Consider the following 72089-nt stretch of genomic DNA (forward strand, 5'->3'; position numbering starts at 1 on the left):
AAAAATTCTTATCTTATCACTACTAAACACTTTTTGCTTAATAATTTGGAACGCAGTGTACGGCATGATGTGCTCTCTAAAAATTGGTCAGTGGTCCAGATCATATGGTAATCGCAGGTGTGTTGTGGCTAGGAGCCTAGGAGATTGGCATATTTATGCAAGATAATACTGTAGTTTGTGGGTTCTAGATGAGGTACAACAGTGTGGCATGTTGGTGTCCTGTTTGCTACTGGTATTTTTTTCTTGTGTGTTCCATTACTGGATGATATAAATGTCGATTTATCTGTTTATTGGTTACTTCTACTCAGACCATGGTTACAATATTATTTGTATGCAGCCCCCTGTAGGTTGTATACCCAATATTATTTTTTCTTTGGGTTAACCTTGAATTTGTTGTCTCTCAATTGGAGTTTTTAAATGTTTTTAATCATGTCTCTTGTTTTGTTTTTTTTCCTTTTTTGATTTTGATATTTGATCATAATTAAATAATTTGGCATTAGTTTGTAGAGTGCACTCTACTTTTGTGACTTGCCTTTTCTTGTGAATAATTAATATTCTTAACCCCTTAGTGCTGCAGCTAGTTTGGTCCTTTTTTTGCAGATTTTTCAAAATCTGACCTGTCTCATTTTATGTGCTTATAGCTCAGTCATGCTTTAATTTATGCTAGCGATTCTGAGATAGTTTTTTTTTTTGTTTGTTTTTTTTTTGTACATGTAGTACTTTATGTTACTGGCAAAATTTGATCACTAGATTTTAGTATTTTGTGTGGAAAACTTTATCATGAAAAATTAGCATTTCACAAACTTTGAAATTCTCTGCTTGTAAAAAAAGAAAGTCATAGCAAATAAATTAGTTACTATGTCAAAATAACAATATGTCTTTTTTATTGTGGCTTTATTTCATAAACATATTTTACTTTCTAAGGGTGTTACAGGGTTTAGAAATGTATGAGCCAATTATCAAAATTTTATGAAAGTTTCCAAAACTGATTTTTTTAGGGACCAGATCATTTTTTAAATTGATTTAGGAGGCTTGTGTATATATATATATATATATATATATATATATATATATATATATATTGTGAGTGCAAAAAAATACTGTGTATAAGGTGCAATGTGAATGAATACCCTCAAAAATCCAAAAAGAGCCTTAGACAGTAAAATTAAAAAGGTAGAATTTTTCCAATAATATGTTCGTTTAGTTAGAAATCTCTTAATTTCACGAGGAACAGGAGAGAAAAGGAACCCCAAAATCTGTAATGAAGGATCTCCAGAGTACAACGGTACCCCATATATTGGCATAAACCACTGTATGGGCACACAGCCAGGCTCAGAAGGGAAGGAGCGCCAATTAGCATTTTCAGTACAGATTTTGCTGAAGAAGTTTCTGAGCGCCAGATGCACACCAAAATCTGTAACGCTGGTTCTCCTGAGTACAACGGTACCCCATCTGTGGGCATAAACCACTGTATGGGCACACAGCGGGACTCACAAGGGAAGGAGTGTCCTTTTGCTGGAGCAAAACCGCAGCTAGTAACCGTTATTAGAATAGCGCAGTTACTAAAAAAAAAAAGAAATTGAGATTACTGGCAAACTGGAGGTGGTTTAGGGCAACCTGCAGTGGTTACAGACAATCTAGGGTGGTTACAGGCAACCTGCAGTGGTTACGAGCAGCCTGCGGTGGTTACGTGCAAACTGTAGTAGGGTGTAGTAGTATGATGATGGAACAAGAGGATGATGAGGGGTGTAGTGGTATGATGATGGAACAAGAGGATGATGAGGGGTGTAGTGGTATGATGATGGAACAAGAGGATGATGAGGGGTGGTGTAGTGGTATGATGATGGAACAAGAGGATGATGGGGGTGTAATGGTATGAGGATGAAGGAACAAGAGGATGATGAGGGGTGTAGTGGTATGATGATGGAACAAGAGGATGATGGGGGGTGTAGTGGTATGATGATGGAACAAGAGGATGATGGGGGTGTAGTGGTATGATGATGAAGGGACAAGAGGATGATGGGGGGTGTAGTGGTATGATGATGAAGGAACAAGAGGATGATGAGGGGTGTAGTGGTATGATGATGAAGGAACAAGAGGATGATGAGGGGTGTAGTGGTATGATGATGGAACAAGAGGATGATGGGGGTGTAGTGGTATGATGATGAAGGAACAAGAGGATGATGGGGGGTGTAGTGGTATGATGATGAAGGAACAAGAGGATGATTAGGGGTGTAGTGGTATGATGATGGAACAAGAGGATGATGAGGGGTGTAGTGGTATAATGATGAAGGAACAAGAGGATAGGGGTGTAGTGGTATGATGATTAAGGAACAAGAGGATGATGAAGGGTGTTGTGGTATGATGATGAAAGGGCAGGAGGATGAAGGGGGTGTAGTGGTATGATGATGAAAGGGCAGGAGGATGAAGGGGGTGTAGTGGTATGATGATGAAAGGGCAGGAGGATGAAGGGGGTGGTAGTATTATGATGGAGGTGTTTGTAGTATGATTATGAAAGGGCAGGAGGATAAAGGGGTAGTAGTATGATGATGGAGGGCAGGAGGATGAAAGGGGTAGTAGTATGGTGATGAAGGGGCAGGAGGAGGGGACAACATGGGGGGCATCTGTAAGGGGGATAAAATGGGGGGGGGAATCTATATGGGGGATAACATGGGGGGCATCTATAAGAGGGACAACACAGGGGGCCATCTATAAGGGGGAAACATTGGGGGGCCATCTATAAGGTGGACTACATGGGGGGTGTATACAATAGGGCATGTACTGTAAGGGGGATCACATAGTGTCAGGGCTACCTACTAAATGAGGGTGTAAAGGGGACAGTACAGATGTGCAGTGTGTAGAGAGATGAGGATGGTGTCAGTGTGAGGAGCCTAATACGTTTGTCTGGCACATTCTGTGGATTCATGGCTCGGAGAAGTTCTCATAATGGCCCAGGGCAGATGGAGAAGAAGAAAAGGGAAGAACTCTGATCAGAGAAGACGTCCCCTGTGAGTCACTTGATATAACTGCACTGTAATATATATGGTGTATAGAGCCTGTGTACAGTGCGTCCACCTCTATATGAGTGTATGAAGTGATATTGGTCTATGTACAGAAGATTATATTCAGTAGCAGCGGTGGTGTTACTCAGTATGTGGTGGTATTATTTGTTACTTGTTATCTCGTAATGTGTTTTATTGGATTTACTATACTGGATTTGGTCAGTAACAATATGGTGGTGATGGTTGTGGTGTGGCGGTAATATTTCCCCTTGTGTACTGGTAATATTGGCAATATTGGTCTCAGTAAACAGGATTTGTTTAGTAACAGTATGGCGGTAATATGTATTGTGATAATATTTCCTGTATACTGGTATTATTGGTAATATCAGTCTTGAGATATATATATATGCCAATAGCATCGAGAAAGGGGGGGCCCCAAGTTGACCTCTTACACCAGGGCCCAAGAGACATTAGCTATGCCCCTGGGTTACAGACAATCTGGAGTGGTTACAGGCAACCTGCTGTGGTTACAGGCAACTTTCAGTGGTTACGGGCAACTTGCGGTGCTCACAGGCAACCTGCAGTGGTTACGGACAATATAAGGTGGTTACAGGCTATCTGGGGTGGTTACGAGCAAGCTGTGGTGGTTATGGCTATCTGGGGTGGTTATGGGCAACCTGTGGGGGTTACAGACAACATGCGGTGGTTACGGGAAACTTGCGGTGGTTATGGACAACCTGAGGTGGTTACGGGCTATCTGGGGTGGTTACAAGCAACCTGTTGTGGTTATGGCTATCTTGGGTGGTTACAGGCTATCTGGACTGGTTACAGGTAATCTGGGGCGATTACACGTAATCTGGGGTGGTTATGGGTAAAAAGGAGTGTTTATGAATATTCTGGCGTAGTTATGTGTAATCTAGAGTGATTACGGGCAATCTGGGGTGGTTACAGACAATATAGGGGGGGTTACAGGCAAAGTGCGGTGGTAACGGGCAACGTGCCGTGGTTACAGGGGGTTACAGCGCAAGGTTTGGTGGTTACGGGGCAACGTCGTTATGCGTAATCTGGGGGGTTACGTGTAATCTGGGGGTGGTTACGGGCACTCTGAGAGTAAACCGCAATTATTACTATAATAAAAGTGTTTTTTATATTTTTTATAGTTTTTCACTTTCACATATAATTTTACATCACAGTAAATATAGTTCAGTGACAGGGACCAAAATGATTTATGGTGACAAGGGATAAAAAGTGCCGGTCACTGCATGGAACAAGCGATCAGTGGTATATAGTATATACCGCTGATCGCTTGTGCCAGGACCACAAAGGGTGGTCCCCGATCACTGCACCATGCTCTCCGCCCCATGATTTTTACTTTTCCATCACTGTGAACAGACATAGTCTGTTCACAGTGATGGGAGTGGCCATCTTGGATGTGATGGCCGCCCGGGGAGGGTTAGTTGCTGGCCACTAGGGGGTTAATCTGGGGGGTGGGGAGACACATTTTTTCATCTCCCCTCACCTTGAATAAAGTCAGCAGCAGCGCCGGTAATGTCCGGTACCAGCGGCCGCCGTTAATAACGTTAATAACGGCCATCGCGAAGGGCAGCCGGGACAGACCCCACACATTGCCCCGACCACTCAGTTACCTCTGGTAGCTGGGTGGACGGGGTGGGGGCCTTACTGGCGCTCCCGGCTCTATTCTCTGCCATCGCCGTAAAAAGCTAATGGCAGCAGAATAGAGCCCTTTAGTGACTGCCATAAAAAGCCGTATCAGCAATCACTAAGGGGTTAAATACAGCTAGGCGCCATGCCTGTAACTGTCTGCCCACCATTCTCATGTGGGGACAGTGGGGTCCCAGACTGCCCCCTGTTACTTATCATACATCCTGCGTATAGGTGAGATAGTATAGAGATCACCCCCTCTCCTCTCCATGTAAGCCTTGATGGACAGGGTCCTTTCTCCCACCTACTACATCCCTTATATGTACAGTACACTAGAAGCAGGGGTGCTCTGTAAATAAATATTATTAACCCCACTGGCAGAGTTTGGTGGGCACCTCAGAATAGGGAACAATGCCTTCATTCCCACCAGTAATACAGCAGTGACTCACAGGTGATGTCTTCTCTGATCGTAACCACTTTTCTTTTCCATCTGGCCCGAGCCATGACTCTTCTTTGAAAAATCTGCCAGAGAAACATTTTAGATTCCTTGCTCCAGCACATATAGTTAGTAGGTCCCCCCCATGCCCCCATATCATTTTAAGGCCTATAAATTATAAGTCCCCTCTGTTCCCCCAAATAATAGTGAGACACCTCTGTGCAGTCCCCATACAGTATTTATCCTACTTATGCCTTCAGGTAGTAGTTAGACCTCTTTTTTCAGGTAGGTCCCCCAGTAGGTAATATCCACCATGTTAGCATACGCCGTCTGTAAAAAAAAAAAAACAACATACTCACCTGGCTCCAGCATCTTCTCTTTGTCCCCCAACTGGCACTCAGTGATGTCACTCGAATGTTTGGCACAACAGCACAGTGATCAGCAAGGTAGAGAGCCAATAGCTCCTGGCAACCAGCCCAGGATATGGCTCACAGTTAGTGGCAAGTCTTTGGCGGGTATTTTTTTCCCCTCCTGTTTTCCCTTTCTGACAGCAGGTGGCTCCAACTGCAGCAGCCACTTCAATTGGTCTCATGGCAGAGGGCTATTATCTCTGAGAGAAACAGAAATCAACAGAAAAATTGCATATACAAAATATATAATAGCAAGATATAGTGTTAATCCTCATGTAGACATATATGGCAGCTTATCCTGTAAATTCACCTGAAATGACAAGTAAATAAATATTGTATTTTCCGGCGTATATGACGACCCCTGACTTTTAATAACATTGTCAGGAGTTTGCCTTATACGCCATAAAATGTTAACGCAGGGGTTAACTGCAGCTAAATAAAAAAACAAACAAACAGTAAACCTGGGGCCTGTTCCCGGCGTACGCGCGTCTCCTGTCCCCTTCCCGACGCAGGCAGTGTGACGTACACTGCCTGTGCCGGGGACCCCACAAAGCTCTACCGAGCAGCCGAGTGTCCCATCGGAGACGCTCGGCTGCTGGGAGAACTATGTGAGAATGGCAGAGGCTATGGGTACTTCCAGAGCCTCAGTCATTCTCCTGAAGCTATCCCCGGAGCCAAGTGCCTCTGATGAGATGCTCGGCTGTTCAGGAGAGCTTCAGGGGATCCCCGGTGCAGTCAGTGTACGTCACACTGCCTGCGCTGGGAACAGGCCCCAAGTGAGTTAACCATTTGGTTTTTTTATAATGGTCGCCCCATACGGTGGGGATGTGGCCATTTTTTAGCCCCCCACCACCATACGGGGCAATTATACCCAGCGTTTAAGACAACCCCCGACTTCCAAAAAGATTTTTCGGGGGTTAAAAAGTCTTATACGTCGGGAAAAACGGTAAAAAAGCTGTGGCCATTTCGACATCCAAAAAGTCTATATTTACTTTAGTTGGAGTTGTTTCAAGTCAGGAATTTTTAAAAGCAAGAAGTGTTTTTCCAATTTTTCCAACATTAGCTATTTAAAAGGAATGATGTATTGCCCCAGCACAGGTGTGCCACTAAGTTCTTATTGCACCTGGGCAAAGTAACTCCTATCAGGTTCTCACATACGGGGATGAAGGTAGAAACATATGTTATGTGTATTTACCCCAGTAGGTGTCACAACAGTTCTTGTTACTCCCTATACACTGCTGAAGGAAACAATGGGTTAACTGTTGTATGTCACATGTTGTTCTCATATCCTATCACAGGTGCAGGTGTTTTCCCTCCTTTTCTCTCTCCTATGACTATTTTCCTTTCTTCCACACACACAGCCCCACCAATCACCAGGAGGCTTGGTTTCCTCCTATATAATAAGAGGTTAGTTTCTGGTGGGAGGGTCTGTCTTTTGTCAGGAGCTAGAGCGAGACACACTAGAGGGAGTGCTTCTCCTAAGCTGTTCACCACCGCTAGCATGTACTGCTAGATGGCTCAGGAGGAAAGGACGTCCTCTGAGGATCACCTTGTCCACACCAGGAATACTCTCAACACAGTACAGGGCAGTGACCTCTATCCAGTTAGGCACTGACCCAAGTAAAACAAAGCTGCCAAGTGTATGTATTATACTGCGTAACACATGGCTCTCCTGAAAGGATTCAGGAAGTGTGCTTCACCCAGCGCAGGGACCTGAGACTTCATACTACCCTTATGGGACAGGTAACCCAACACTGTAGGGCATTAGGCAATGAGAAACATGAGTACAGGTTTTTCTTCTGTTTCTTTCAACTACACTATCCCAGCAGAGTACAAAGCTACATTGGACAGGGTCCTCAAGATGCTCCTCTACTCTCACCTCTGTTGTTACAACTACTTCTACCTCTCACCTGCACCTGCAGTTACGAAAAGCCTTATTCTGTATTTGCACTGGAAAAGAATCTCAGTAAACGGACACTATTTTGGTTGAGCTACTGGAATCTGTCATTTTTGCACCTACACACCAGGTTACACTTGGGTTATCCAAAGCAGCGCCTGTTTGACCAGGGGTGGGTATCTATACCACTTCAGGCTATTGTGACAGGTGCCCAAAACATAACTAAAGCTATCAACCGACCAACAGGCATCACCACTGCACCACAACACAATGATAAATTTAGTGCATTATAAGAATAAACCACTAGATGGAGCTAAACTCACAGTAATAGTTTATTTTCTGAAATTGTAAGCTTGATGGATCACAATGTCTTTTCCAATGTTTCAAAAGATGTTCAGTGAAAAAGCTGATGATAAATTTTGTTGGGTAAATAAAGTTTTAAAAATGTAAAATTATAATATTTGGCTGCTAAAGGTCACATAGTGCTGAATGGTACATCATTACTTAAAGAGGACCTGTCACCCCCCTGTCACAGGCTCCCGACCCCCCGCTAGAGCCCCTCATACTTACTTGATTGCGCTGGGTCCCGGGACAGAGATATCCCCGTGGGAAGCCCGGCGCGCCGCTGAGACGAGTCCGACGCTCATAGAGAATAGATGGAGTGTCTGACTCACCATTCATTATTTATGAGCGTCGGACTCATCTCAGCGGTGCGCGCCAGGCTTCCCGCTGGGATATCTCCGTCCCGGGACTGGCCGAAGAAGCGGGACCCGGCGCGATGAAGTAAATATGAGGGGCTCTAGCGGGGGGTTGGGAGCCTGTCACCCCGGCACCGGGGGTGACAGGTGCTCTTTAAAGAAAACATTAAGAAACAGTAGGGGACCTCCATGGTCAGCGATGTACAAACAACAGGCATGTGATTCAGCCAGTTTCATATAAAGGGCACAGCATATTAACTCAGCCTTCGCTGTTTGTTGGTAGAGTCACCAGACATTCATCTAATATACAGACTGTGCAGATCTCACAGCGATGATTACAGAACTTCTGCTGGATGCTAAGCTTACGGATGGCCTGCTGAAGGGAAAGATGCATGCAAAGCTTCAAGCAATTCAGTTAGGCAATGATGGATGACATTCATTCCTAGCACTATGTCAGAATCAGTACCACCACATGTCTCAGTAACTATAATGCCTATGTCAGTAAACTTACGATTGCCTACTTGTATGGTGGGCTTTCAGTAACCCACTTAAGTAATAGGTGTAATATTTCTAGCCACTACAGATAAACAGTCATTGGAATCACTAGACAGTTATGAACAGGGGCGTAGCTAATGTCTCCTGGGCCCTGGTGCGAGAGGCCAACTTGGGCCCCCCCCCCCTCCTTTCACGACCAAGTGATGCTATTGGTGTGTGTGTATATATGTAATACCAGTATATAGGAAGGAAACATTACCGCCACACCACAACCACTACCATCACCACCATATTGTTACTGACCAAATCCAGTATACTAAATCACCTCATCCAGTCATATAGAGGTGGCCCCAGCTCTACACCGGGTCTATACACCATATACATTACAGTGCAGTTATATCAGGTGACTCACAGGAGACGTCTTCTCTGATCAGAGTTCTTTCCTTTTCATCTTCTCCATCCGTCCTGGGCCATTATGAGAACTTCTCCGAGCTACGAATCCACAGAATCTGCCAGACAGACATATTAGGCTCCTCACACTGACACCATCCTCATCTCTATACACACAAGGCGCGCAGGGAGCTCTGGGATGCGCGCGCTGCCGGGGGTAAGACGCGACACCCCCGGCAGCCGCGCAGCAGCCGGGAGAAGACGGAGCCAGACTCTTGGGGACGTACAGGCGCTTAGACTGTGTGACCAGGGACTGCAGTGGTTTTGGGAGGCATTCGCACAGGCATGGCTATCTAGGCATAATGTTTTTTCCCTTGTTTTGCTTCCTGGTTCTCGGCGTGGTGTTAAGACTGCCTATGCTGCGTCATGAGGGGTTAACCAATGGGAGGCGTCTATGTTCCCGCCAAAGGAGTCTATATATCCCCCTCTCACACTCACCACTTCCTCTTGTTGTTCCGGAAGCGAGCTGTGAACACCGCTTGCTGTCTGTGATTCAGAGATGTCGGATGACCAGCTGCTGCAGCTTCTTACTGCCCGCCTCCAGAGTGCGGATGAGGAGTTCCTGGGCCGTCTGAGGACTGCTCTGTCTCCTCCAGCGACCTCCGCTGGTAATGTTCCTCCCCCGGTCACTGCTAAGAGCTCAGGGAGCCGCCGGTCCGCACGTGTCTCGCGGCCACCAGCGAGACTCAGCCCCAGCTCTATCCCTCTGCATGCTAAACGCAGCAACAGCTTGCGTTCTGGCTCCGCCCCTCCGCCCCCTCACCCCAGAAGTTCATCCTCTGCCCCTGTTTTCCGGCCCCCTGCTCCTCGTGGTCCGTTGGTGTCAGAGACTGCAGACATGGGTGCTCAGCAGAGCCACAGCTCCTCTTCAGAGCATCCCCCCTCCCCTCCTGCCCAGCAGCCTGTAACAGCCTCCGCTTCTCCTCCCGTCTAGCAGGCTGTAGCAGCCTCTCCCTTTCCTCCCGTCCAGCAGGCTGCCTTATCTCAGCCATCAGCTCTGTCTGTGGCTCAAGTTACAGTGCCTCACACTGTCCCCCCTCCCCCTCCCTCCTCTTCCACTGCTGCCGTTGTGCCTGCTAATGTCCCCAGCACTAATCTCACTTCCTCCTCTCCCACTCCTCTGCCGGCAGCTGTCGCTCCTAATGAAGCCCCCCCGGCCAGGAGGTCCCAGAGGATCCGCAATCGCTCTGGTTCCTCTTCCTCCTCCCATGATTCCCCTGGGCACAGTTGCCACGGACGTCACAGGCGTCACTCCCGCCGCTGCTCACGCAGTTCGAGATGCTCCAGAAGATCCAGATCGTCTCGATGGCGCTCTCCCTCTACTTCAGAGTGGTCCTCCGGCGAAAGCGGCCGGCGCAGCATTCGTATGAGGCCGGAGCCTCCGCCGTCCAGGTCGTTTAGCCTGGTACATTGTGAAGTTCCTCCGGTCGGCGTCCCTCCTCCTCCTCCAACGATACCATCGGGATTGGGTGAGTTCAATTATGCGGGTGCTTGGGGGGCGGGATCCGGGAAAGACGGTGAGGTGTTAGCGTTGCTTAGAACACTGTTAGATAAGCACCCCCTCCCTCCCCCTAACCCAGGTACATCTCAGGATAATACTTTTAACCCCCCTCGCCACCATGCGGGGGTCCATAAAGACGTTTTCTTTTGTGGTGTTAGCCCCCTGGGTTCCCATGTGGATAACGACACAAAAGACAAGATATGGGCCAATCAATACATAGACATATGGTCTTTAATTTCCGTCGAGCAGCCATCTATAGACAGAGAGCGGGGTTTCCCTGATAGCAGACCCTATGACCGCAGGCCTAAGCCAGCAAAAACTATGAACAACTGGATACAGGCTTTTGCTGTTATGGGATGTGTTATGGGGCAAAGGCACCCTGAGCGTTGTCAGGAGCTCTTCATTTATTTTGACACCATTTACAATGCTTATAAATCCCATGGTGGTTCAGCTTGGTGGCGTTACGACGAAGAATTTCGTCGTCGCCTAAGCCTTCATCCTGATATCGGGTGGGGGGTAAAAGCTACAGACGTATGGCTGCGCCTTATGACAGCCCCACAAAGGAGTTACTCCTTTCCCTCAGCGGCCACTGCTGCCGGTGCACCTGCTGCGCAGGGGGCAGTGGCCGTACGCAGACCAGGAGCCTGCTGGCTCTACAATGAAGGGCACTGCAGATTCGCAGGTCTTTGTAAATACCGGCATGAGTGCTCCTCTTGCGGGGGCACTCATCCCGCGCTGCGATGCCGTTCAAACTCGGGAAAATCGACACGCCCAAGTACCAGTGACCCAAAGGACCCCGGTGTGCGCGGCTGCGATGGAACCCTGGCAAAATCTATACCCCAATAAGCAGGAGGCAGATCAATTACGTTTTGGTTTTACTTTTGGTTTTTTCATCCCCTTCATTCTCAGCCGCAACCCCTTATTCGCTGACAATTTGAAATCCGCTAGGGATCACCCGGAAGTTTTAAAAGAAAAAATGCGGAAAGAGGTATCTCTTGGCAGGATAGAGGGCCCTTTCCCTTCTCCACCCTTCACTAACCTACGAGTTTCCCCACTCGGAGTAGTCCCAAAAAAGGACCCAGGAAAGTTCCGTCTTATCCACCACCTGTCACATCCGAAGGGCGTTTCGGTTAATGACGGGATTTCTCCTGAGGATGCCTCAGTCTCATATGTATCCTTTGACCGTGCGGTAGCATTGGTCAGAGATGACGGGCCGTGGCGCATTAATGGCTAAATCCGACATTGAGTCGGCTTTCCGTTTATTACCAGTACACCCGGATTGTTACCACCTTCTCGGCTGCCACGTGGAGGGGAAATTCTATTATGACACCTGTCTCCCTATGGGCTGCTCCATATCTTGCCATTATTTCGAGATGTTCAGCACTTTCTTGGAATGGTCGGTAAGATATGAGACCGGCGCCAGGTCCATCATTCATTATCTGGATGATTTCCTCTTCGTGGCCCCCGCAAACAGTGGTTTATGTCGTTTTCTTCTTGACACTTTCCGATTCATGATGGACCGGTTTGGTGTCCCGGTTTCTGCTGAAAAAACGAAAGGTCCACTTACAACATTGTCGTTCTTAGGCATTGAAATTGACACCATGGAAATGGTTTTCAGATTGCCCCCGGATAAGCTCTCCAGGCTTGCAGATTTGATAGAGGGTTTTTGTTCGGTCCACAAGGTCACCTTAAGACAAATGCAGTCCCTTCTCGGTCTCCTGGTCTTTGCCTGCCGGGTTATGCCCATGGGCAGAGTTTTCTCTCGCCGCCTGTCTTTAGCGACACGGGGGGTAAAGTCTCCGGGACACCGAATTCGCCTAACAAGGCAATTAAAATTAGATTTGGAAGTCTGGAAAGCTTTTCTCGCCAATTACAACGGCAGGACTTACATGAGGTGCCTAGAATGCAGCAGTGATGAAATCGAACTGTTCACTGATGCATCTGGTTCCTGTGGCTTTGGGGCTGTTTTCCAGAAATCTTGGTGTTCTGCCCCTTGGCCAGTACATTGGTCCACGGCTGGTTTGTGCAAAAATCTCACACTACTCGAGCTATTTCCCATCATAGTAGCCATCGAAATTTGGGGTTCGAAATTCAGTAACCGTCATATCTGTTTTTGGACTGACAATTTGGGGGTTGTGTATTGTGTTAACAACCTTTCTTCTTCTTCTCCTCCTGTGCTGGCTCTCCTTCGTCATCTGGTGTTGAGATGTCTGGACCTGAACATCCTTTTTAGAGCACGTCATGTCCCAGGTAAGATGAATTCGGTCGCTGACTCCCTCTCCCGTTTCCGTTGGCAGGAGTTTCGGTCCCTCCTGCCCGGGGCGGACGACCATGGCCATTTATGCCCGGATCACATTTGGGACATAGTGGACAGCAATTGATGGCTTTGATCAGTTCTTCAGTGACACCACCCACCTGGCAACGGCATGGTAAGGCGTGGGAGGACTGGGTAAGGTTGGCGGTTCCTAGGGATGTCTCCTCCTCCGCGGAGGTCAGATTGCATGTCACCATTGATTTTCTGTTACAATTGCGCGATAAGGGTGTCTCTAGCATAGTAGCGCAGCGATCGCTGTCTGGTGTGGCATTTTTTCTAAAGCTCAACGGTTGGGAGGACTCTACGAAGCATTTCGCCATACGTCAAGCCCTCAAAGGTTGGAAAAAACATCACATCCGAAAAGAATCCAGGCGTCCTGTTTCGTATAGTCTTCTCAACAAGCTGGTATCGGCATGCCCCTCTGTTTGCTCCTCCCCTTATGAGTCAACCCTTTTTTCAGCATGTTTTTGCACAGCATTTTTTGGTGCGCTGCGTGTTGGGGAGCTTCTCCCCCCTTCTAAGCATAAACCTGGAGGCTTACTTTATGAGGATGTGGTCGTTGCCAACGACGTTCTACGGATCCGGGTGCGCTCCTCAAAGACTGATCAGTTTGGTCGGGGTGCCTGGTTGCCCATAAGGCAAGTGCAGGGCTCGCTTTGCCCAGTACAACAGGTTTCTGATTACTTGGCGCTTAGGCCTGCGGGCTCGCATTTTTTCGTACATGTTGACTCTACTCCGGTCACACAATTCCAATTTCTGTCGGTGTTTAGGCGCTGTTTATCTGCAGTAGGGGCTCCTCCTGACCAATTCGCTACCCACTCATTTCGTATCGGGGCGGCCACAGAGGCGGCAAGGGCGGGCCTCTCCGAGGCCGAGGTTCAGCGTATAGGCCGTTGGCGCTCCGCATGCTTCGCTGGCTACATCCGTCCCGATCTTTTATTATGAGGCTAACGTTTATTTCTTTTAGGCACCGTCAAACCAGTAATTTGGCTATTAGGTCATTCTTACATAGTCCGCGCTTCTCAGCGAGCTGAATTTCGCCCTGGGGGGCTCAACTTGGGTTTTTGGGACCTGGACGTCAATTGGCGTGGAATTCGGGGACTCAGATGGCCGCAGGTCTTACCGGAAGTGGTCGATATAGGCCGTGGAGCAACTAGTCCGGTGATCTTAGTATTACACGCCGGTGGTAATGATCTATGTTCTATGCGCATGGCAGAGTTAATGACCCTAATGAGGGCAGACATAGAGCGTTTTCAGAATTTTTTCACTGAAATGATTTTTGTCTGGTCGGAAATTATCTCCAGAGTGGCCTGGCAGGGAGCGCGAGACTCGGAAGCTGTTGAAAGGGCCCGCAGGTCCGTCAACTCTCGGGTTTCCCGGTTCGTCCGCTCTCGAGCTGGTGTGGTGGTATGCCACCGCCAATTGGAAGGCGACAATAGTCGCCTCATGGTTTCCGACGGCACACATTTGACCGACATAGGATCTGACATCTTCCTCTCAGGTATACAAGACGGCATAGAGCAGGCCATATTCTTGCTGGGCGGGGGTCGGAGTCCTGTTTAGGTGTAACAGTCCTCCTCCGTGGCGGCTTTGGTGGATTTAAAGTTATGGAGCAGTTATGGTTTAGCCAGTAAGAACGATGTGCCCGTTGGGAGTCCAGCGGCCGGCACACCGCTTCCGGCTCGAGTTTGGTATCTGCAAGTTGAAGTTAAGTGCCTTATAGTTACTTGGAGAAGTAATTTAATAAAAGCTGTGGCCGACCACCGTCCAGCAAAGATTTAACCTGTGTCGTGTCTTCATTATGCCTACCTGGGTTCAAGTCGTTATAGCTCACCTTACTGCAGTCTTGGGGACGTACAGGCGCTTAGACTGTGTGACCAGGGACTGCAGTGGTTTTGGGAGGCATTCGCACAGGCATGGCTATCTAGGCATAATGTTTTTTCCCTTGTTTTGCTTCCTGGTTCTCGGCGTGGTGTTAAGACTGCCTATGCTGCGTCATGAGGGGTTAACCAATGGGAGGCGTCTATGTTCCCGCCAAAGGAGTCTATATATCCCCCTCTCACACTCACCACTTCCTCTTGTTGTTCCGGAAGCGAGCTGTCCCTCCCTCCCTCCCTTGTTGTTAAAAATAAAAAAACAAAAAAAATAAAAATAAAAAAAACAAAAAACAAAAACCCTATATATATTGTCATATGATGTTCATATGTCTACTGTGTTCTGAACTATTTCTCTTTAAGTCACAGCTGGCTGCTTTGGTGGATTTAAAGTTATGGAGCAGTTATGGTTTAGCCAGTAAGAACGATGTGCCCGTTGGGAGTCCAGCGGCCGGCACACCGCTTCCGGCTCGAGTTTGGTATCTGCAAGTTGAAGTTAAGTGCCTTATAGTTACTTGGAGAAGTAATTTAATAAAAGCTGTGGCCGACCACCGTCCAGCAAAGATTTAACCTGTGTCGTGTCTTCATTATGCCTACCCGGGTTCAAGGGGTTATAGCTCACCTTACTGCAGTCTTGTGACCGCAAGCAAAACAATGCTTGCGGTCACAAGAGTGATTGATCGGGAGGGCCTCGAGGGGGCCTTGGGGGGCCGACCGCGGTAGCTACGCCACTGGTTATGAATAATCAAAATGGCTTTCAAACACTTGGCTTTCGATTGGGGCAACCTGAGAACCAGTGTCCACAAGCACATCAAATAGGATTCCATTGAGACAGACAGTTATATGTCGGCAGGCCAAAGGAACCTTGACTCCCATCTAGCCGCCTTCTTGGACCTCAGGGGCTTCCCGTTTAACTGACAGCAAACTGGCTTGTAGTGTCAATACTTGTGACAGTAGGTACAGTAGGGTGTAGCATGTGGACCTCTTCCAGGAGGTGGCAGTCCTGGACTAGGATGGCAGACATGGGGTTCGGGGCACAAAGCTTTACCTCGTGAAGAGACTCTGGAGGGACGCACAGGCTGCATTTGTAAGTCCTTGGTCGTCTGACAAACTAACTAGTAGGTGTGCTTGCCAGCACTGGTAGGTGAGGAGCTGCATACAAATTCTCTGGGGGTTACGGTGGCCAAGTCCGACAGGCAGTGTCGGACTGGGCCACTGGACGATCTTCTGTAAGGCCCCCTCTCCCACACACATGGCACACTGACTGTTGGGTGGCAGATGACAGAGTCAACGTTACCCCCAGGACCGGCAGAGCAGACCGCAAACCTCCCCCGGACAGTGCCGGATTCCAGCCTGCGCACACAACCCTAAGCAGCGCCATCAGCCAATCAGGTAATCCCTGCTGCCTGTGCGGCCTCCTCCTCCTCCAGTCCCAGGTATTATAGCGTGTATGTGTTGGACCCTGCCCCAGCTGCCCCAGTCGCTTCCAGCTGCTGTCCGTCACTCCCAGCTGTCTTCCTGTCATCCCCATCTGCCCCAGTCACCCCCAGCTGCCTCCCTTCCAGTCACCCCCAGCTGCCCCCTACCCCAATCACCCCCAGCTGCCTCCCTTCCTCAGTCACCCCTAGCTGTCCCCCTGCCCCAGTCAGTCCCAGATGCCCCTTCTGCCTTAGTCACCCCCAGCAGCCCCTCCTTCCTGTCTCCCCAGCTTCCTCCCCTGCCCCAGTCACCGCCAGCTGCCCCCCTGCCCAAAATATCCCCAGCTGCCCCCCTGACCCAAATATCCCCAGCTGCCTCCCTTCCTGTGCCACCCCCAGCTGCCCCCTGCCCCAGTTACTCTCAGCTGTCCCAGTCACCCCCAGCTGCCCCTCCTGCCTCAGTCACTCGCAACTGCCTCACCTTCCCCAGTCACTGCCAGCTGCTCCTCCTGCCTCAGTCACCCGCAGCTGCCTCTCCTTCCCCAGTCACTTGCAGCTGCCTCTCCTTCCCCAGTCACTCCCAGCTGCCTCACCTGCCCCAGTCACTCCCAGCTATCCCCCTGTCACCCCCAGCTGCCTCCCCTTCCTCAGTCACTCCCAGATGCCCCTCCTGCCCCAGTCACCCCCAGCTTCCCCTCCTGCCCCAGTCACCTGCAGCTGCCTCCTCTTCCCCAGTCACTCCCAGCTGCCCCTCCTGCCCCAGTTGCCCCCTGCCATAGTTACTCCCAACTGCCCCCTTCCCCAGTCACTCCCAGCTGCCCTCTTCCCCAGTCACTCCCTTCTGCCCCCGTCACCACTAGCTGCCTCCCCTGCCCCAGTCACCCCCATCTGCCCCTCCTGCCCCAGTGACCCTCAACTGCCCCTCCTGCCCAAGTAACCCCCAGCTGCCTCTCCTGCCCCAGTAACCCCCAGCTGCCCCTGCTCCAATCACCCACAGCATTTACCATGCCCCAAACACCCCTAGCTGCCTCCCTTCCCCGGTTACCCCCAGCTGCCCCCTGTCCCAATCTCCCCCAGCAGTTTCCCTTCCCCAGTCAACCCCAGCTACCCCCTGCCCTATTCACCCCTTGCTGCCCTCCTGCCCCTGTCACCCACAGCTGCCCTCCTGCCCCAGACACCCCCAGCTGCTTCCCCAGTCACCCCCAAGTGAGTAACTGCGATCAGAGAAGACATCACCTGTAAGTCATTAGTAACTGCACTGTAATCCCTTACATGGTGTGCAGAACCTGTGTATTATTGGTGTTTAAACAGGTCAGTGTATGGTTTGTGGTAGTGTTCTGTACGCCTGTTGTAGAACCGCAGTCTCACCTTAGATAGTGACTGGATCTAAAACTAGTCCTGTAGCTTGTTAAGGATGACATCAATGTTGGATTTGTGAGCAAGTACCCAGGCACACACCTCTCCAGCTGCAGGTCCTTCTAGCTGGTCTAGGAGAACCTCCACCTGTTGCTCAAGAGAAGGAGACAGAAATTTTTGTGATATGTGAATTTTTCACTAAAATGGGCCAGTGTATGTGGTACACCCCTGTAATATGGCAAGTTGGCAGGGTGCAGGAACACTGATGCAGGGGGTGCGGCTGGGGATGCAGCAACATTTTGTGAGGTCGGTTGTACTGAGGGAGCTGATGCTGAGGAGCCTGCTGGTTGCTGATCACTGCCACTGGAGGTATACATGCTGTTGCTGAGAGTGGCACTGTGCCTTTAAGTGAAGAGGTGCTGTGGCAGACAGGAATGCTGATGAACTTTTGATGAACACATGAGCTGCAGATTGGCAAAGTGGCTGACAACAGAGGACAATACCTGTAGTTGTGGCCAGTGCTGGAGGAAAGAGCTGTCGCTGGAACGCAGCAGGGCTAAAGATGCAGAGCTGTCAGCAGAAGAGAGGCTTGAGTGATAAAAACTTAAAGCGTCATTTTTCTGAAAACAATAAAATACCTATGGTACAAGCGATTTTAAGAAACTCTGTAATAGGTTTTATTTACCAAAAGAGTTTCCTTCTGGACTGAAAAAGCAGATTTCCTAGCTCCCCCCTCACTTCAGAAGGAGCAGGATTTCTGTCCATTATGTGGCTATGGAGAGGGGAGGGGCAGAGAGGAGTGAGCACGGAGGAGTTCTGCAAAGCACAACACCCTGCAATCTTCTATCAGCAAGTTCCTAGATAAGCACTGACCTCTCTGACCCCTGAATCCAGTGTTTTGGGTTCCCAGACAGTCTACAAACAGCTGGCCTTCATGTCACCTCTTCCTGCTCCCTCATCTCCCTCGGCCTCTCCCCCCTCTATAGGGATATAATGGAGACAGCAGAACCCGTCTTCACTGGCTTCTCTGTAATGAAGACTGGTTTGCCTGATAATGCACAGATAAGAAGTGAGGCGGGGAGGCTGGGAGAATCCTTTTTGAGTACAGAAAGAGGCTTTTTTTGCCTAATAAAACCTATTATAGAGTTTCTTAAAATCGCTTATACTACTGTTTTCTGAAAAAAAAAAAAAAAAAAAAATATGACAGTTACGCTTTAAGGGTAGCTTCACACGTACAGTATCGCAGATTTTCTGCTGCGGATCCGCAGCAGACTTGACTAAATGAATGGACACACCATTAAATCCGCACCATCAAATCTGCTGCGGATCTGCAGCAGATTTGATGGTGCAGATTTAAAGCTGTGTTCAGTTATTTAGATCAGATCTGCTGCGGATCCGCAGTATGTGTGAAGATACCCGAAGAGGAGAAAACTTCTATCTGTAACTGTGGCGGCTAGGCGCTGTAGCTGAATACTGGTTTACCAGAGTCAGGGTATCTATAAAGCAGTCAGCTCAGCGGTACCGCACCTGATTACTGCCCAGTATGCACAAGGAGTTAGTCGTTGGAGGTCCGTGAGGACGGATGTGTAAGAGATGAGTTCAGTTACAGATTGCTTCTACAGCAATGACCAATATTTCTAGGATGCAGTGCTAAACCACTGTAGGGGAGATCAGCCACAAAAAATACCCTAGCCCACGCCAGGAACTTCTCAAAAAAGTGCAGGGCAGACTCTGGAAGCAAGAGGAGCTGACCCCAGTAGGACAAAGCTACCAGTATTGAAAATGTCTACGTATCCTACTGAGCAGTCCAGGTCGACTGGGAAAACTCGGCACCTTGCTACACCCAGTTAACCAATGACTGGGGCTTGTGCTACCCTAGAAGGATGAGTAGCTTGCAACTGCAGGGCAGAAGGCGGTCAGACATAGGTGTAAACATGAGTAAGAGTATTATTTATCTACTGATATCTACACTACAGTCCCGGCAGAGTACTGGATCTACACTGGGCAAGGGCTCCTCTGGCAAACTCCTCTCCTCTTCTTTCTACCTCTACAAAGCACTACTACTACCTCTACCAAAACTCTTACTCTTTTCAAGCACCTACTTCTAAAGCACTTGAGTCTGTGTCAAGATTTGCACAAAGCGTGTACTGTTCACCTACAACATATCCAATAAATTGTTATGCTTTTGTATGAAACGCACAAGACTCTGTCATCTTCTATCTGCACCTGCACCTATACACACACCACCGCACACCTTGGGTTATTTTTCCCCTTCTCTGTGGGAACTGGTACCGACATCCCGGGTGGGTCAGTTACCCCTCCAGGTTGCCATGACAAGAGCCCAAGGGACCAACAAAAGCCTTGAGGTTACCGAACACTTGGGGACATAAACCGGCCATATACAAAGCAAATACCAACATCACACCTGTGTGCTATCATAGCACTGGCATCACAACAAGTAACATCATCACATCACTGGCCGAGCAAACCACATTGGTGGCAGGCCTGTACTGGGCCATTACATCGGCCTCCGGTGCTGTGCAGGAGGATGATGATTTGTAGCTGTGCCTTCTGTGCCCGGGCACTGTGTGGCTTCTTCTCGGGCAGGAGATCGTTGACCCTCACTGCTTCCCCCACCTCCAGCATCCCAGGCACCGGCAGCAGCCTGTGTATGAAATTTACCTGTGCATCATATACTCCGGCCCTCCATCACATCCCTCTAGCCTCATTTTTGTCTCTTCTTTCTATCCCACTCAATTCTCTCTCAGTGCCCTTCTGGTCTCTCTGTACCCCTCTCTACTCCTCTGGTTTCTCTGTTCCTCTCACTGCTCTTCTGGTCACACTGTTCTTCTCACTGCCCCTCTGGTTTGGCTGTACCTCCTCCACTCCTCTGGTTTCTCTGTTCCTGTTACTGATCTTCTGCTAACACTGTTCCGTACACTGCTCTTCTGGTCACACTGTTCTTCTTACTGCCCCTCTGGTTTGGCCTCCTCCACTTCTCTGGTTTCTCTGTTCCAGAGACTGCCCTTCTGGCCTCACTGTTCATCTCACTGCTCTTCTGGCCTCACTGTTCATCTCACTGCTCTTCTGGTCTCACTGTTCCTCTCACTGCTCTTCTGGTCTCACCGTTCCTCTCACTGCTCTTCTGGTCTCACCGTTCCTCTCACTGCTCTTCTGGTCTCACCGTTCCTCTCACTACTCTTCTGGTCTCACCGTTCCTCTCACTGCTCTTCTGGTCTCACCGTTCCTCTCACTGCTCTTCTGGTCTCACCGTTCCTCTCACTGCTCTTCTGGTCTCACTTATCCTCTCACTGCTCTTCTGGTCTCACTGTTCCTCTTACTGCTCTTCTGGTCTCACCGTTCCTCTCACTGCTCTTCTGGTCTCACCGTTCCTCTCACTGCTCTTCTGGTCTCACCGTTCCTCTCACTGCTCTTCTGGTCTCACCGTTCCTCTCACTGCTCTTCTGGCCTCACTGTTCATCTCACTGCTCTTCTGGTCTCACTGTTCATCTCACTGCTCTTCTGGTCTCACTGTTCTTCTCACTGCTCTTCTGGTCTCACTGTTTATTTCACTGCTCTTCTGGTCTCACTGTTCATCTCACTGCTCTTCTGGTCTCACCGTTCCTCTCACTGCTCTTCTGGTCTCACCGTTCCTCTCACTGCTCTTCTGGTCTCACCGTTCCTCTCACTGCTCTTCTGGTCTCACCGTTCCTCTCACTACTCTTCTGGTCTCACCGTTCCTCTCACTGCTCTTCTGGTCTCACCGTTCCTCTAACTGCTCTTCTGTTCTCACCGTTCCTCTCACTGCTCTTCTGGTCTCACCATTCCTCTCACTGCTCTTCTGGTCTCACCGTTCCTCTCACTGCTCTTCTGGGTCTCTTTCTTCTTCTCTTTCTCTCTCTCTGCTCAGTTGACTGCTAAATAACTAAAGTTACCTAAGCACCAGGTGATCAGTCAAGCAACAAGCTGAATAGAGCACCACGATGCTCGATCATGCACTATGCTCCACTGAGCATGTTCGCTTATTACTAGATCAGACCCCACCAAAAAAAATAAATTCTGCCGTTTGGGTTTTAATACGATATTGACCAGAACAGAATCAATGCTGTTCTATTTCAATAGACCAGAACAGAATCAATGCTGTTCTATTTCAATAGACTGGACAGTTCCACAGGTGGCAGTACTAAAATATGGTATTGTTTTAGTTTTTTTGCAGATTGGATATTTTTTTATTTTAATAAAAGGGGAATGAGGCAATTATAGGGGGGGGGGTGTAATTTAAATTTTTTTTCGAGACTATTTTAATCCCTATAGGGGATTGATACAAACCATCATTATGCATGAGTCTTTTCGTCCTACAGGAGAGACGCAAAATTAGGGGGGTTAGGAAGGGGGGCAGCTATTGCTTTTGCAGACAGCCTTAACTCATGTCTGTAGTGTGCCCCCCAGATGCATCAGCACCTGACAGGTGCGGGCCCCCTGCTCCTGGGGGCCGCCCTCCGCCACTGGATGCTGCGCCTGGCCAGGACTAGTGCTTCTCTTCCAGGAGCATAAATAGGGGTGGGCACCAGCAGGGTTGAGACAAGAGGTATGCAATGTAGGTGGCAGGTATCCAATGGGCACCCTTTTAAAGACTGATAGAGATGCCAATTAACCAATGAGTACCTCTATCAATCTGAATAAGAAGAGAGGCGATCATCGGTGATGGTGGTGGTGAAGGAGCACAGTCAGTGTCCTGGGAGGGGGAGGGACATATGGCTCAGAAGCAAAGTAAGAGCCGAGCAAGTGGCGAGTGCTGCAGGGAGGCTGGAGGTGCTTGTAAGGTTACACTCAGACAGAAGTACATGATGCTTAGCCCCCCCTCCCTTGCACTCAGTGGCCCTATGTTTCTTCACCTGGACCTGCTGTTGATCACATAAAAGTTATCTCCACTTGTAGTGATCTCCTATGTGCAGCATGCAGTGCTGTACTCTATACCAGTATACCACCTCTGGTGGCTGTATCAGTATAAGAAGGCTGGGGTATAGTCCTCATCAGAATCAGAGGTGACATACTGGTACACAGTACAGCACAGTATGCGGAACATAGTTTACATGACATCACAAAAAAAAACAGAACAAATGGAGATTACAAACAAGCAACCAATAGGAAATCTACAGTAATATAAGTCTATTACAATATAGGAAATGGGCAAGCCGTGAAAAAAGTGTCCCTCTTCTAACTGTGCACTGCATCATGTCGTATTATATGCAGGGGGAAGGGAGGGGGGAACAGGGGGCAAGTGGCCCGGGTGCAGAGATCAAGGGGGCGCAGGCAAGCCCCTCAAGATGTATTGCAGTGCTGCCTACCACAGCCTCTAGATCCATAGACAGCGATCAGCTTGTCACAGGGATTGGTCGCTATGTCTATAAAAAAAAGCTTCCTTCTCCAGGGATCAGGTCGGGGGGGGGGGGAATTCGCGGAATGGCAAAAGAGAGAACAGACCTCTGCAGCAGTAGGATCTCATCTATCTATCCCAGGGCCGTATTTACCACTAGGCACCTGTGGTCCGGAGCCCAGGGCAGCACCTTGCAGGGGGGCAGCACGGGGAAGGAAACAACTTTTTTTTTTTCTTTGTCTCCCACCTCCCGTTCAGACTTGCCAATAAATCTTAAATCTGGTGTCTTTTTGAGGGAGGGGGAGGGGGGAATGGTAATATTGGTAAGGTCTGGTATGGCCGTGGCATCCAGTCACAGTATGGCAGTATTGTTTAGGTCATGTTTTAAGCAGTTAAAACCCATGGAAAACACGCTATTACGCGCGGCAGCAGCAGGTAGCTGTGTGGGGGGGGTAGTGATTGCTATGTCAGCAGCGTCGGATGATCGCTGCCTTCTATTACACAAGACGATTATCGGCAGATTTAACCTCTTAACTGCCATCCTGCGCTTAAAGGGATTGTTCAGCGAAAACCTTTTTCTTTCAAATTAACTGGTGTCAGAAAGTTATATAGATTTGTAATTTACTTCTATTAAAAAATCTCAAGTCTTCCCATACTCATTAGCTGCTGTCATGGAAATGTTGTTTTATTCTTAGTCTGACACAGTGCTCTCTACTGACGTCTCTAGCCGAGACAAGAACTGTGCAGAGCTGGCGAGGTTTTCTATGGAGGTTCATTAAAAAAACGAGACCAAGATGTCAGAAAAGAGCACTATGTCTGACTGAAAATAAAACAACATTTCCTGCATGACGCATAGTAGCTAATAAGTATGGGAAGTAAATCTATATAACTTTCTGACACCAGTTGCTTTGAAAGAAAAAGATTTTCGCTGGACAACCCCTTTAATGTAACAGTAATCTCTGCAGAAGGGCACTGTAAGCGTTAAATCTACGGTATTTTAACTGCATTAAATATGTTACTGATAAGGATACAGAGAGGCAATAGTGTAGGGAAGCTACCCTATGTGCCCTGTATTAGGGCTGTTCACATAACATGTCAGCATCATGACAAAAGGTGATGGAGACATATACTACAGTGCAATGGCAGCAGCCCTAATCCCTTTATTGGTCCACTCATAGGGACTACATTTGGACCATTTCTTACACACAAATGTTTTTTTTGTTGGACACAGGAGTGTAGCATGCCAATGACCATAAGAGAAGAAGCAGAGCTCAATATGGCGCTGCCCTTACCTTCTCCAGAATCTCCACAAGTCTGGAGAGCAAGAAAACGGCTGCACATCTCACCCATGATTCATACTTAGGGCCCTATTACACCAAAAGACTTCTGGCCAATTTATCTGACAGATTTTTTTAAGCCAATGATTGTGAATCTCTCTCACAAATGCAGTCTGCACAGAAACATCACATTAGAAGTTCTAGTTCTACAGTATTGCAGGTCCTGTAGAAATAAAACACAGCCTTGGGCTATGTTCACACAAATTGATAGCCATCCAAAAATAGAGCCAAAAAAGTTGTGTGAACATAGCCCTATGCTGCTGGCAATAGTTCTGTGAAAGTCAGAAGCATTTGTACTTACTGCCATGCCTCCAGTATTCTCTGCTAAACCCTCTTCATCAATGACCATGTAAGCACCTTGTTCCTTACTCAACCGAGCAGTCACTATGCCTGAGGTCAGGGCAGGAGTGGGTTAAAGGTCGGATTGCATTTATCATCATAGCTTTCTGGAAGCAGAGTGGCCTCTCATTAGTTATTAAAGGGGTTATCCAGCGCTACAAAAACATGGCCACTTTTCCCTCTACTGTTGTCTCCAGTTCAGGTGTGGTTTGCAATTAAGGAGCATTTACTTCAATGGAACTCAGTTTCAAAACCCGACCCAAACTGGAGACAACAGTAGGGGAAAGTGGCCATGTTTTTGTAGCGCTGGATAACCCCTTTAAGTTTTTCCACCAGTCACCGCTGCAGTCACTTTAACCAAAAAAGAGAGAGGGGAGGGAAAAACACCAATGCACAGGGCATGACAGAAACCAAGGAGAAGAACCCTGCAAGGTCCTCCATCAAGTCCATTAGGGGTATCAGACCAAGAAAGTATTAATATTAAAGGGGTAGTGCGGCGCTCAGCAGTTATTCACTAAATAACAAACATTACAAAGTTATACAACTTTGTAATGTATGTTATGTTAGTGAATGGCCCCCTTCCCTGTGTTCCCCCTACCACCGGAAGTGTAGTGCTCTATACTCACCTGATTCGTGTCGACCCCCGTCCGCTGATGACGCGGCAGAGGGCGGCCGGCACGAGGGACGGTCAGAGCGGTTCGGCCGTCCGTCCGAAGATGACATCATTGTTATAAGATGGCGGACGGGGGTCGACACGAATCAGGTGAGTATAGAGCACTACACTTCCGGAGTGGGGGTGGAACACGGGGAAGGGGGCCATTCACTAACATAACATACATTACAAAGTTGTATAACTTTGTAATGTGTGTTATTTAGTGAATAATTGCTTACCGCTGCACTACCCATTTAACATTGGGAACAATAAAAATAATCAAACATGATTTTGAATGGATGCTCCAAGTGATGTGTAAGATATACAGTAAAACCTTGGTTTCCGAACACCTCGGAGTTCGAACAATTTGGTTTTCGAACTAAATTTCCCCCTGAAGTTTTGCTCGGTATCCGAACAAAACCAGGGGGATAACTGTCAGCTGAACTGATGTTCAGCTGACAGTTAGAGGTGTTCGGAACAGTGAGAGGCAGGAGCGGGCGGCTATTTAAACTTGCCGCCGTGCTCCTGCTCCAATCAGCTGCGGGGGACACCCTGTAAAGAAGTGGGGAATCCCATCATAATGATGGAATTCCCCACTTCTTTACAGGGTGTCCCCGGCAGCTGAGAGGAGCAGGAGCACGGCGGCAAGTTTAAATAGCCGCCCGCTCCTGCCTCTCACTGCGGGGACAGGCTGTAAAGAAGCCGTCTCCCAGCGCTGTCCTCCTGTCTCTCCCCACCAGCCCCTCCGCCCCCCCGCCGGCCCGGAGCGCTGTACACCCCTATAGACTGCGGCGTGCCCGCAGCCCCGCTCACCAGCTTCTTGCTTCGCTGCTCCCCGCCGCCTCTGCAGGGTAAGAGAGAGTCTGCAGAGGCGGCGGGGAGCAGCGGGAGCAAGAAGCTGGTGTGCGGGGCTGCGGGCGCGCCGCAGTCTATAGGGGTGTACAGCGCTCCGGGCCGGCGGGGGGGCGGAGGGGCTGGTGGGGAGAGACAGGAGGACAGTGCTGGGAGCCGGCTTCTTTACAGCCTGTCCCCGCAGTGAGAGGCAGGAGCGGGCGGCTATTTAAACTTGCCGCCGTGCTCCTGCTCCTCTCAGCTGCCGGGGACACCGTGTAAAGAAGTGGGGAATCCCATCATTATGATGGGATTCCCCACTTCTTTACAGGGTGTCCCCCGCAGCTGATTGGAGCAGGAGCACGGCGGCAAGTTTAAATAGCCGCCCGCTCCTGCCTCTCACTGTTGCGGGGGATGTGGAGTGTTTTTGCACTCTGTGGGCCGGGTGCTCTGCACCTGACCCACGGAGTGTAAAAACCAATTAATCACATTTACATTGTTCCCTATGGGAACTTACAGCTCGGTTTTCGAACTGCTCGGTTATGGAACAGCCTTCCAGAACCAATTATGTTCGAAAACCGAGGTACCACTGTACTTGAAACATACAGCAATGACATGACGTGTATATGTGTATATATATATATATATATATATATATATATATATATGTGAAGATAGGGATGTGAAAGCACTCGAAAGTAAAGTGATGGTGTAAGTTTATTCACCCAACTCGTGTGGCGACGTTTCGACTCTGCTCTAGAGTCTTTCTCAAGCAGTTACAAAGTGGTAAACAAGTGATATTACATAATAGTACATAATAAAAACTCCATATAATATACTGTGAATATCATGTGTATCAAAAAAGTCCAATTTTTAAACATATAAAAGCTAATTCCAGCTTCGAAAGGGTCAAGTGGAAGAGGACGTCACTCACCAACCCATCTTCTTAGCCAATCTGACTTCGGGATTGTCACACGACACACCACTTCTATACAAACAGTCCATGCAAGTCCGGAAACGTTTCGGTCACATGGTGTGTCAGTGACTTCCTGTAGGGGTCTGGCCACATGATCACGTGTGCGCATGCGTAGGAGTGTCCTTAGAATTGTCGGGCGCCATCTTGGAGTAAGGAAAGAACTCTCTGTTGCCCATAACTCTGTTCCAATCATTTGATCTGCCTTGCGCACGCGTACAAAATGATTTGAGGTTGCCGGGCACCATCTTGGAGTGGGGAAAACACTCTCCGTTGCCCACAAACCATAAAAATAAGGAGAATTAGTCCGAGAGGGATTTCAAAATCACAGCCACCAATAAAATAGAGCCAGCCACTGATGATAACACGTCCATATGGTCTCACTGCTTCCGACTTCGCTCTGGTCAATCTGCGCTCGCAAGTGTGAAAGCCATCACCAGAGCGAAGTCGGAAGCAGTGAGACCATATGGACGAGTTATCATCAGTGGCTGGCTCTATTTTATTGGTGGCTGTGATTTTGAAATCCCTCTCGGACCAATTCTCCTTATTTTTATGGTTTGTCGGCAACAGAGAGTGGTTTCCCCACTCCAAGATGGCGCTCGGAACAGAGTTATGGGCAACAGAGAGCTCTTTCCTTACTCCAAGATGGCGCCCGACAACTCTAAGGACACTCATACGCATGCGCACACGTGATCATGTGGCCAGACCCCTACAGGAAGCCACTGACACACCATGGGGGGCATTTATTAAGTCCGGCGTTTTTTACGCCGGACTTAAAAATGCCCCCGCAGCTCCGGCGCTATTGAGTTTTATGTAGAGGCGGACTGCCTCTACATAAATCCCGTGCGCGCCGGTGCGCACCGCCGAAAACCTACGGCAGCTGAGGACTGGAGTAGGTTTTCGGCGTATATTTGGGCGGAACGGATGGTAAATCGCGCGGACTCTGAGTCCGCGCCCTCCGTTCTGCCCACTACACGCCCCCTTTCCGCCCCCCTGGCGTACTCAGCGGAAAGTGCCGATTTGCGAATGTGTTTTGTGCTAACCTATAGGAAGTGTTCTCTCTCTCAACTTATCCTTGCTCTCTACACAATCACCCCCTGTAGAAGGAGTTAGTTAGCTCCGTGTGGGAGGAAGTAACCAGCACAGTCTAGTCTAGACGCTCAAGTGTATAGATGCAGTTTGAGCCAACCAGTTCTTTCAGTACTTCTACTATATCTACTATGCAGTGCTAGGCACTTTAAAGGGAGAGGTCATCAGGGTACACCCTAACCCATGCCGAGAACACATTTATAAAGATCAGGGCAGTATCCTGAGTACAAGAGGTACTAGCCTCAATAGGACAAAGTTAACATGAAGAACGTCTACATATCCTATGTCGCAGAGCAGGTAACTGAAACACCCCCGGAGACTTGGCTACACCCAGATAACTACGGCTGGGGCTTGTAGTACTCTAACAGGACAAGTAGCTCGACACTGTAGGGCAGAAGGTGGTCAGACCAAAGTCTAACCACAACTAAAAATAAACCTCTCACTATAAAGTATATCTTCAAGTTTCGGCAGAGTACACAACTACATTGGGTTGGGGCTCCTCTGACAAACTCCTCTTCTATACTCAACCCTCCAAGCACCGCTACAACAACCTCTCTTTTACTCTACTTCTCAAGCACCTCCTTAAAGCGTAACTGTCATTTCAGGGTCATTTTTCTGAAAACATTAAATAATAACAGTACAAGCGATTTTAAGAAACTCTGTAATAGGTTTTATGTACTAAAAGAGTATGTTTTATGTACTAAAAGCAATCTCCCAGCCTCCCCCCTCACATCAAATGCAGCAGGATTTCTGTCTCCATTATGTCGCTATGGAGAGGGGAGGGGCTGTTAGGAGTGACTGAGCACGGAGCAGTCCTGCACAGCACAACACCCTGCAATCTTCTCTCAGTAAGTTCATAGATAAGCACTGACCTTTCTGACACCTGAATTTAGCGTTTTAGGTGCCCAGAGAGTCTAGAAACAGCTGACCTTCCTGTCACCTCTTCCTGCTCCCTCATCTCCCTCAGCCCCTCCCCCCTTCATAGGCTTACAATGGAGAGAGCAGAACCCGTCTTCACTGGCTTCTCTGTAATGAAGATGTGTTTGCCTGATAATGCACAGATAAGAAGTCAGGGGGGAGGCTGGGAGATTGCTTCTTGAGTACAGAAGGAGGCTTTTTTGGCTGATGAAACCTATTACAGAGTTTCTTAAAATCGCTTATACTACTGACTTCTGCAATAAAAAAAAAACATGACAGTTACGCTTTAAGCACAACAAGTTCAAGCACTAAAGTCTGTGTCAAAGATTTATCTATTCTAAAAAAGTGTTTTGTAATACTGACATTGAATACTGAATTTGACAGTAAAGGTGTCTTATTTGTCCTTATTATTACTGGAACGTTGTCATATTCTGTACGCATTAGCACCCATACACATGTGCTGACCCCTGGAGGTGTTGTGTCGGAGGATCGGCAAGTCACTTGCTAGATGGTGGGGTGTGATGCCATTCGAGTGGCGGATGGCTGAGATACAGCCCGACCTTAGGATGTTATTCCGTGATGCCAGTGCCGGTTCGGCATACAAGTGCGATGGCACGGCTGCTTTTAATTTGTAAGACCGGTTGTACCCTTTTACCCTGTGGACAGTGTCCTGCCGAGTTGCTAAGGGGTCCCTTGGGATGATATCACGGTTGGCCAGAGTGGTGGAGTGACCCTCTCGGACCCTCTCTGAACTGCCACCCACAGAAAGGGGAAGTGTCTCAAGGCTATAGTGTACACTGTGTTGGTGTGAGATGAAGAATCACAAAGTCTTGTTACCATAAATAAGCTAGTTTTTACTTGAGAGATACTTGTGTGTAGCAAGTTATACAGCTTTGACTTGACAGCATACGTTTCTCTTGGTAAAGCAGTTGAAAATACACTCGACAATACTGGTGGACAAACACATGAGAATACAACAGCTAGATCTGTGACAGGAAGGTAGTAAGGAGAATAGTCGTGCTGACTGAGTGGTGTGTTGTGATATACAAGAAGCAGAGTAGCAGAGAGGAGGATGTCGTGAGAGTTCCAACCCAAGTAGTACTGTGCTCTGCCGGGATGTTGGAGCACGAGGTAGAAGAATACTTAGAAGAAGAAGAGAATCCTTCACACCACCTTATGTCCCCTAGAATGTCCCCGGAATGCTGAGAGTTCCCTGCTGACAACCGTGTTGTGAGATAGAGTTCCTAGGCTTTGTGCAACTTTGCTCTATCCGGATCAGTTCCTAGCTTACTGCTGTCTGTGGCAGGGCCGGCGTTAGGTGGGGCAAGCAGGGCAATTGGCCAAGGCCCCCATCCCCCAGGGGCCCCCTACCACAGTTACAGTAGGAGAGGAGAGCACAGACAGCGTCCTGCAGCGTCTGTGAATGATCCCTGGCTGCTGCTATCAGGGGTCATAACAGAGGCTGCAGAACGTGGGGCTCGGTGTCTGCTCCCCCTCCCCCTCCCTCCAGCTCCTCTTACTGCACGTGACTTCCTCCTCTGGTGTGGAGCTGTCGGGACGATGGAGGAGAGGGCTGCCAGGTGAGGATGACAGCCTGCTGCTGCAAGGAACATGAGGGGGATGCACCACTGCACCCAGGGCCGTTTTAATACACTGGTGGGCCCAGTGCACAGACCTCAAGAGTGGGCCCCCTCTCCTTATAAAGCTTAACTGAATTATATTTATCAGGTATTATCACTGGTGCATTATACTCAGTGCATCAGGTTTTATGACAAGTTATAAAAAGGGAATATGGTCGGGAAGCATTCCTATGTCAGGTACAATACCCCTAAATCTTTATGAATAATGGAGAGTGAAGCTAGTGGGGGCACGAACAGACCTAATATCACCACTGGAACAGTTTCTGGCTATAACAGGTTCCCACTGTAGGGAGTATAGGTGTGTAAGCTCTTGTGTCCCCCCAGTCCTCCACCTACAGACTAGGGACACAGGAGCTTACAGACTAGGAGGAGGACTGGGAGGGGGGACACAGGAGTTTACAGACTAGGCGGAGGACTGGGGGGACACAGGAGCTACAGACTAGGAGGAGGACTGGGGGGACACAGGAGCTTACAGACTAGGAGGACTGGGGGACACAGGAGCTTACAGACTAGGAGGAGGACTGGGGGGGGGGACAAAGGAGTTTACAGACTAGGTGGAGGACTGGGGGGACACAGGAGCTACAGACTAGGAGGAGGACTGGGGGGACAGGAGCTTACAGACTAGGAGGACTGGGGGACACAGGAGCTTACAGACTAGGAGGACTGGGGGGACATAGGAGCTTACAGACTAGGAGGAGGACTGGGGGGACACAGGAGCTTACAGACTAGGAGGACTGGGGGACACAGGAGCTTACAGACTAGGAGGACTGGGGGGACATAGGAGCTTACAGACTAGGAGGAGGACTGGGGGGACACAGGAGCTTACAGACTAGGAGGAGGACTGGGGGGGACACATGAGTTTACAGACTAGGAGGAGGACTGGGGGACACAGGAGCTTACAGACTAGGAAGACTGGGGGGACACAGGAGTTTACAGACTAGGAAGACTGGGGGACACAGGAGCTTACAGACTAGGAGGACTGGGGGGACACAGGAGCTTACAGACTAGGAGGACTGGGGGACATAGGAGCTTACAGACTAGGAGGACTGGGGGTACACAGGAGATTACAGACTAGGAGGACTGGGGGGGGACACAGGAGCTTACAGACTAGGAGGAGGACTGGGGGGACACAGGAGCTTACAGACTAGGAGGACTGGGGGGACACAGGAGTTTACAGACTAGGAGGAGGACTGGGGGGACACAGGAGTTTACAGACTAGGAGGACTGGGGGGACACAGGAGCTTACAGACTAGGAGGACTGGGGGACACAGGAGCTTACAGACTAGAAGGAGGACTGGGGGAACACAGGAGCTTACAGACTAGGAGGAGGACTGGGGGGACACAGGAGCTTACAGACTAGGAGGAGGACTGGGAGGGACACAGGAGCTTACAGACTAGGAGGACTGGGGGGGGGGACACAGGAGCTTACAGACTAGGAGGAGGACTGGGGGGACATAGGAGCTTACAGACTAGGAGGAGGACTGGGGGGACATAGGAGCTTACAGACTAGGAGGAGGACTGGGGAGGACACAGGAGCTTACAGACTGGGGGGACACAGGAGCTTACAGACTGGGGGGACACAGGAGCTTACAGACTGGGGGGACACAGGAGCTTACAGACTAGGAGGACTGGGGGGACAGGAGCTTACAGACAAGGAGGAGGACTGGGGGGACATAGGAGTTTACAGACTAGGAGGAGGACTGGGGGGACATAGGAGCTTACAGACTAGGAGGAGGACTGGGGGGACAGGAGCTTACAGACAAGGAGGAGGACTGGGGGGGACACAGGAGCTTACAGACTAGGAGGAGGACTGGGGGGACATAGGAGCTTACAGACTAGGAGGAGGACTGGGGGGACACAGGAGCTTACAGCCTAGGAGGACTGGGGGGACACAGGAGCTTACAGACTGGGGGGACACAGGAGCTTACAGACTAGGAGGACTGGGGGGACAGGAGCTTACAGACAAGGAGGAGGACTGGAGGGACACAGGAGTTTACAGACTAGGAGGACTGGGGGGACAGGAGCTTACAGACAAGGAGGAGGACTGGGGGGGACACAGGAGCTTACAGACTAGGAGGACTGGGGGGACACAGGAGCTTACAGACTGGGGGGACACAGGAGCTTACAGACTGGGGTGACACAGGAGCTTACAGACTAGGAGGACTGGGGGGACAGGAGCTTACAGACTAGGAGGACTGGGGGGACATAGGAGCTTACAGACTAGGAGGAGGACTGGGGGGGACATAGGAGCTTACACACAAGGAGGAGGACTGGGGGGACACAGGAGCTTACAGACTAGGAGGAGGACTGGGGGGGACACAGGAGCTTACAGACTAGGAGGAGGACTGGGGGGACACAGGAGCTTACAGACTGGGGGGACACAGGAGCTTACAGACTAGGAGGAGGACTGGGGGGGACACAGGAGTTTACAGACTAGGAGGAGGACTGGGGGGACATAGGAGCTTACAGACTAGGAGGAGGACTGGGGGGACACAGGAGCTTACAGACTAGGAGGACTGGGGGGACACAGGAGCTTACAGACTAGGAGGACTGGGGGGGGACACAGGAGCTTACAGACTAGGAGGACTGGGGGACACAGGAGCTTACAGACTGGGGGGGACACAGGAGCTTACAGACTAGGAGGAGGACTGGGGGGACACAGGAGCTTACAGACTAGGAGACATAAGAGCTTACAGACTAGGAGGACTGGGGGGACACAGGAGCTTACAGACTAGGGGGAGGACTGGGGGGCACAGGAGCTTACAGACTAGGAGGACTGGGGGACACAGGAGCTTACAGACTAGGAGGACTGGGGGGACACAGGAGCTTACAGACTAGGGGGAGGACTGGGGGGCACAGGAGCTTACAGACTAGGAGGACTGGGGGGGACACAGGAGCTTACAGACTAGGAAGAATGACTCAGACCTTCTAGTCTGTAAGATCTTGTGACCCCCCATCATACTAAGACTAAGATCCTGGGAAAGCTGGGTGGCCTCAGTCATACAACAATATAAGATGCAGGAAAGCTGGGTGACTTCTGAATGTCAGTAAGTGTTAAAATACCACCTGTGGTCTGTGCCGGGGGTGGGGCTTGATACCAGGGGGCGGGGCTTATCGAGACATACTCCGGACAGGTCTGGTGGGCTAATCCTCTGTCAGTGGGCCCCCAGCTTCAATTCCCCCCTCCCCCCACCTCGCTACTACTTACATGCATGGTGCAGGCGCTGCTCCCCAGCCTCCACACACTCTGCCTGGGGAGAGGCTGGATGCTTGTACAGTCGGCATTGCCTCCTGGGCTCCCCCGCAGACAGGGCCAGCAGAGCATGTAGGGCAGCCTGTAGCTGCTTCCTGTAAGACCCGGTCACTCTGTCTCACAGGAAGCAGCTACAGTCCTCCTCCTTCCCGACCACCACCAGCCCCGCACTGCTACAGGTGTCACAGAGCGCCTTGTGTCTTCAGCTCCTTCCCCTTCACTGCTCTCCTCAGCGGGGGGCCCCTGTCACGTGATCTGAACTAGGGGGCCCGGTGCACGTGCACCATATGCACCTAGGTTAAAGCAGCCCTGACTGCACCCAGCATGCTAGAGGGAGTAAGTATACTGTACATGTAGTGTGTGTATGAATGTAAGTGTATAATGGATGAATGTAGTGTGTGTTACATGTCATGTGTATAGTGTGTGGACTGGATAGTTTGAATCTGTACAATGCGTTTTCATGGATGTGCGAGTGTGTGTGTGTATGTATGTATGTATATATATATATATATATATATATATATATATATATATATATATATAATGGTGTGTGTGTATAAGCACTGCTGACTCCAAGTGTTGAGATGAATAGACTGTGTATAGGAGCTGCAGCCATTCTCCGGCCTCATCAGTCCTATGTAATTGCTGCAGCTCCTATGTATAGCTTATGATGACATCACTAAGGCAATACGGTGTATTTTATTGAGAAAAAAATAAGGTGGTATTCAGTCCTTAGGTGGTCACTCTATGGCGGTAATATTGGTCTGTATATAGTGTCATTATGCAGTGGTCACTCTTTGGCATTAATATTGGTCTGTATATAGCGTATATATAGAGTCATTATTGCCAAAGAGTGACCACTGCATAATGACTCTATATACAAACTAAAATTACTGCCATAGACTGACCCCTGTATAATGACTCTATATACACACTATATACAGACCAATATTATGTGGCGATCACTCTATGGATGTACTATTGGTCTGTATATAGTGTGTATATAGAGTCATTATGTGGTGGTCACTGTATGGCGGTAATATTGGTCTGTATATAGTGTCATTATGTGGTAGTCAATCTATGGCAGTAATGACTCTATATATACGCTATATACAGACCAATATTACTGCCAAAGAGTGACCACTGCATAATGACACTATATACAGACCAATATTACCGCCATAGAGTGACCACCACCTAAGGACTGAATACCACGTTATTTTTTTCTCAATAAAATACACCATATTGCCTTAGTGATGTCATCATAAGCTATACATAGGAGCTGCAGCAATTACATACGACTGATGAGGCCGGAGAATGGCTGCAGCTCCTATACACAGTCTATTCATCTCAACACTTGGAGTCAGCAGTGCCTTTACACACACACCATTATATATATAATATTTATATATATATATATATATATATATATATATATACACACACACCATTATTTATATATATATATATATATATATATATACAATGGTGTGTGTGTATATATATATATATATATATATATATATATATATATATATATATATATATAAATATATATATATAATGGTGTGTGTGTGTGTGTGTATATATATATATATATATATATATATATATATATATATATATATATATATATATATATATATATATATATATACATAATGGTGTGTGTGTATAGGCACTGCTGACTCCAAGTGTTGGGATGAATAGACTGTGTATAGGAGCTGCAGCCATTCTCCGGCCTCATCAGTCGTATGTTATTGCTGCAGCTCCTATGTATAGCTTATGATGACATCACTAAGACAATATGGTGTATTTTATTGAGAAAAAAATATTGGTAATATTGGTCTGTATATAGTGTCATTATGCAGTGGTCACTCTTTGGCATCAATATTGGTCTGTATATAGCGTATATATAGAGTCATTACTACCATAGATTGACTACCACATAATGACACTATATACAGACCAATATTACCGCCATACAGTGACCACCACATAATGACTCTATATACACACTATATACAGACCAATAGTACATCCATAGAGTGATCGCCACATAATATTGGTCTGTATATAGTGTGTATATAGAGTCATTATACAGGGGTCAGTCTATGGCAGTAATTTTGGTCTGTATATAGAGTCATTATGCAGTGGTCACTCTATGGCGGTAATATTGGTCTGTATATAGTGTCATTATGCAGTGGTCACTCTTTGGCATTAATATTGGTCTGTATATAGTGTATATAGAGTCATTATGCGGTGGTCACTCTATGGCGGTAATATTGGTCTGTATATAGTGTATATAGAGTCATTATGCGGTGGTCACTCTATGGCGGTAATATTGGTCTGTATATAGTGTATATAGAGTTATTATGGGGCGGTCACTTGGTGGTAATATTGGCCTATATATAGTGTGTTTTCTTCAATAATGGTATGGAGGTAATATTGGAGTGATTTTTTTTTTTAAAGCAATTCATATAAAGAGTTCTTGTGTTTACACCACTAGCGGCAGTCCTGACATGTAGGGGTAGTCCTAGCATGTAGCGGCAGTCCTGGCATGTAGCAGCAGTCCTGACATGTAGTGGCAGTCCCAGAATGTAGCGGCAGTCCTGACATGTAGGGGCGGTCCCGGCATGTAGTGGCGGTCCCGGCATGTAGCGGCGGTCCCGGCATGTAGCGGCAGTCCCAGAATGTAGCGGCAGTCCTGACATGTAGTGGCAGTCCCAGAATGTAGCGGCGGTCCCGGCATGTAGCGGCGGTCCCGGCATGTAGCGGCGGTCCCGGCATGTAGCGGCAGTCCTGACATGTAGCGGCAGTCCTGACATGTAGCGGCAGTCCCGGCATGTAACCTTCTGAACTGAGTAAGGGCCCTAATACATGGAGCTAAAATTGTCTGAATCAGGACGCTATCTCTCTGTGAGGACACCGGGGAACATGATCAGGTAGTATATATCCCAGACAGGGCCTGAGGACACCGGGCAACGTGATCAGGTAGTATATATCTTTATTGTTTACTATATACAGCAAAGATTGCACACACATCACTAATGATATACTGTATATATACACATAGGGGGAGGTTTATCAAACATGGTGTAAAGTGAAACTGGCTCAGTTGCCACTAGCAACCAATCAGATTCCACCTCTTGAAAGGGGTTTAACACTGCATAGTGTTGTGTTGTGTAGTGTTACTGAGAAGAAAACTGTTAGGAGTGTCCTGTCTGAATTTATTTCCATACGGGGTTCTGACGAAGACTGAATTGAGTAGGGGACCTGGCAGAGGGCCAGGGCCCAGGAGGATCACCGTAGAGAGCTGTCTTGCTTGTGTCCTTCCTCTACAATGTCCAACACGTAAGACCTTCACACTTCCTCTACCCATGTGACTTCCTTCCTCAGCATAACTAACGTGCGCTGTGAATGGGTGAAGAGTGCAATAGAAGAAGCAAAGAGAGAGGTGATAGGACAGAAGAAAACCAGATTCCCATAGGTTCACATATCCATGTGACATAGCAACAAACAATAACCCATTACACACTTCAGCTGTGCAGCATCTGAACACATACCTCTATAACAACAACATCTAGTGGCGAAACTTTATTACTACTTTCATCACCACATAAGTACAATAAGTACAGGCTTTTACGAAGAGTGTATATAATAATAACACCCGTGGTAGAATACCACACACTCAAACCACACACCTTATTTTTCCACTTTCTGTGGGTAGCGGTACCTATAGTTCAGGTGTGTCAGTTGCCACTCAGGACTACCGTGACAAGAGCCCAAGGGACCCAATAGAACCCGACAGGTTACCATCCATTTGAAGAACACAGCTAGCCACACAAACAGGCACGTATCAACATCACAGCTGACACCACCTAGTATCATCCATTCCAGCATACTACATATATATATATATATATATATATATATATATATATACAGCTTGTTAGCTGTGTGAATGAGGCTTAAATCATGGCTTAAGTTGTCATTGAGCTCTTATTTGGTCTTTCCCCAGGGCTTATTTCACTGCAGGAAAACACTTTAGTTCTGAAGTTTATGACTTCCTTTAATAGAATACAACATTCCCCACCAATGTTCAAAGCACTTCTTAGTTTAATATAGAGCTTCCTTGTAGAGGTGGAACATAATTTAGCCTTGTGCAATCATTCCCTAATAGATCTAATCCAATGAGTAAGGAACCCAATGTATATTCCTATTTCTTACACAGGTACATACATTGGTCAGCCAGCCTAATTGACGCTGATGCTGATTACACAAGGCTGCTCTTTATTACATAGAGAGGTAAGGTACACCACACTCATCCTGCATGAACAAGAATCCTGTTTATTCAGACATCTGATGACATCACTAGAGAAGCAGCTACCGCAATATTAGTCTCCCAAGGCCAGCTATCATAAAAAGGTACAGTTATAGAGGTTGTATAGGATTAGGAAGGCAGAGCTGCTTTCTTACACCTGTCCACAGTATGTGTAGTATTGCAGCCCAGTACAATTCACTTTAAAGTGTCACTGCCGTGAATTTTTTTTTTTGCAGAAATCAATAGTCCATGCGATTTTAAGAAACTTTGTAATTAGGTTTATTATCCGAAAAATGCATTTTTATCATGAAAAAGCAGTTTGAAGCTCTCCCCCCTGTCTTCATTGTTCTCCTATGGAGAGAGCTAAAGAAAAGACCAAAACAGGACAACAAAGAGTTAATCTACAAATCCCTCACCTGATATCTCTTGGGACCATCACCAGTGACCTGTCTGAGCTCGGATTACAGCTGTCACCCAGTTCTGTGCCTGTAATCCTCTCAGTGGCGGATTAAATGTACCCTGGGCCCCGGGCTGTCCACCCAACCTGGGCCCCCCCCCCCCCCAGCCACCCCAGCAGGCTGTGTGGGGTATATAAGAATACAGAGGTCTGAGGGGGATCAGTATATAGAAGTGACCCCAGAACATCACTAATAGGGGATAGGGGGGATGTTTTTGTTCTATCCCCTATTAGTGATGTTCTGGGGTCACTTCCCTGCACTGAGCCCCCACAGATCTATGTATTCTTATATGCCACAAAGAATCCAGTGTATAATGCACCTAGGACCAAACTACAACAGCTACATGCACTACAACTCCCAGCATGTACTGACAGTCTGCAGCCCTCATAATATGCTGGGAGTTGTAGTGCCTGCAGTTGTAGTTGGGTTCTAGTTTAAAAGTTTTCGCTAGTGTACTGTAGTGACCCCGGGGCTGTGTCAGTACACTACCGCAAACAAAACACTGACCCATTTAGACCCCAATGGTACACAGGCTCTGCACACTATAGGGCTGGGTTCACACTATGTATATTTCAGGCAGTATTTGGTCCTCATGTCTGGTCCTCATAGCAACCAAAACCAGGAGTGGATGGAAAACACAGAAAGGATCTGTTGACACAATGTTGTAATTGAGTGGATGGCCGTCATATAACAGTAAATAACGTCCATTATTTCAATATAACAGCCATTGTTTTAAAATAACAGCAAATATTTGCCATTAAATGGCAGCCATCCACTCAATTACAACATTGTGTGAACAGAGCCTTTCTGTGTTTTCTATCCACTCCTGGTTTTGGTTGCTATGAGGACCACAATACTGACTGAAATATACTGTGTGTGAACCCAGCCTATAAGTGATTACAGTGCAGTTACTAATGACTCACAGGTGACGTCTTCTCCGATTGCCGTCGCTCACTTTTTCCTTTCCTCTCTATTTGGCGCAGCATCATGAAGACTTCTCCGGCCCCAACTCAACTGCAGGCGGGGAGCTGGGGGTGACTGGGGAAGGGAGGCAGCTGGGGCGACAGGGGGAGAAGCTGGGGCAAATGAGGCCGGGGAGGGGGGGGGGGGGGGGGACCGGGGAAGGCAGGGAAGCAGCAGGGGGTGAACATGATGGGGGTAGCAGCAGGGGGAGAAGATGATGGGGGTAGCAGCAGGGGGAAAAGATGATGGGGGTGGCAGCGGGAGGAGAAGATGATGAAGGGTAGCAGCAGGAGGAGAAGATGATGAAGGGTAGCAGCAGGGGGAAAAGATGATGGGGGTAGCAGCAGGGGGAGAAGATGATGGGGGTGGCAGCAGGAGGAGAAGATGATGAAGGGTAGCAGCAGGGGGAGAAGATGATGAAGGGTAGCAGCAGGGGGAGAAGATGATGGGGGTGGCAGCAGATGATGAAGGGTAGCAGCAGGGGGAGAAGATGATGGGGGTGGCAGCAGGGGGAGAAGATGATGGGGGTGGCAGCAGGGGGAGAAGATGATGGGGTGGCAGCAGGGGGAGAAGATGATGGGGGTAGCAGCAGGAGTAGAAGATGATGGGGGTGGCAGCAGGGGGAGAAGATGATGGGGGTGGCAGCAGGGGGAGAAGATGATGGGGGTGGCAGCAGGGGGAGAAGATGATGGGGTTAGCAGCAGGGGGAGAAGATGATGGGGGTAGCAGCAGGGGGAGAAGATGATGGGGGTAGCAGCAGGGGGAGAAGATGATGGGGGTGGCAGCAGGGGGAGAAGATGATGGGGGTATCAGCAGGGGGAGAAGATGATGGGGGTATCAGCAGGGGGAGAAGATGATGGGGGTGGCAGCAGGGGGAGAAGATGATGGGGGTGGCAGCAGGGGGAGAAGATGATGGGGGTAGCAGCAGGAGTAGAAGATGATGGGGGTGGCAGCAGGGGGAGAAGATGATGGGGGTGGCAGCAGGGGGAGATGATGGGGGTAGCAGCAGGGGGAGAAGATGATGGGGGTGGCAGCAGGGGGAGATAATGGGGGTATCAGCAGGGGGAGAAGATGATGTGGGTGGCAGCAGGGGGAGAAGATGATGGGGGTAGCAGCAGGGGGAGAAGATGATGGGGGTATCAGCAGGGGGAGAAGATGATGGGGGTAGCAGCAGGGGGAGAAGATGATGGGGGTGGCAGCAGGGGGAGAAGATGATGGGGGTAGCAGCAGGGGGAGAAGATGATGGGGGTGGCAGCAGGGGGAGATAATGGGGGTATCAGCAGGGGGAGAAGATGATGGGGTGGCAGCAGGGGGAGAAGATGATGGGGTAGCAGCAGGAGTAGAAGATGATGGGGGTGGCAGCAGGGGGAGAAGATGATGGGGGTGGCAGCAGGGGGAGTAGATGATGGGGGTGGCAGCAGGGGGAGAAGATGATGGGGTTAGCAGCAGGGGGAAAAGATGATGGGGGTAGCAGCAGGGGGAGAAGATGATGGGGGTAGCAGCAGGGGGAGAAGATGATGGGGGTAGCAGCAGGGGGAGAAGATGATGGGGGTAGCAGCAGGGGGAGAAGATGATGGGGGTAGCAGCAGGGGGAGAAGATGATGTGGGTGGCAGCAGGGGGAGAAGATGATGGGGGTAGCAGCAGGTGGAGAAGATGATGGGGGTATCAGCAGGGGGAGAAGATGATGGGGGTAGCAGCAGGGGGAGAAGATGATGGGGGTGGCAGCAGGGGGAGAAGATGATGGGGGTAGCAGCAGGGGGAGAAGATGATGGGGGTGGCAGCAGGGGGAGATAATGGGGGTATCAGCAGGGGGAGAAGATGATGGGGTGGCAGCAGGGGGAGAAGATGATGGGGTAGCAGCAGGAGTAGAAGATGATGGGGGTGGCAGCAGGGGGAGAAGATGATGGGGGTGGCAGCAGGGGGAGTAGATGATGGGGGTGGCAGCAGGGGGAGAAGATGATGGGGTTAGCAGCAGGGGGAAAAGATGATGGGGGGTAGCAGCAGGGGGAGAAGATGATGGGGGTAGCAGCAGGGGGAGAAGATGATGGGGGTAGCAGCAGGGGGAGAAGATGATGGGGGTAGCAGCAGGGGGAGAAGATGATGGGGGTGGCAGCAGGGGGAGAAGATGATGGGGGTGGCAGCAGGGGGAGAAGATGATGGGGGTATCAGCAGGGGGAGAAGATGAGGGGGGTATCAGCAGGGGGAGAAGATGATGGGGGTGGCAGCAGGGGGAGAATATGATGGGGGTGGCAGCAGGGGGAGATGATGGGGGTATCAGCAGGGGGAGAAGATGATGGGGGTAGCAGCAGGGGGAGAAGATGATGGGGGTGGCAGCAGGGGGAGATGATGGGGGTAGCAGCAGGGGGAGAAGATGATGGGGGTGGCAGCAGGGGGAGATAATTGGGGTATCAGCAGGGGGAGAAGATGATGGGGGTAGCAGCAGGGGGAGAAGATGATGGGGGTAGCAGCAGGGGGAGAAGATGATGGGGGTATCAGCAGGGGGAGAAGATGATGGGGGTAGCAGCAGAGGGAGAAGATGATGGGGGTATCAGCAGGGGGAGAAGATGATGGGGTAGCAGCAGGGGGAGAAGATGATGGGGGTATCAGCAGGGGGAGAAGATGATGGGGGTATCAGCAGGGGGAGAAGATGATGGGGGTAGCAGAAGGGGGAGAAGATGATGGGGGTAGCAGCAGGGGGAGAAGATGATGGGGGTGGCAGCAGGGGGAGAAGATGATGGGGGTAGCAGCAGGGGGAGAAGATGATGGGGGTGGCAGCAGGGGGAGAAGATGATGGGGGTATCAGCAGGGAGAGAAGATGATGGGGTAGCAGCAGGGGGAGAAGATGATGGGGGTAGCAGCAGGGGGAGAAGATGATGGGGGTAGCAGCAGGGGGAGAAGATGATGGGGGTAGCAGCAGGGGGAGAAGATGATGGGGGTAGCAGCAGGGGGAGAAGATGGGGCGGCATGGAGAGCAGCTAAGGGGCAAGGGGTACAGCCGGGTGGCAGGGGGTATATTCGGGCGGCAGGGAGCCAGGGTGAGCTTCCGGCAGAGAGAGCAGGCCGGAAGCTCACAGTGCAGCCCCGCGGTGCCCGAACTTCTCTGCTTGGCGGCGTGCAGGATGTGACGTCATCACGCCGCCAGGAGAGAAGTACGGGCACCGCAAACACGGCAAGGAGAGAGGGGGCGGTGCCGCGGCGGACTCCGACGACAGCGCGCCACAGCAGAACATCACTCGGGGGCCCATTGGGCCCCGAAAGTGATGTGCTGCTGGCGCTGCTATGCAAGATCTTAATGTGGGCGGCGCGGGCCCCCCCGGAGCCTTGGGCCCCGGGCGGACGCCCAAACCGCCCACATTATAATCCGCCATTGAATCCTCTGTTATCTGCTTTCTGCTGCCGGCTAACTCCCTCCTTCCTCCTCCCCCCTCCCCTCTCCCTAGAACAGACAGGGGACGTCTCCTGCAACAAGTCACAGTTTTCAGATTTTTCAGAGTGGATGAAAAAGAGGAAGGAGGGGGGGACCTGGGAAAAGGCTTTTTACATGCAGATAATGGCAGATTTGGCTAATAAACCCAATTACAAAGTTTCTTAAAATCGCCTGGACTATTGATTTCTGAAAAAAAAAAAAATACGACAGTGACTCTTTAAGGCTATGTTCACACAGCGTGTGAGACCGGCCAGGTCACGGAACGGCCAGTCTCTGCCCGGATCATCCCAGCCGGCACTTAAAGTGACTGTACCACCAGGCTCGGGCTGAAGCACTGGAGGCAGGCCGACCCACCCCCAGTGGGAAGAAATCCCAGCCCCTCCATGACGTGACTCTATTAGAATCAATGGAACCCTATCATAGAGAGGCTAGGGTTTCCTACCACTAAGGGTGGGTCGGCCCGCCTCCAGTGCTTCAGCCTGGGCCTGGTGGTACAGTCACTTTAAGTAGTGGCCGGATGATCTTTTTTTCGGCCGCAGGGTTCTGATGCGGGCGCATCAGCGCGTGCCGGCATCAGAACCTCCCACAGCACACAATGAAGCAAGCGGCCGGAGCCGCTCGCTTCATTGTGTGAACTGACAGGGTTTTCTACGGCCGCAATTCATTGAATTGCGCAGAAAACTGACATGTCAGTTATTTGAGGCGCCGCACGGGATCCCAGCCGGAGCGTATACGATGTGTATACTCTCCGGCCGGGATCCCATAGATCAATAGGCAGTGTTCACAGGTGCATAAAGTACGTCCGTTGTTGCCGATGGCAAGGCCATGGGGAGCAGCAGCAACGCACCCGCGGGGGGGATGTTGGGGAGCACGGTGTACTACACGGGCACTTGTTACATTAAGCAAGGAGTGGGACCAGCTGGCTACCACTAAGCATTACCTCGGCAGCACCATGCACAGTTGAGGGTTGTAGTTGCTGTGGTGCAGTGCAGAGTAGTGAGTGTTGTGTAGGATTAAAGACACGCTACAGTTCTTAACCAGTTAAAGGGGTTGTTAAACTATGACCAAAAAAAAAAATTGCTGATGTGTCTAAGGCTTATCTAAATAACCCTGCCAAGTTTCACTGCTATATGATCTTTTTTGTGGCTGCTGTGGAGCTGTTCCCTACCATCCATGTTCTCTTTACTTCCTGTATTGTGTTTGCCTGCAAGGCCAGCATTCCTTGTATGCAAGCCAGCCCCATCAGTAACGCCCACTGCTGCTAAGACAGCCCCCTCAGTAACGCCCACTGCTGCTAAGACAGCCCCCTCAGTAACACCCACTGCTGCTGTGAGGATAAGTTATCCATATCTCTTTCACTCCTCTAAAGGTACTCTAGCCAGACATGACCAGCTCTGAAACTCTTTCAGAATCTCTTGATACTAACTCACTCTCTCCTCCTCAGACTAGGCAGAGCTACAGACAGATTACAGCTACAGACACATGGAGTAAAACTGGCGGAAATTCCGCAGCAGCAATTCTCCTGCTAGGCTCTGTGTCATACTGGCAGTCTATGGGAGGATCGCGTGCCTCCCATAGACTGCCAGGATGACACGGAGGCTGGTGGGATTCCGGGGCAGGGAATTCCACTTCAGAATTTCCGCCAGTTTTACTCCGTGTGAGCGGGCCCTAACTGAAACTGATTCTTTACTTCTTTACATCTGCAGGGAACTCTAGGATTGGGCAAAATCAACCCTTTGACTTGATCTGAAGCCTCTGATAGGCTGTGTGTGAGGGGAGGGTATTGTGTGAGGTAGCCTCCACAGGGATTGGATCTTGGAACTTACAGATAATGTCACGACTAGTGATGTCACAATACCAGAATTTTGAGTTCAATTCCGATACCATATTCTTTATTTTGATACTCAATACCATTTCAATACTTAAAGAGAATGTACCATCAGGTACACTAACTTTAAAATCGCACATAAGTCGAACGGCGCCGACACAGGGAAGCCAGTGCAGCTGTCCTTTTTTTGAACCGCTGCTCGGTTCCCTCGTGCGGCACCGTTCAATTCATGTTTACTGGGACGGGGGTAAAGCACAGGAGGCGGGCCGGCCTGCCCCCAGTGGGAGGAAACCCCCGCCCATCCATGGAGGTGCAATTAATCGTGCGGCCAGACTGTATAAACAATCCATGGAGAGGCGGGGGTTTCCTCCCACTTTAATAAAGTATCAAAAAAAGTGCTTAAAGCGACTCTGTACCCACAATCTGACCTCCCCAAACCGCTTGTACCTTCATATAGCTGCTTTTAATCGAAGATCTGTCCTGCAGTCCGTTTGGCAGGTGATGCAGTTATTGTCCTAAAAAGCAACTTTTAAACTTACGGGCATTGCCTAGATTGTGTATGCATTAGGCTGGCACCACCTCTCTGTCCCTCCTCATCATTAGGAATGCTCCAGGCAGATTGTCTCCTATTCGTCAGCTGTGTCAGCCTGGCACCTGGGCTGGATCGTTAAGGCACCTGTGCAATGTCAGACAGGAGTAAATGTTCCAGTGGCATTCCTAATGATGAAGAGGTTAGGGAGGAGAGACGGAGGGGTGGTGCAAAGTTAGGGCACAGATACGCCCATAGGGCACGGGGCTGCAAGTTGTAAAGTGTAACTGTCATGTTTTTTTTTATTGCAGAAATCAGTAGTATAAGCGATTTTAAGAAACTCTGTAATAGGTTTCATCAGCCAAAAAAGCCTCCTTCTGTACTCAAGAAGCAATCTCCCAGCCTCCCCCCCTGACTTCTTATCTGTGCATTATCAGGCAAACACGTCTTTATTACAGAGAAGCCAGTGAAGACGGGTTCTGCTCTCTCCATTGTAAGCCTATGAAGGGGGGAGGGGCTGAGGGAGATGAGGGAGCAGGAAGAGGTGACATGAAGGTCAGCTGTTTGTAGACTCTCTGGGCAGCTAAAACGCTGGATTCAGGTGTCAGAAAAGTCAGTGCTTATCTATGAACTTACTGAGAGAAGATTGCAGGGTGTTGTGCTGTGCAGAAATCCTCCGTGCTCAGTCACTCCTAACAGCCCCTCCCCTCTCCATAGCCACATAATGGAGACAGAAATCCTGCTTCATTTGATGTGAGGGGGGAGGCTGGGAGATTGCTTTTTCAGTACAAAAGGAAACTCTTTTGGTTTATAAAACCTATTACAGAGTTTCTTAAAATCGCTTGTACTGTTGATATTTAATGTTTTCAGAAAAATGACCCTGAAATGACAGTTACGCTTTAACCCCTTAAGGACGGGGCCCATTTTCGTTTTTGCATTTTTCCACCTAGAAACCCATATGAGCCCTTATTTTTTGCGTCACTAATTGTACTTTGCAATGACAGGCTGAATTTTTGCATTAAGTACACTACGAAACCAGAAAAAAATTCAAAGTGTGGTGAAATTGAAAAAAAAAACGCATTTCTTTTATTTGGGGGAACTGTGTTTTTATGCCATTCGCCCTGGGGTAAAACTGACTTGTTATGCATGTTCCTCAAGTCGTTACGATTAAAACGATATATAACATGTATAACTTATATTATATCTGATGGCCTATAAAAAATTCAAACCATTGTTAACAAATATACGTTCCTTAAAATAGCTCCATTCCAAGGCTTATAACGCTTTTACCCTTTGGTCTGTGGGGTAGTGTCAGGTGTCATTTTTTGTGCCATGATGTGTTCTTTCTATCGGTACCTTGATTGCGCATATACGACTTTTTGATCGCTTTTTATTACATTTTTTCTGGATTTGATGCGACCAAAAATGCGCAATTTTGCACTATGGGATTTTTTTGCGCTGACGCCGTTTACCGTGCGAGATCAGCCGTGCGAGATCAGGAATGTGATTAATTAATAGTTCGGGCGATTACGCACGCGGCGATACCAAACATGTTTATTTATTTAACACTTATTTTTATTATTTTTATTTTTAACACTTATACTAGAAGCCCCCCTAGGGGGGGCCCTAAGTGAAACTGGCTCAGTTGCCCCTAGCAACCAATCAGATTCCACCTTTCATTCCTCACAGACTCTTTGGAAAATGAAAGCTGGAATCTGGTTGCTAGGGGCAACTGAGCCAGTCTCACTTTACACCATGTTTGATAAATCTCCCCTATATGTACCTGCACTGGACTCCTACAATATAAGGCTGGATTCACACTGCATTTTCGCAATCCATTTTTTTCATCCGTTTTTTGCAAAAAAAAAGGATGAAAAAAAACAGATGCATTTGTGTGCATCCGTTTTTCCATTGACTTCCATTGTAAAAAAAACGGATCAAAACGGATCCGTTTTTTTTTTACGGACACAAAAACGTAGCTGACACTACTTTTGTGTCCGTTAAAAAAAACGGATCCGTTTTGATCCGTTTTTTTACAATGGAAGTCAATGGAAAAAACGGATCAAAACGGATGCACACAAATGCATCCGTTTTTTTCATTCGTTTTTCATCCGTTTTTTGCAAAAAGCGGATGAAAAAAAACGGATTGCAAAGACGCAGTGTGAACCCAGCCTTACATTACAGCATTTGTTCTCTGCTCCACTTTTAGTCCCATTAGTAAATAATAGTAATAACCAGTGTTTTCTCTGCCTGGTATTGCAGCACGGGGTCTATTGAGGGGCTTTATTTAGGGTAATAATTGATCAGGAATACACCTCCTCCCCAGGTTGGATGCAGATGACAGTATGCTTTATGGTACATGCTGAGTGTTGTCCTAACCTGACGGATACATCATGAAGGAGCTCCCAATGTATCTGTTAGATGGCTCCTATGTTCTGGATGGTAGATGCCACTGTTAGGCATCTCAAACCCCCCCCAGCATTTATTTACATGGAAGCTATAAAATAGTGTGAATATGTACCTGTCATGCATAACCTATGGAGTGGGAGGGGCGGAGGGGGATGAAATGACAGTTACTTAACCCCATCATTACTCTGCTCCCTACTCTGAGGCCACGTTCACACAGGGTATTTTTTCATTAAACAATGGCCTTGTTGAAGATTGCAAAAACGGCAGTTGTTTAAAGGACAAGTGCCATGAAAAACTTTTTCCCAGTAATTGAAGCACATTACAAAGTTATATAACTCTGTAATGTGCTTCAATCACCTATCTGCCTCCCTTCCCTGTCTTTTCCCCCCTCCACCCCCCACCAGGAAGTGTCCTAACTCAAACAGACCTAATTACTATCGTCACCATCACCAGGCAGCTCCTTCTTGTGAGGATGAGTCATCAGCAGAAGGGCTGCTCTAGGTCCTGTTACACCATGGCTTGCAGTTGTTCAGCCAATGGGAGCTGAGCAAGCTGAGTCACCTGACAAGGCAGGGGAGAGGGGAGGCTAGTGTAACAGGAGAAGGAGCTGAGAGAAGAGCTTGGTGACGGTGACGACAGTCATTAGGTCTGTGTGAGTTAGGACACTTCCTGGTGGGGGGTGGAGGGGGGAAAAGACAGGGAAGGGAGGCAGATAGGTGATTGAAGCATATTACAGAGTTATATAACTTTGTACTGTGCTTCAATTACTGGGAAAAAGTTTTTCATGGCACTTGTCCTTTAACGCCACTGCGGAATTGCATTAAATTGCATAGAAACACGGCCGTAGTTTATACACACTGTATACACTACGGCCGTGGTTCTCTGGAGCCGCACAAAATGATTGACATGTCTATTGTGTTCACTGAATAGCGGCTGCATAACATAGCCTGTGTACTAAATGTAAAGTGCAACTCCCAGACATACTTTACATTGTTCTCTATGGCTAATTGGAACGTGGGCACACCCGAATGTGCCCTCGTTCCAATTTAAATGAAGTGATCAGCCAGGTGAACATCTCAGACAGTGGCTGGTGCTTCACACGGCTATATAAAAAAACAGCCACTTTTTTGCCATGTGTGATCATGAATATCACAGAGGCATATCACGCCACAAAACATACATACCACCCCAAGCCAATACTTCACTGGAGTGTACTCTGGTCTCTTGACCCACATTACTTGGTCACTGGTTGGCAGAAAAATGAAACTTAAAAAAAAAAATTAATTGCCAAAAAGTCTGAACACTTTAGATTCATCTTGTCTGTAGTTTTATTTTTTTGGAGGCTGAAAAGTGAGTTTCTATATACTGTGTGCACATGGTCTTATGACAGATACACTCACTGCAGAAATATTGCGGTAAATCCTGCACCTCTGAATTACACAGTGGCAGCCAGTGCGTCCTGTATCGTGGAATAGTAGTCCTGCTTTCCAGTTACTCAGATTCTCAGTCTGGTGCAACTTTTCCAGGAAATCTGAGCACCTATAAAGCGGAGCTAATAATGGCTGCCACCGCAGACCTGGCTCTTTTACGTGACCATATTTACCTGCACAATTTAATTCAGATGCAAGTCTCGGTCTGACCTCATTTCTGATGACCTGAGCTGATGGGGGGGGGGGGAATCCACATGGGACGGATTTGTGCAGGTAATACCTACAGCAGATTGCGGTTGCAGGCAGGTAGAAGAGACTTCACAGGTCTGGACAGTGTCCATAGAAATGTAGTGATGTAACTCGGCCCTTCTGGTGGTGACATCTTGTTTCTCACATTGGACGTGCATGATAGTCACAAAAAAAGCATGTAGAGTAGAGATCAGCGAATTTACAGTAATAACGAAGCAATCGTGGGCTGCAGTCATAAGCAGTGGGGCCACTCCATATGCAGCACACTCCTGATGTATATGGAGGGGTTAAATGCCACTGTCAGGTGTGACAGTGGCATGTACACTGTAAAATAGCGGGCACAAGCGGTCACTATGTGCCGGCTATTTAACTTTGGTGCCGCCAGGAGCTGACAGTGCGCGGGGTAAGAAGGTGACACCAGGGGGCGGCACAGAGAACATGGCTGGCGCTCAGCTAGCCGCCGACCGTATTCTCTGTGCTATACTTTATGTTAAGCTTCACTATTATGCAGCTTAAAGGGAACCTGTCCCCTGGCGATGCGGCGCAGAGTCTGCCTGACCCCCTGGTGCAGCCCCAGATACTTACCCTTTCCTGTAAGTCCCCCTCCTGGGACCGGTCCCGGGACGGAGATATCGGTACCTGAAGCTGAGCGCGTGCTGTATGCTCATCAGCAGAGATGAGTCCGATGCCTATAGAAAATCAATGGAGACGTCATTCTCTATGGGCATTAGACTCATCTCTGCAGCAAGCGCACAGCTTCCGATAGGGATATCTTCATCCCGGGACTGGTTCCAGGAGGGGGACTTGGAGGTAAGGGTAAGTATCCAGGGCTGCACTGGGGGGTCAGGCGGGCTATACGCCCGCATCCTGGGAGACAGGTTCCTTTTAACATAAATTATTGAATACCAGGAAATCCTGGTACCGAACTGTTTTTTGTTTTGTTTTTTGCCCAAAATATCGATAGTAGCATTGATATTTCGGTGCATCACTAATGTTCACACATGCACATAATCTATAGACTGCTTTGTTGCAGATCTGTAGCTGAAAATCTGCATATGTGAACATAACCGTGCATTAACACTGCCCGGATCTGCTGCAGATGTCGGTGTAGATTCCCTATAACAGTGGTCAATGCTGATACCTGCCCACTGGCTATTCCTGAATAAAAGCACACAATTTGCCTCATCAAATATACATGATGACATTGGGCTTTACTGTACATTGATGTCCAAGCCAAAATTGAGAAAATATTTTTTATTTTTACTCTTTATTTCTGGAAACGTAATACAACATAAAAACAAACAGAAAAAAATATAGTAAAACATAACTATGCGCAACGAGGAGTGAACAAAAACATAGTATGTTGGTTCTGTTGCGTCCCCCAGCAGCAGAATATCAGGGTGTTTCCACCCCTGTAAGCTTGGAAGACAGAGGAATAGTTAATTGAAACAAAGTAAATTATTTAAACAATTAGAACCCATCCCATTGGAAATATAATGCCCACTCTTTTTGCCTAAACTGTATGCAGTTGTTTTCCCAGAGCTAGTACCGTTGCACAGTGCTTAGGGTTGGTGTGTGCCCTGCCCACTTAGCCAACCAGCTGCTGAGATAGGACACCACTACTATGGTGGATTGGGGTTGGCACATGAACTGCAAACGCAGGAAGTGCTGTGCAATGGAACCAGCTCTGGGAGCATGTCAGTGGTAGCAAGGATAAGTATAGTTTTTTAAAGTAATACTGTCACCTGTGTCTGCACATCTTAGCAGCAGCCAGAGCAGTTGCCGCACATTACAAAATGATCTTTCTAGGTGTTGCCTGGGGCAGCTTTTAGCTTACATATATATATATATTTTACTCATTGGTGGACAGTGTGTAGATTACAGTGCCAAGGCAGGGAGAGAGAACTCAATGGCTTAAAAGCCCTGCCTCAGTCCGTTGCTGTAATTTATTACCCCCTTGTGATGATGCCAGGGGGAGCTACTGAAGCAAGCATCGGGCTGAGGCAGGGTAAGGGGCCTCAATGGCTGAGGAGCCCTGCCTTGGTCTGTTGCTGTAATTTACACCCTCCTTGGGATGACGCTAGTGGGTGGGGCCAATCCAATTGAAGCACGCACCCAACTGAGGTGGGACGAGGGACCTCAATGGCTGAGAAGCCCCACCTCAGTGGCACTGTTCACCAAAGATTAAAAGAGTTTTTTTTTTTTTAAAGATGTGCCACACAAGGTAAATTTGCAGTGTGCAGCAGCCGCAGTGGCTGGTGCTAATACTGTCACATTTGCAGACACAGTTTGATTTTTATGTTATCTTCCAGGCTGAATCCCTTTAACTGTGGAGGAATAAATGAGGCAACATGATTTCTCAGTCCTCAGCACTTTAGGTGCTTGGGAAAGCTTATTTTACTTTTTAGACGACTAGGGAACGAAAGCATTTTTCTATGTTCTAAAGGCACAGATGGATATATGAGGTAAGGTGTCTAACTGTATCAGAAATTCAGAACATCACTTGAAGATGACAGATTCCCTTTAAGTTGATAAACACACTGTTAACATTTCATACTTAGAGATGGTTACTGATATCTAACGCACCATCTCTCATGCCCTCTTTTGTCCAACAATAAATATAGATCTTCTTTAATACTAAAAAGGACAATATGGTCATCTAGAAGTGCTGGTTTCAAAGCAGTGATTATGTTAAGCCCGGAACCTTATAAGCACTTTGGAGCCAGTGGCGTAGCTACGGCTGTCGCAATTGTGAACGGGCCCGCTAGCCAGGGGGGCCTGGCCAGACCCCCTTGCCACTTCACTGACTCAGTTCCCCAACCTGTTTGTCACCCATGGATCATGCAACTTCTGTTGGTCCGCCCAGAGAGAGCCATATCCAGCTAGAAAACCCTTAGTGAGGCTATATAGAGAAAGGGAAAAACTTGTCCACTCTGAGGAGCTGTCTTATTGTCTTCACCCTGCCAGAGTCGGCAGAAGGTACTTTCCTGGGCTAAATAAGCCTACAACTGGGCAGATAGGAGGCAAATCTCTATAACACTTGCAAGACATGGTAGGAGTGCAAGCCAACAGAAGGCAGCCACACACCCCACATACAACAGGAAAAGCAAAAATTGGCAGCACCCCTATGCCTCTGTTCACACTGTTGGTTGCACGCTGCATGTGGCAGTTGTAGGCTTATTTAGCCCAAGAGAGGCCATTGTTAGTGTGAGAATGCTAGCGTAAGACCATGTCCCCAAGGACACCTTAACATGGTGACATGGGACACTCTGTCCGGTCAAATAGTTTGCTAAGATCCTCATTTTTTTAATAGCTATAGAGGAAGTTGTTATTGTGTGTATGCAGGGGGAAGAATATACGGTAAGCACTTGCACCTGTAGGTTGCTATACTGAGGGGAGCACATAAGGACTGGGAACACTGTGGAGAATGTGTATACTCAGGAGGCGGGCAGGCAGGAATTGGGGACACAGTGTGGAGAATGTGTATACTGAGGGGGGCAGACTTTGTGGGGGTTAGCGGGTGCTGGTGTGTAGGAGGGGGGTGCACACGAATGCCCTTTCTGAGGGGGGGGTCCAGGTTGACCGCTTGCACCTAGGCTTATGAGACATTAGCTATGCCCCTGAACTGAAATTACTAGCTACATATTGATGTATAGCTGTGGATTTATAGAAGATATTATGTGGTGCAAGAGACTGAAAACAGTTTTTTTTACAGGTATTCTACTTCTAATTATTTCAATAACAAACAGACTATAGTGAGTAGATGTACAGATCAGCTTGTGATAACATGTATTATCATACTTATAGACTTGTGAAGAACTGTAATATGTTTCTTGTTCATATACTTGCCATGCAGCTTTAAAAAAAAAACTGGAGAAGGTTCAAACATAAAAAATACATCTTTTAAGTGGAGACATCTGGAATGGGCAGTATAGTACGTGGTAAATACTAACTCGTCCAGCTGCTGTCTACAGTTCTCCATTTTCAATTCCAAAATTAAGCACAGTAAAAAGAAGACTTTTGCTTAAGGCCCCTATCATTATAAGGGGTGTTCAACCGTAAGAATTCCCTAAAACACCATTGAGCCTTTTATACATAAAGATTACCCAGACGTGCAAAAATGGGTGAATGAACATGTTTCAACTATGCTTAAAGTCTTGGCATTGTATGCAGATTTAATGTATTTTTCATGGCATTTGAAAGACACTTGTATTTTGGATGAGAGCCATTGAAAGAAATTAGTACTCAAAAGCCAAGTGGTGGAGTTGACTCTCAACATGCCAAGATGAATCAGCTCATAAGTAAACCTTGGATAAAAAGGATTTCTAGCTGGCATTGACAATTCCTCTCATTACAGAAAGTCAGCATTCCTGCAGATCTTATATGACAGCAAAACATGCACAAAGAGGGAGTATTTATGTGGGAGATCCTAAGTGTGAAAGTTCTAGGGACAAATCCAAAAAAAAAGACACAGAATCTCTGTTATCTTGATGCGGAGTACAATAATGTATAAAACCTTAATATATGTTTATAAGTCTGTTCTCTGAGCATATAGTTCAGGGACCAGAAAGAAAATCATGCATTTAAAAATAATATGGATTTAAACAGTAGGTATTGCCCTGGGCAAAAGTGGGGCCCCAAGTGCTCAACTATTGTACCACAACATAGTCATAGTTAGAGAGGTTGTTCAGGATAAAACAATTAATAGCCAGTCAACAGGATAGGCTATCAATTATTGATTGGTGGGGTGCTGACCCCAGACACCCTATCGATCAGCTGTTCAGCGCCCGCAGTACAGTGATAACGAAACCATTACCATTTGGCTCTGCTCTCTGTGTAGAGGTGACATTGGTTACTGCAGTAACTGCTACAGAAGGCAGAACCAACTGGTTTTGGTTCTGTGCTCGCTGTAGTGCATGTGCCAAACAGCTGATTGATAGGGGCACCATACTGTTACTGAATAAAAAACACTAAGCAAAATACCATTATTATCCCCCGTTCTGCCATCACACAGTAGCATTGCCTCAGACAGGTAGCAGAATGTGCAAAGGTGGAAGACCATATTCTACAGGTGGACATATGCAAAAATCATGATAAATTGGTGTGGTAGAACATTGTGCCTCTCCCCACCTTGCTGCGCCCCCCTGCCAGTCCACCAGGTGAGCAGGACGTACATTGGCAAAAAATACACATTTTTGCGTAAACCACTTTGTGCAAAATCTGTTCCTTTTTGCTGATGAACGACAGAGAGCCTTGGTGAAAATGTGAACTTAGCATTACACGTGTAATGCTAACACCAAGCATATAACATACAGTATACATATATCATACGCACACCAAGCATATAACATACAGTATACATATATCACACATACACCATGTATATAACATACAGTGTGTATACATACTGTATATATCACACATACACCATTTATACAGCATACATTATCACACATACACCATGGGGGAGATTTATGAAACATGGTGTAAAGTGAAACTGGCTCAGTTGCCCCTAGCAACCAATCAGATTCCACCTTTCATTTTCCAAAGAGTCTGTGAGGAATGAAAAGTGGAATCTGATTGGTTGCTAGGGGCAACTGAGCCAGTTTCACTTTACTCCATGTTTGATAAATCTCCCCCATGTGTATAACATACAGCATACATTATCACACATGCACCATGTATACAGCATACATTATCACGCATGCACCATGTATATAACATACAGTAGGGAGGGGAGCAATGGGCAATTGCCGGCCCTGAAGACAGCACAATAATTTCCCTTAGAGTCCTTAGTAGCCCATAGCAACCAATCAGAGCTCCCCTTTCACTTTTCCGTAGCAAATAATATGTTGAAAGCTAAGCTGTGATTGGTTACTATCTGGAAACAAAGACACTGTGTGATAAATCTATTGAGACCCCCACCGGGTATTTTTGTCTGGGCAGTGTATACTCCTACAGCCAGTGGGAGAGAGAAGAGCTGGAGAAGGAGAGTGACCAGCAGGGGGAGCTCCTGTGTGCCACCCACCTTGGTTGTAGTTCCCCTTTCCTCCTCACCTCACACAATAAATGTGAGTATGGCAGAGCGGCCATCTTTGGGCAGCAGAGCTGACAGGTACAGTGTAAGAGAGGTGGTGTATGGTGTTTATAGTGTTACACATTATGATTTTTACTCACTTACACCCTTGGACACCTTACTCCAAAGTATAGAGACATATAAAATTCTGGTCTATAATAAATTACCCCTATGTCTATTTTCCTATAACAAGACGAACACATTTTTGGCAAAAAGAAAAACATTTACTTAAGTTTTTAAATCATTCGCTGTCGGCGGTAGGGATGACCCTCGGAGCGTGGTGTGGTGGCTGGGAAGCCACTGAGCACTTCCTCGGAGATGATGGTGATGCATTTCCTCAGCTCCTTGGTACTGGTAAAGCACAGCAGAATCAGTCTCATGCTCTGTAGGACACCGATCAGCATTCTGCTGGTGGTGTTAGTCCAGGACTATGTCTCACTTGCAGTGATCAGCCATGAGAACCTGTTGCAGCAGCTGGTCACCCAAGAGAGTAGCTGGAGGGTTGTGGCAATCCACACCAGCTTCTCACTGATGCTGCTCAGTATGGCTTGCAGATCACTGGTGGTGATGGTGAAAATCAACGTTATCAGCTCACTGGTGATAGTTGTGGTGATCCAGGTGGCTGTGGTCGTCCAGATCTGCAGAAAGCTGCTGCGGGTGAGGGTGGTGCTCCAGATGATCAGATCTCTTGTGCTGCAGATCCAGGTAATGAAATCACAGGTGGTGGTAATAACACAGTCAGCCGCTCTACAGCAGCTGTGATCCAGGCTAGCTGGGGGCTTCTAGTGAATGTCCAGCTCAGCAGGCGGCTGGTTGTAGCAGTCAGCCAGCCAAGCAGGCCAGTGAAGACTGTTGCTGCGCTCTTGAGATGGCTGGTGATGGAAATGAGGTCACAGGGGGTTATATTCCAGTTGGGCAGGTCTCCAATGGTGTTGTTTGGAATATGCATTTTGATGGTGCTGGCGTTGCTACGCTGCAGGTTAATGGTGGTAGAATTGGGCCTCTGAAAGTTGGTGGTAATCTTCCAACCGGGCTGCTATCTGATGGAACTGTTCAGCCACTGCAAGCCCCTGGTGATGTTGTCCCAGCTGAGCGGGTCGCTGATGGAATTTGCCCCAGCTCAGTGGGTTGATAAGGGTTCAATAAAGGTGAGCGGTTGTCTGGTGGAAAGACAGCCCACCAAGATTAGAACCAAATAGTACAGGAGGTTGCCAAAAATGGCAAGATCCCTGTCTATCCTCTCCTACATGGACTTACAAAAATCAGAAACACTAGAAAAAACTGGCAGTATACACAGGCAGAGCGCACAGGTAGTACAGACAGTGTGATCGCTAGTGAGTCCCTAAGAACAGAGAATCTTGGGCTCTGCACCTTCTTTCATAGGGCCCTGGGATGACATCACCAATTATGTCACTTACATTATGTCACTGCTTGTTGTAGTGAAGTCATGAGCATATCCTGACATGTTGTCAGGTTGTCATGATGGAAGTTGTTATTTCAGGTTGAAGCACACTGCACTGCAGTCCTATTTGCCATGTCATCCACTTTACAATATCAGATGTGAAATACGCTTTTATGGCCTCTTAGAATGAGGCACCCCCTAATGTGCCACCATGTCCTATTGAACTGTCATTGTGTCCCCTCGTGTATTGCACCACTGTCCCCTATAATGAATGGACTGTACTGTGTCATGCTCTAATCATTGTTTTCCTATCTCTGACTCTCCAGCTGAAAAACTACAACTCCCATCATGGCTGCCTGCAGGGCATGATGGGGGCTGTACTTCTGCAACATGGAGAGGCACAGACTGCAAAACTACAACTCCCATCATAAACTGCCAGCAGGGCATTATGGGGGGTGTAGTTCTGCAACCTTAAGAGACCCAGGCTGCAAAACTACAACTCTTATCATTAACTGTTAGCAGGGCATGATGTGGATTGTAGTTCTAGGCATAATAATCTTACCTGTCCAGGTTCCTGCTCTTCCCTGGGGCTCTGGTCTCCTCTGGTCAGGTCTGGCTGCTTTGTATGATTGCGGAGCCAATTACTCACCCTGTATTACACAAAGCAGGAGTCCCAGAGGCAGGAGAGGGAGCATGGGGCTCCTGCCAACGGTCTATTCAGTTTTATTGGCAATTCCGTAGGGAGAGAGAGCAGCCTCCCGAACTATCTGCCATTATCACAGATGATTTAGGAGAACTGCAGAGTGACAGGACGGGACCAGTCGCCATGGCAACCGCTGCGACCCCCTATAACTACGCCACTGCTTGAAACATAACATGACTATGACAACCACCCAAAGTCCAAATCTGATGGTTTTTGGTTATAGGTGTAATGCAACTTTGCCAGGATTGACCTCAGTGCAGGTCATATGCAATATAATAGCCAAATTTCAGCTATACAAAGTAACACGACAGGGGGTCATATAAACCCAGCCATAGCATTTATTTAGTAGCAAACAGTTTGGAGACTTATGTACCTCATTTAATCCTGTGACACCCATGATAGTACCGTACTTGTCTGCAGGGCTGTATTAACAGCTGCTGCTGCCCTGAAGACGCCCCATCTTCACGCACCTATTGGCGATGCCAGACCTGACCAATACCAGGCAGGCAGCAGCTCTCCTCCTCTTCGGGCTCCATCTTGCGAGCCGCAGGGACGGGACGTCCGGCAGGCGTGATGACGTCATATCATCACGCCTGCCGGAGAGGTCACGTCCCGGCCTCCCATAGGCTGCTGGCATGAAGTGCCGGCAGCCTATGGGAGTGAATATAGGAGCAGGATGCTGACACTTCCTGCTCCTATATTCTGCTTACTTTAATGTTCCGCCCGCTCATAGTGCGGCCGCAGCTTCTCGGGATGCTTAAAGAGACAGCGCACATTTCCCACCGGGATCCCGCGGCACCCCTGGCGGGTTCTCCCGGCACCCCAGTGTGCCGCGGCACCCTGGTTGGGAAACGCTGATGTGAGCTGACAAAAAAAAATAGACTTTTTAAGGGCAGTGTTTAATTTGAAGTTAACAGAAATCTCAGGGCAGTTTAGACTCACTGCATGCTAAGAATTCCTTAAAAATCCTTCCTACATCTAAGCAAATGGAAGATTACACAGTCTCTGTTTTAGACATTTGCAGCCTAATATATAATAAGACATGTCATTATTAAGTAGAGACTATTAGGTAACAGATGTGTTACTGCATAAAAATGTTTCAGGGATTATTGTAGTCAAAGAAAGTAAAAAGCCAGACATGGTGTCAGAAACAAGTTATCTGGTCAATTTGCTTCTAGCCCAAAGCACAGTACAGACTGTTGTGCTCAAAACCCCATTGCCCTGTGTGTGTCAAGACAGCATGCTTTGGCCTGTAACCAGAATATGCATGTCTTTGCTGTTGAAGCTGTAAAGTTGAAAGAATTTTTCTCTTCTTACCAGAAGTAAAGTCTGCATACAATATACTGTACACCAGACATGTCAAACTCTGGCCCGCCAGACTATTTCCTTTTTTTAATTAATCTGGCCCGCCAACATTGCAGATTATAATATGGGAGATCCGAACGGCTGCTCAGACCTCCCATATTATAATTTTACAGCTCCAGTGCTCGCGGGAGGCGCCTGGCGCCAGACGCGCGTACGGCGACGTCAACACGTTTCCGGCATCTGGACATGGATCACATACTTCTAGGCCGCAAGCTAAAAATTGCCTTCAGCCTTGCAGTATTTGATCCGCGTCCAGACGCCGGAAACGTGGTGACATCACCACGCGCGAGCTCTGGAGCTGCAGGAAGGGTGAGTCTATGGGGAGGGCTGGCTGCTGTATAAAAGACTTGGGGAGGGCTGGCTACTGTATTACATACTGTGGGGGAGGGCTGGCTGCTGTATCACATACTGTGGGGGAGGGCTGGCTGCTATATCACATACTATGGGGAAGGGCTGGCTACTATATAAGAGACTATGGGGGATGGCTGGCTACTATATAAGAGACTATGGGGGAGGGCTGGCTACTATATAAGAGACTATGGGGAGGGCTGGCTACTATATAACATACTAAGGGGGAGGGCTGGCTACTATATAAGAGACTTGGGGAGGGCTGGCTACTATATAGCATACTATGGGGGAGGGCTGGCTACTATATAAGACACTATTAGGGAGGGCTGGCTACTATATGAGACTATGGGGGAGGGCTGGCTATATAAGAGACTATTAGGGAGGGCTGGCTACTATATAAGAGACTATGGGGGAGAGCTGGCTACTATATTAGAGACTTGGGGAGGGCTGGCAGGCATTGCCGGCACGGCTGAGCTCTTTCATCTCCTGACGCCGTGAATCCACAGTGAGAGGAGTTGAATACAGCCCCGGATTAACCCTAGTGTTCACAGTGATGGGTTCCTAAAAAAAGATCAAACTCCCATTCTCTCCACCACCAGAGGTGGCGAAGAGCATGAGGCAATGATCGGGCACCACCCAATGTGGTCCTGGTACAAGTGATTAGCGTTATATACTATATACCACTGATCACTTGTTCCAAATGTTACCGGCACTTTTTATCCCCTGTCACCGTAAATCATTGGTGACAGTGGATAAAAAGTCAAGTGCCCCAGATTAGCTGTAACCACCCCGCATTACCTGTAACCACCCCAGATTATTCACAACCACTCTAGTTTACCTGAAACCGCTCAGATTACCCGTAACCACCCCAGATTGCCACAGACTGTCTGTAAATCCCCCGCCCCCTCCGATTGTCTGTAACTACTCCAAATAGCCAGTAAACACCCCCAGATTGCCTGTAACCACTACAGATTGCCTCAGGCTGCCCATAACCACTACAGATTGCCACAGACTGCCCGTAACCACCCCAAATTGCCACAGATTGCCCATAACCACCCCAGATTGCCTGTCACTCCTCCCGCTGATTGCCCATCACCACCCCAGATTGCCTGAGACACCCCTAGATTGCCCTTAACCACCCCCAGATTGCCCGTCACCACCCCCAGATTGCCCGTCACCACCCCCAGATTGCTTGTAAACACCCCAGGTTGCCACAAATTGCCCGTTACCACCCCAGATAGCAAGTAAGCACTCCCAGATTGCCCGTCACCACCCCAGCTTACCTGTTATCTCATTTTAAAACATTTTTTTAGCAACTGCGCTATTCTAATAACCAATACTAGCTGCGGTTTGGCTCCAGCAAAATGACACTCCTTCTCTTCTGAGCCTGGCTGTGTGCCCATACAGTGGTTTATGCCCACATATGAGGTACCGTTGTACTCAGGAGAACCTGCTTTACAAATTTTGGGGTGCACTTTCTCTCCTGTTCCTCGTGAAATTGAGAAATTTCAAACTAAACAAACATATAGGAAAAATGTAATTTTTTCATTTTTACTGTCTAATTTTGAATACTTTCCTTTAATACCTGTGGGGTCAAAATGCTCACCGCACCCCAAGATGAATTATTTGAGGGGTGCACTTATCAAAATGGGATGACTTTTGGAGGAGTTCTATTCTGTTGACACTACAGGGGCACTGCAAATGCACCTGGCGTTCAGAAACTTCTTCAGAAAAATCTGCACTGAAAATGATAATTGGCGCTCCCTTCCTTCTGAGCCAGGCTGTGTGTCCATACAGTGGTTTATGCCCACACATGGGGTATTTTTCCTTTCGGGAGAACCTTCTTTACAGATTTTGGGGTGCCTTTCTCTCCTGTTCCTTGTGAAATTTAGAAATTTTAAACTAAACAAAAATATTAGTTGAAAAATTCTAGTTTTTCAATTTTACTGTCTAATTTTGAATACTTTCCTCTAGTAACTGTGGGATCAAAATGCTCACAACACCCCAAGATGTATTCTTTTAGAGGTTAACTTTCCAAAATGGGGTGACTTTTAAGGGGGGTTCACTCCGCTGGCACTACAGGGGTACTGCAAACACACCTCGTGCCTGAAAACTTCTACAGCAAAATCTGCACTGAAAATGTTAATTGGCGCTCCTGTCTTCTGAGCCCTGCTGTGGGTCCATACAGTGGTTTATGCCCACATATGGGGTACCTTTCTACTCAGGAGAACCTGCATTATAAATTTTGGGGTGCTTTTTCTCTCCTGTTGATGTGAAAATTAGATACTTTAATCTAAACAAATATATTATTTGAAAATTTTTATTTTCCATTTTTTATGGCCTAATGTTGAATACTTTCCTCAAGCCCTTGTAGGGTCAAAATGCTCTTTATAACCCTATATTAATTCTTTAGGGTATATTCACACGGACGGGCTCACAGCGAGATTCTCGCTGCGAGCCCGGCAGGTCCTGGCAGTTCCCATACACTACATACTTGCTGCGGTCTAAACAACCGCCTCGAGTATGTAATTATACCGCCCTTAACCCCTTCTGCTCCCTCCCGGCTCCCCCGCTGTAAGCATACTTTACCTGTCCTTGCTGCACGGGTCCGGCGTCCTGCTCTCCCGTCCGGCCAATCAGTGGCTGCGGCTGGGCAACACACTGATTGGCCGGACAGGAGAGCAGGACGCCGGACCCGTGCAGCAAGGACAGGTAAAGTATGCTTACAGCGGGGGAGCAGAAGGGGTTAAGGGCGGTAGAATTACATACTCGCTGCGGCCGTGTAGTGTATGGGAACTGCCAGGACCTGCCGGGCTCGCAGCGAGAATCTCGCTGCGAGCCCGTCCGTGTGAATATACCCTTAGGGTGTGTAGTTTTCAAAACGGGGCCACTTATGCGGGGGTTTTAATTATACAAGCCTCCTAAACCTACTTTAAAAAATTTTTGGAAATTTCAAGAAATTTGATAATTTGCTGATACATTTCTAAGCCCTGTAACACCGTAAAAAAATGCTTACAAAATGAAGCCAGAATAAAGAGTTAATTTGACTAAGCAACTAATTTATGTGATACGACTTTCTGTTGTTAGAAGCAGAGAATCTCAAAGTTCGTAAAGTGCCAATTAAAAAAAAATTGCTAGCATACGTTAAAGCATCACCGAGGTATAAGCGCATAAAGTGAGACAGTTCAGATTTTAAAAAATGAGCCTGGTCATTAAGATCCAAATAGGCTTGGTCCCTAAGGGGTTAACCCCTTAACGACAAAGGGGCGTATAGGTACGCCCTATTGCCGGTAAGGGCGTTCAGAGCGGGGCCGCACGGCGACCCCGCTCTGAACCGCGGCGGTCCCGGGTGCCGCTTGTAGCCCGGGACCGTAGGTATTAGCGGGCACGGTCCGATCGCCGTGCCCGCTAATACAGTAATCAGATGCAGCTGTCAAACATGACAGCTGCATCCGATTACCGGATCCAGCGTCTCCCTGGTGTCTAGTGGCGGAGATCGCTCCTCCGGGATGTTATCCCGGAGGAGCGATCTCCGTTTCGGAAGCCGGCCGGCGCCGTCCCCGCCTCGGCACTCGTTTACTTCCGGCTGCAGCAGCCGAAAGCAAACGAGTGCCGATCTCATGGATCTCTGCAGCATATCTATGCTGCAGAGATCTCAATGAGAGATCAAAGTGTATATACTAGAAGTCCCCTAGGGGGGCTTCTAGTATATATGTAAAAAAAAAATATATAGTGTTGTTGTCAATAAAAAGCCCCCTCCCCTAATAAAAGTCTGAATCACCCCCCTTTTCCCAGGTTATAAATAAAAGTAAACAAATAAATAAACAAACATGTTTGTTATCGCCGCGTGCGTAATCGCCCGAACTATTAATTAATCACATTCCTGATCTCGTACGGTGAACGGCGTAAGCGCAAAAAAATCCCAAAGTGCAAAATTGTGCATTTTTGGTCGCATCAAATCCAGAAAAATTTTAATAAAAAGCGATCAAAAAGTCATATATGCGCAATCAAGGTACCGATAGAAAGAACACATCATGGCGCAAAGAATGACACCTGACACAGCCCCATAGACCAAAGGATAAAAGCGCTATAAGCCTGGGAATGTAGCGGTTTTAAGTGACGTATATTTGTTGACAATGGTTTGAATTTTTTACAGGCCATCCGATACAATATAAGTTATACATGTCATATATTGTTTTAATCGTAACGACTTGAGGAATGTGCATAACAAGTCAATTTTACCCCAGGGCGAATGGCGTAAAAACACATTTCCCCCAAATAAACAAAATGCGTTTTTTTTTTCAATTTCACCACATTTTGAATTTTTTTCTGGTTTTGCAGTGTACTTTATGCAAAAATTCATTGCAAAGTACAATTAGTGACGCAAAAAATAAGGGCTCATGTGGGTTTCTAGGTGGAAAAATGCAAGTGCTATGGCCTTTGATGCACAAGGAGAAAAAAACGAAAACGCAAAAATCGAAATTGGCTCTGTACTTAAGAGGTTAAAGAGGATATAGGCACCATCTTGGGTACTCTGCCAGGATTAGTGTCGATAATAGTATTTAGTGTGAAGGTGTCATGATCGTGCCTGAAAAGTCATCAGTGCCACCCTCTGCGGTGAAGATCCGACCTCTGCGACAAAAACTGCGCTTTTGGCATTAATCCGTTCCTGGTTTTACTGTGTTCTCTGCTTATGTCATCTGTGTTCCAGTCCATGTTTTCTTTGTTCTCCCTGCACTTTCCTTGCTGTGGTCTGTTCTCTAATTGTGTCTGCTGTGCTGTGATGGACAGGTCTCCTCACCTCTGGCCTTCAGTGATTTCTTGTGTGTTTCTCCTGCTCCACCTATCAGCTTGGGGTCCGGGACTTCTGATCCGTTATACCTGTGCCTCTCCCTTCACTCAGTGCTCTTGATAGCGTTGTTCAGCTTGTCTGTCAGCTAGATCGTGCCTTTCCTCCGATTGTCTGTATTCCTGGTTTCCTTATCCCTTGCTTGTTTATTACCTTCTTTGTCTTTTGGTTCAGTGTTCTCCTTTAGTCCTCAGTGTGCCTTTCTTGTCCTCTGTGTTCCTTGCCTTGTCCTCTAGTTACCTGGTTATTGTCTCTGGTTTCTGTTTCACTGTGTAACTTGTTTACTGTCTGTTATTGCATATAGTTCCTTGTACCTTTTCCTTGTATCTCCGTTCTGTGTTTATTAGTATTTCTGACCTGGATTTTGTGACCTTGACTTTGCTTGTGGATTCTGACTCTGTACTTCTGCTGCCCGTTTGTTGCCAACCTTGCCCGTCGACTATTCTTTTTTGTGTTAGTTTGTCTCGTCTTCTTTTGTGTTCGTAGGGAACGCCGCCCAGTTGCGGACGGTCGTTTAGGGCCTGCTCTGCAAGTAGGTAGGGACAGCATGGGGGGCTGTTAGCCATAGGGCCCACTTGTCCTGTGTCTTTATTCCCTGGGGCCCTGACAGAAGGAGAGAATACTCGTACTTGCGTATATAAAAGACTGCCTTCTGCCCAACCAGATCAGGAAGTGCCAGGTTGGGTAATATAAGCCCCAGAGAACTCCTCGAGAACTCCCAAAGTAGCTGTGCATGATCAGTAAGATACTTTAGCTTGTGCTCTTTGTCCTACTTCAGATCAGTCCCTTTATTTCTTTAGACTGTCCTGGCAAAACTGGAAAAGGGTCCCTTTTGTGGACAAGGTTTTCCTGAGCGGACGGTTACCCCTCCTGTGGGTTTAGCACTGCATTTTAACAAGAGTCTCTTGTTAAAGCGACTCTGTACCCACAATCTGACTCCCCCAAGCCACTTGTATCTTCAGATAGCTGCTTTTAATCCAAGATCTGTCCTGGGGTCCATTCAGCGGGTGAGGCAGTTATTGTCCTAAAAAACAACTTTAAAACTGGCAGACCTGTGCCAAACAGCCGTGGCCTGGATTGTGTATGCATTAGGCTGGCACACCCTCTCTGTCCCTCCTCCCCGCCCTCCTCATCATTACGAATGCCCCAGGCAGATTGTCTCCTATTCCTCATCTGTGTGAGCATGGCACATGGGCTGGATCGTTAAGGCACCTATGCAATGTTCAGACAGGAGAAAAAGTTCTAGGGGCATTCCTAATGATGAAGAGGGTGGGGAGGAGGGACAGAGAGGTTAGGACACAGATATTGTAAGCCACGGCCATTTGACTCATGGCTGCCAGTTTAAAAGTTGTTTTTTAGGACAATAACTGCATCTCCTGCCAAACGGACCCCAGGATGGATCTTGGATTAAAAGCAGCTATCTGAAGGTAAAAGTGGTTTGGGAGGGACAGATTGTGGGTACAGAGTCACTTTAAGTAAGCTTATATAGGGATGACTAGGTCTAACATCCTATTAGTGGGGCTGTGAAGAAGAAAAATAACACAGAAGTGTGAGTGGCTGAGCTGTGTGAGGTGCATCTGTGATTGGTTAGAAACAGTGAACATAGAACACAATAGTTAGCCCTTGTCCTTCATCTGTGTTAACCTGGCCGCAGAGAGCCTCAGCTCCCTCTCTGATGTTCTATTCATGTCTACGTCTATGCACCTTATTATAGGCATAAATGATTTAAGGGGTTGCTGTGGAAAGAAAGGGTGGGTTTCAGGAGGCTTGTCAGTGTGTTACCAAAAGCGGATCCCAGAGCATATCCTTTTTTTTTTTTTTCTACTAATCTTTTTTATTTTCTGAATATATAGTTATTACTCAATCGTCTGTACATGATCACAGGATGACCATGTTACTTGTGCTGTTTCATAAATGGCAATTAAAGAAATGCTCTATAGCAGCCACATAAACTATATAAAACTGATGTATGGAGCCAACTCTATGGCCTCTGTGGGAGAGAATTGTAGGCATGCTCTGGGGGGGGGTTACCTCACATTGTAATCCTGTTTGTGATTATAAGGAGGAGGCTGCAGATATTTGATCTCTACAGAACAGATATTGTCAACCCATAATCTCAGTGGTCAGTGCAGAAATTGCAAGATGTTGGGATTACCCTGTAAATATAGATTATGACATTAGTAACAATCTGTCTACTCTCTTCTACTCTCATAATACATACTGTTAAATATCTCTTAGAGAACCAGGTAGCCCTATTTAATATTAGTGTACAACCATTAAAAACAGAGTTTCGTATACTAAAACACTAAATTCCTTTGCACATTCCCATAGAATCAATGGATGTGGATGGTTTTTATTAAATGTATTGGTTTTTATGCTGAATACAGTACAGTGGTGCCTTGGATTACGAGCATAATTTGTTCCGGGGCCGCGATTGTAATCCAAATCCACTCTTTAACCAAAGCAAATTTTCCCATAAGAAATCATAGAAATGCAGACAATTGGTTCCCCACCCCAAAAATAATTTATTATTCTGAATAACATGTAAAACAAATAAAACAAACATTCAGAAACAGCAGAATATGTAATATTATAAATTACTGTACAGTAATGGAGAGGGTAGGAATCACAGGGGCTAAAAGAGACTGCAGGGAGCATGAAGGAATGATCAGGACATATGTGGGCACATGCATGCAGCACTCTCTGTCCGGGTAGAGAGGGGTTACAGCTATGAAGAGATTACCTCCACAGTTCTGTCCCCTGTTGCAAGCCCCTGCCTGAAGTGGATCTCCAATAATTTGGAAGGTGAGGGAGATTTCCTGGGTCAGACCATGGCCCTCCTCCACTTGTGCTCCCACCCAGTACAGGGAGCTCTTAAACAAAAGCAATGCTCTTAAACCAAGTCACAATTTTGAAAAACTGTGAGCTCCTAAACTAAAACGCTCTTAAACCAAGTTTCTCTTAAACCAAGGTACCACTTGTATATGCAAAGGCTAAAGTAACGTGCATGAACTTTCAATAGCCAATAGATGGCACTGTTACCTAAGAAGAACACAACCTTCCTAGAACTTGCTCTGTAACATCATCATAGTCAAAGTATTGTGGAGCCTCAGAGGGAGGATAAATGTTACAGCAGAGAAGGATACCTGCCGGATGGCTGAGGCCTATAGCCAGGGGCGTAGCTAATGTCTCCTGGGCCCTGGTGCGAGAGGCCAACTTGGGCCCCCCCCCCCCCTCCTTTCACGACCAAGTGATGCTATTGGTGTGTATATATATATATATATATATATATATATATATATATATATATATATACATATATACACACACACACCCCAAGACAGATATTACCTATTGCCGCCATACTGTTACCGACCAAATCCTGTATACTGAGACCAATATTACCAGTAATACCAGTATATAGGAAGAAAACATTACCGCCACACCACAACCACTACCATCACCACCATATATGACCTTTCCCCCCCTTTATAGATGGTCCCCTTCCCCCCACCCTCATAGATGGCCCTTCTCCCCCCCCCCCACCCTCATAGATGCCCCCCCTCCTTCCCCCCACCCTCATAGATGCCCCCCTCCTTCCCCCCACCCTCATAGATGCCCCCCTCCTTCCCCCCACCCTCATAGATGCCCCCCTCTTCCCCCCCACCCTCAGATGGTCCCCTTTCCCCCCACCCTCATAGATGCCCCCCCTTTCCCCCCACCCTCATAGATGCCCCCCCTTTCCCCCCACCCTCATAGATGCCCCCTCTTTTCCCCCACCCTCATAGATGCCCCCCTCTTTCCCCCCACCCTCATAGATGCCTCCCTCTTTCCCCCCACCCTCATAGATGCCCCCCTCTTTCCCCCCAACCACGGTAGCTACGCCACTGCCTATAGCCCTTCGCTGGTCACAGTCTGTGTCATGTTGGTCACAAGGGCTTCCACAAGATCATCTCATGCTTTGTACGCTTGCACAATGATGAGACTGCTGCAGTGCAGGTGAAGGTGATGGTAATTACCAGAGCACACCCTGTATATTTCTGTTATATGGTGCCCATGATGGTGAGGTACAGTAATGACGCCAAACACCTTAAGGGATGAGCAAATTTACAGTAGGAATGAAGTGCTTTGCTTTGTTTCTACCTGCATTTCGCTTATCAGGCTGCAGGCTTTAAAGTTTTCTCCGCTCTGTGCCGCTCCTCCTCAGGTACTGGGAGAAGTTTCTCAGGATTGGATCCATCTTTTCCCAGCATCCGGGGAGGAGCGTGCGTAGCGGAGCACACTTCAAAGCCCGCCGCCTGATGAGCAGAATGCCGGTAGGAACAAAGCGCTTTGCTTCGTTCCTACTGTAAATTCACTCATCTCTAGTGAGATTTATGTTAGGGTAGTTAAAGCTTTCGGTCTTTGCTCTAGAACATATTGTGTTACTTGTCTCTTTTCTAATCCTCTTCCTGAAGTAGCCTTCATGCAGTAGTATACAGTCGACCAAGTAGCAACTTGCTGGATCACTTGAGCCTGAATTACTAACCAATAAAATCTATGTGCCTCTGTGAGTCATACAGTAGATGGGCCATCAGGACTGCAGTACAGGTCTTCATGGTGGTGAGCCACTACCTAGCTCTCTGGTAACCAGTCGGTGAGGAGACAACAGTTAGGCACACTCAGTAGCATGCCATCTAATCTCACAGGTCGCATGTCTGTGATTTATTTACACACCTTTCAGATCCTTCAGTATCTGCAGGACGCACACAGTTCTTGTCTCACAGTGTCCACTGGATTATATTCTCCAGAGGGTGGGGTTTAACATTGCACAAAGGCAAAAGTTCCAGTATTACTCCTTCCATTGCAATTCTCAATTGCATTGTCCCACAACCCTTCTTGTTGTGCTGCAAAAGATGTGTATATGTGAACGGGGCACAGTTCTATCTTTTTTTCAAAGTCTACATGGTATTGTGTATGATGAAATTAAACTGCATTGTTATGTCTGTTACAGTGTCTGCTGTTAACTGTCTCCATTCTGCCTGAGGTTTCCTCCCCTCTCTGACCAGACAATCTTGTACAAAAAAGATGCTTCTTTCTGACCACCCAGCCATAAAGCCCAGATTGGTGAAGTGCTGCAGTGGGGCTTGACGCTATGGAAGTTTCTCTTATCTGTACACAGGCTCTTAGACTCTAAAAGCAACTACTGGATTCTTGGTTATCTGTATTAATAAAGGCCCTATTCCACGGACGATTATCGGCCGCTACAGCCGTTAATCGTCCCGTGGAGTAGAAGGCAACGATCAGCCGACATCGTTCATGTCGGCTGATTGTTGCAGTCATTTGTATTTCAAACATGTTGAAAAACAAACGACTGTGCTAGCAGCAATCTGCTGCCGTTGCTCCGTGGAATAGGAGCGGCGGCAGCAGACCACCACTATCCTCTATGGCAGGGGTACTCAACAACTTTTAGTGAAGGTCCACTTACCGGGGTTTATTGTCAGGTGAAGGTCCGAGCTGAACATCAGTAGGAAACGTGTTTTGTTACTTTGTCACAAACGTTCAACTATTTACATACAGAATTGCTGCTTATTAGCGGGAAAATTGGCATTTTTTCTCTCTCACCAGGCCTTTGATATTAGGTACAAAGGGGGTGACTGCCCTGGTAGTATATAGCCCCCCTGTTGCTCCCCCAGTAGTGTATAGCCCCCCTTGTGCGCTCTCCCTCAGTAGTATATAGCCCCCTGTTGCTCCCCCTGTAGTATATAGCCCCCCTGTGCGCTCTCCCCCTGTAGTATATAGCCCCCTGTGAGCTCCCCCCAGTAGTATATAGCCTCCCCGTGCGGTCTCCCCCTGTAGAATATAGCCCCCTGTGAGCTCCCCCCAGTAGTATATAGCCCCCCTGTGCACTCTCCCCCTGTAGTATATAGCCCCCTGTGCGCTGTCCCCCAGTAGTATATAGCCCCCTGTGAGCTCCCTCCAGTAGTATATAGCCCCCCTGTGCTCTCCCCCTGTAGTATATAGCCCCCTGTGAGCTCCCCCCAGTAGTATATAGCCCCCGTGAGCTCCCCCCAAGTAGTATATAGCCCCCCTGTGCTCTCCCCCCAGTAGTATATAGCCCCCTGTGAGGTCCCCCCCAGTAGTATATAGCCCCCCTTGTGCTTTCCCCCTGTAGTATATAGCCCCTGTGAGGTCCCCCCTGTAGTATATAACCCCCTGTGCTCTCCCCCCAGTAGTATATAGCCCCCCTTGTGCTTTCCCCCTGTAGTATATAGCCCCTGTGAGGTCCCCCCTGTAGTATATAACCCCCTGTGCGCTCCCCCCAGTAGTATATAGCCCCCTCAGTAGTATATAGCCCCCTGTGAGGTCCCCCCTGTAGTATATAGCCCCCTGTGAGCTCCCCCCAGTAGTATATAGCCCCCCTGTGCACTCTCCCCCTGTAGTATATAGCCCCCTGTGCGCTGTCCCCCAGTAGTATATAGCCCCCTGTGAGCTCCCCCCAGTAGTATATAGCCCCCCTGTGCTCTCCCCCTGTAGTATATAGCCCCCTGTGAGCTCCCCCCAGTAGTATATAGCCCCCGTGAGGTCCCCCCCAGTAGTATATAGCCCCCCTGTGCTCTCCCCCCAGTAGTATATAGCCCCCTGTGAGGTCCCCCCCAGTAGTATATAGCCCCCCTTGTGCTTTCCCCCTGTAGTATATAGCCCCTGTGAGGTCCCCCCTGTAGTATATAACCCCCTGTGCGCTCCCCCCAGTAGTATATAGCCCCCTCAGTAGTATATAGCCCCCTGTGAGGCCCCCCCTGTAGTATATAGCCCCCTGTGCGCTCCCCCCAGTAGTATATAGCCCCCTCAGTAGTATATAGCCCCCTGTGAGGTCCCCCCTGTAGTATATAGTCCACCTGTGCGCTCTCCCCTTGTAGATGCCCCCCAGACAGAAAAAAAAAATAACAAAAACAACTCACCTAGCACCTCGTTCCCCGCTGCGGCTGTCTTCTTCTCTTCCTGTCGGTCCGGCCCCCGGCTGATACGCGCTCTGTAGGGATGTCCCGGGGATTCCCCAGCAGAGCGCGCATCAGTGACCTCAGCGTACGCCGCCGGCCTGCACTTCCGGGAAGTACAGACCGGCGGCGTACACTGAGGTCTGTGGTGCGCGCTCTGCTGGGGAATCCCCGGGACATCCCCAGAGAGCGCGTATCAGCCGGGGGCCGGACCGACACTGCCCCCAGCCCCACAGGCGTACTGACATCTAAGGACAGTACGCCTATGGGGCGGGAGGCAGTGCGGTGGGGAGCAGGACGGACCGGATCCGGGGCGGTTAGGAGGTCTGACCAGGGGTCCGGACAGCTGGCCTCCGCGGTCCGGGTTCGGACCGCGGTCCGCCAGTTGAGGACCCCTGCTCTATGGGCTGCCTGGATGATCTAGCGATAACCCGGGCAGCCCCCCTGCAGCTCTCCGCGGCCCTCCCGTACTCACCTGCTCGCTGCTGCCGCGTGTAATAGCGGCGGCAGCGAGCGGGGAAAGACAGTCGGCACGTGGAATAGGGGCTTAATTCTTTTCTCCCTGATTACTTGTCCTATCATCGATGTCTATTCAATTGAATTTACCACAGGCAACTCCAAGGTGTAGAAACTTCTCGATGATCAAGAGAAATGCTAGACCCCAGCGCTGAATTTCAAATATCATAGCTAATGGGTTTAAATACTTACACCCGTGAGAATATTTTTTTTATTCTTTTCATTAAACTTGCTAAGGCCAGGTTTACATTGACCCGTTGATCCGGTGGTGTTTAGCTCCATCGCCAGAGGGAAACGAATCTTTGAACTGATC

The 72089-nt window shown here is 48.2% G+C and overlaps 1 protein-coding gene across 1 annotated transcript; it reads left to right on the plus strand.

Moving 5' to 3' along the window:
* Window positions 1–10487: 10487 nt before the first annotated feature.
* Window positions 10488–13892, plus strand: LOC138784600 (uncharacterized). Its single transcript, XM_069960217.1, has 2 exons — window positions 10488–10519; window positions 12849–13892. Exon 2 carries the CDS (start codon window positions 12893–12895, stop codon window positions 13808–13810), a length of 918 nt encoding a protein of 305 aa, XP_069816318.1. The 5' UTR covers window positions 10488–10519; window positions 12849–12892; the 3' UTR covers window positions 13811–13892.
* Window positions 13893–72089: the final 58197 nt, after the last annotated feature.

This window comes from Dendropsophus ebraccatus, chromosome 2 (assembly GCF_027789765.1).
Source record: "Dendropsophus ebraccatus isolate aDenEbr1 chromosome 2, aDenEbr1.pat, whole genome shotgun sequence".
Classification (NCBI taxonomy): Eukaryota; Metazoa; Chordata; class Amphibia; order Anura; family Hylidae; genus Dendropsophus; species Dendropsophus ebraccatus.

Bases quoted from the DNA above. Each gene is read 5' to 3' on its own strand.
- LOC138784600 (XM_069960217.1), top strand. From the start codon at position 12,893: ATGCCCGGATCACATTTGGGACATAGTGGACAGCAATTGATGGCTTTG.